Consider the following 72,089-nt stretch of genomic DNA (forward strand, 5'->3'; position numbering starts at 1 on the left):
ACGAAAACAAAAGAACTTTTTCTTCATTCAGGCAATCAATCTTACACAGAACTTCTTCAACTGACACTACAGTTTGTGCATTAAGCTGTAATGCATCATTCAAAGATTTGGCACTCAAACGGAAAAGGTTCCCATTCCCTTGAAGACATTTCCAGCTAATTAATGTAATCTTCATAGTAATGTGGGTTGCTATTTCAACAGAAACTCTTTGGTGAAAGGAAACTTTTTAAATGCCAGCACAATATGTCACGTATTTACCACGGTCTGATAATGTCACCATCTCATCATTATAACCTTTTATAAGATCCAAAATATAGACAAATTTATCTTATTTTCAGCATCAAAGAAATCTTAAATAATTCATTTTGAGGTATAGCAGAGATATTCATAAATTTTAAAGTAGCAAAAACTGTATTGTCTGTCACATTAGTTCTATAGATATTTATTAAAATGCATGTCAACACATCTACAGTTTAAAAAGTTATCCAAATTTAAGAGGAGTTTCATTAGTATATTTAAATGAATCCAATTTTAAAAACTGCTTGAGCACCAATCCTATAGGAATTATTTTAATATATCTAATAGGTTCCCAAAATGTAGTTCCAAAGAAATAGACATTCAGCACTTTTCCTATATCATGTTTCCTACATAGGTTATGTCTACACAGGAACCTTCTCCTGGCATAACTAGGCTTTTGCTGGAAAAAATCTTGGAGAGTTTGCACACAAAATGCACTTTGTCAATAGTTTGTCAACAAAATCCAACACATCCACTGGCAGCATTATACCTCTTTCCATGCAGTTATAATGCCTCTCTCAACAGTGTTCTGTTGCAAAACGTCCAGGGCCCTTTTCTTGACAGACAGGGCTTCCAGTTCACTGGTCAGCCATTCTGTCGAGAGAGGGCTGGGCAGTGTGACTGCTCTTTGTTGACCATGTGGATTGCTCTTTCAATCTGCTTTTATGTGTAGACAAAATCTGTTGACAGAAGTTTTGCCAGGAAATCGCTCCCAACGGTGACTTCTGTTGACAGATGCTTCTTGTGTAGATGTAGCCATAATATCTTAATATAAAGCTGTTCATTTTAGTCCAGCAGAAGACACATAACCTGTTAATTTCAGCATTGCAAAAAAAAAAGAAAAGAAAAAAAATCAATGGCTATACACATTTTATTCAGAAACAAGTCACTAACTTTTTCCATTTCTTTGTTTTCATATAAGTTTATAAAAACTAGCTGCAAATGTACACTTTAATTAAAACAACACACTACCCAAACTATCCAGCTATTTAGTCCTAGCCTAGTATCAAATACATTTTTAAAAACTAACAGCTTGAGTCAAACTTAAAATGTTTAACTTTTCATCTTTTCTATGCTGATCGAAGGGCAGGAAATGGCAGTGGAGCAACTTATTCCTAACTAAATAAATACCTTATTATTAATATTGGAAAATAGAAAACAGAACCTTTAAAAATTCACCTTCCCCATCAGCCTCTCATATATTACATTAATATGTGTAATAATATATGTAAAGCCTCTGCATTTGAGACAGTAGTTAAAACTACAGTTGTCTCAGGGAATTTATTTTTTTTTTAAATCCAGGAAAAGAAATTTCAGAGTTTTTAACCCTTGTGTTAACGAAATCTGAATTCATATATGTACTCATAAACTTTTGTATAAGAATCACTTGTAAACAGAACCTGCAAGTGTCTAAAGTGATAGAAAGCGGCAGCATTTCAATTTTTTCAACTTTTGTGCAGTTTGATCAGCGTATGTGTAAACATGAACTTCTTTTCCTTTTTGAGCAGGTTTTATGGAGCAACAAAAATGGCTGGGTTTGCATCCATCTATGTTCAAAACCCCAGGCTCAAATATCAACAATTCTCCATTTCCAGAGCCAAACTATTATGTTCCCACGTGCTTTAGGAAGAGCATGTATGCACAAGCTTAGGGAGTGCGACTCCTTACTCTGCTGCAGTGCCTTGTCACATAGTTCTGGTAGAATTTGACTGCAGAATTTCTGTGTCTTGTAGTGCATTCTTACAAGACTTTCCACTTGGTGAAATGTGTGATTCAACAACTAGCAGAACCACTACTTTGTAAAATGTGTATTTTCTCCAAATTTTCTAAATAAGGATGGATTATAACACTTCACCTCCCTTAGGGTGACTTCAATGATTATCACATTATGTTCTTCCTACAGATTTCTAATACTCTTGAATAATTTAGCATCTATTGCTTCCATTTAAAAAGGAAAGTGTGCCATGGGATGTATTAGTTCTTTCAGCAGACAAACTGGGGCTGGGCATTTTTAATCTCAGAAAAGAACTCTGTTTAATGATTCAAATAGAGTTCTCATATATAGATTTACCTACTTAGAGATGAACTAGCATTACTGTATTCATTACTGTGACTTTGAATCCTTACTTCCTACCGTTGGTTTTCATGTACAGTGGTATACAACATATAAACACGTAATACATTCACCTACTTCTTGAATCATATGAGCTGTGTCTACACGTGCACGCTACTTCGAAGTAGCGGCACTAACTTTGAAATAGCGCCCGTCGCGGCCACACGCATCGGGAACTATTTCGAAGTTAACTTCGATGTTAGGCGGCGAGACGTCGAAGTCGCTAACCTCATGAGGGGATCTGAATAACGCCCTACTTCGACGTTCAACGTCGAAGTAGGGACCGTGTAGATGATCCGCGTCCCGCAACGTCGAAATTGCCGGGTCCTCCATGGCGGCCATCAGCTGGGGGGTTGAGAGATGCTCTCTCTCCAGCCCCTGCGGGGCTGTATGGTCACCATGGGCAGCAGCCCTTAGCCCAGGGCTTATGGCTGCTGCTGCGGCAGCTGGGGATCCATGCTGCATGCACAGGGTCTGCAACCAGTTGTCGGCTCTGTGTGTCTTGTGTTGTTTAGTGCAACTGTGTCTGGGAGGGGCCCTTTAAGGGAGCGGCTTGCTGTTGAGTCCGCCCTGTGACCCTGTCTGCAGCTGTGCCTGGCACCCTTATTTCGATGTGTGCTACTTTGGCGTGTAGACGTTCCCTCCCAGCGCCTATTTCGATGTGGTGCCGCGCAATGTCGAAGTTGAACATCGACGTTGCCAGCCCTGGAGGACGTGTAGATGTTATTCATCGAAATAGCCTATTTCGATGTTGCTACATTGAAATAAGCTATTTCAATGTTGGCTTCACGTGTAGACGTAGCCATGGTGGAAAAAAAATGGCTGAATTTCTCAGCATTTTGGTTGCCTGAAATTTTCCTTTAAGACTCTTTGATTGACTGAAAGACCACAATTATCAATCTCTCACTCTAATCCCCCCTGTCATGTGCCCTTTTATAGAAGTCTAACCAAAAATGTAATGACAGCAATACCTCCTAAAAGGGAGTAAAATGGAGTAACTCTGCCAAAAAAAAGAGTAAATGTAAACAGAATAAAATGAGAAAAATTAAGTCTCCCCTCCAACAGTTCATTTGAATCTCATCCATGCACATGGTGGAATTTTTGAAATGTTATAATGGAAGTTATGTATGTGCATCTAGCGCACTATATACAGAAAAGTATTGGGTTGTGAATATATTTCTATTGTTACAACTTTTATGCTCCCATTTCAATACAGGCACTGAGGAATATATCTCTATCTTTAAACATTTTGTCTATGAAAAATGGAAAAGAACCAGACATAGAGAGACCTTACAATGGTGGATGCTTGCAGAAACAGAGCAGAAATCTGTATGTGGGCTAGAAATGGTTTGTACTAATAGCACACTTTGGTGGTACCGAGTCAGAAGTGAAAGTAACAAGCTTCTTACCGGTATTGTTGGATCACCACCCCCTAGTGGGGGGTAGTTAAGGGGTGGTGGTGGGTGTTGGGGGGAGCTCAGGGCAGAAGGTGGAGATGTGGGGGGTTGCAGAAGTCAGGGCAGGAGCTTGTGGGTGTGAGGAGTCTGGGCAGGGGGCTGTGTGTGTGTGTGTGTGTTGGAGGGTGCAGGAGTCAGAGCTGGAGTGTGTGGCTCTGTTGAAATTGCAGGCTTCTGTAGGGAGACCTCTGGTCACTCAACCGATGTCTGCCATGTCTGGAGCCTTCTGCCAAGATCCTGGTCTTCCTCCCCTCACAAGGAGGAAAGGATGTGTCAGCAGAGGGGGTTTCCCAACATTGGCCCTGTGTGGCCAAATGTCAGGAAAGACTCTCCTGACAGAACTATTGGCAGGAGATATGCAAATGTGTTGCACAATTTAGACATATCCTGTGTGAGGAGGGGCCCAGAATGCGTGGGTGAGGACATGCAGGAGGGAAAGGTTGTTATTTAAGGAAGGGGCATGAAGCCTCCCCCAAAGATTTGTGCCAAGAGCCTGCTTGCTATTCCCTTTCATCACTCTAGTAGCCTGAGTAATTCACCTGTGCACTCTCTGCTCGCTGGCTAGGAGGAAGGAATGCACACATGTAGTGAGCTTTCTTCTCATTCCCTGATGGGAAGAAGAACAGCAAGCAGCATCCCTTTAGGAATCTCAGGGGGATGGAGGCTTCAGCTAACTGCAATGTGCATTTCTCATCACTTTTGTCCTTGTCTTTGGGGCTGTGGCCACGCTTGGCCAAAACTTCGAAATGGCCATGCTAATGGCTAAAGCGAAGAATACTATTAAGATGCTAAATTGAATATTCAGTGCTTCATTCGCATTCGCATGCTGCCAGCAGCAGAGCTTTGAAAGTGCCGCTTTTGAAGGCACGTGGCTTGGCGTGGCTACTTGAGGAGACTTTTCGAAAGGACCCTGCACATTTTGAAATCCCCTTATTCCCCTCAGATGAGAAGAATAAGGGGATTTAGAAATGTGCAGAGACCTTTCGAAAAGGACCCCCGTGTAGCTGCACCAAGCCACGTGAGTTCGAAAGCAGCGCTTTTAAAGCACTGCAGTCGGCAGCATGCAAATGTTAATGAGGTGCTGAATACTCAATTCAGTGTCCATTAGTATTCTTCGATTTGGCCATTAGCATGGCCATTTAGAAGTTTTGTCCAAGTGTGGCCACAGCCTGGATGACTGGTCTACAACTATATTGCCAATTCTTGAACATGCAAATTAAAACTAGTTAATCTGATAGCTCAAAATGTGTGAAATATTAACTCATATGGCATTGTGCCTGCTAATTGTGCAACCACAACACAAACTTAAAAATGCTGTTCATGTAATACTTCTGCATATAATGCTACTATTCACATTTGGATGCAGTTAGGTTCTTTGCATTTTGTTTCAGAACAGTAAATGTTAAAACCAAAATAATTATTTGTATTATGTTTATATTTTTTAAGAATACATCTTCAATTATTATGCAGCTGCTGACCAGGGTCATATACATAATACAAAAAATGTCTGGACATCTTTTCCTGAAATTATCCTTTGATGGAGGAAGATATGTGCCAAGGGGATTCACTGGTGGGTTTATAAATGGCTGAGGAGCCCAATTCTTGCCCTGTAGATATTCCCACAGGATTGCCAGGCATAATCTTGGAGGAGACATAATTGTTGGCTGGACTGTTGTACCCTTTCCTCCTTTCTTGTGCCTGTTTCTCATGAGCACATCTGATCTCCTCAAAGTGAGATGTAGCTTGACTAAGGGGGGCCAGTGTGTTCTGTTCTTCAGAGTCCACCCAGTACGTTGAGTTCACGACTCCCTTTTTAAGGTGTGCTTTCAATATGCTTTGAAGTGCTTCCACTGCCTTCCAAAAGCTCTTCTTCCCTGCCTTAACTGAGAGAAGAATGCTTTCTTTGCCAGGCAAGCACCAGGCATACGTACATAGTAGCCAGCCCCATGGCTTTATTATTTAATGAGCTACAATTTTCTACTGCTAATGTTAGCTCAGAGAGAATACTGATGTTAGTGTGTTGGTCTTCCCAGTTGATCTGAGAATCTTTTTGAGGCAGCATTGCTGAAACCTTTCCAATGGCTTGAGATGTCACCTGTAGGTTACCCAAGTCTCTTACTCATACAGAAAGTGTGGGGATGACAATTGCCTTCTACACCGATATCTTGTTGGGTGTTTGTAGATCCCTGCTGCTGAAGACTCATTTGAGTAGTCTTCAAAAGGATGGGCTGGCATAGTGGATCTTGTATTCAATTTCTTTGTCAATGCTGGCTGTTTTTTAATATTTGTGAGACTAAAACCAGCATTTATAGGCCCCTCTAAATCAATATTTGTAAAGTGATGTTTTATTCACATGAATATTCAGAGGAAGTTTCCACACATGAAAAAATGTGCTTTTTTTATGTGAGAGCATGAGTATTCTAAATGAATATTTGTGTAAGGAAGTGTATTTAGACCTAAAATAGCCATTCAGTTGGAGAGCAGAAACCATATTAATGTAGTATAGAATCAAGCAGGATGAATAATGAAGAGCAAATAAGCACAGACTACTTGCAATTAACAGTTCATGAACAATCAATAGGTTGAAGTTTTCCCTCATAAAGTATTAGTCAATAACAAATAGCGAACATGTTTATAAAAAGAATTAGTTATTTTTGCAAGTTTCCTTGGAACAAAATACTAATTTTGTGATTGTGAATAACTGTACAATTGCACCTGCCAAAACTGGGACTCTTGTGTTTAGCTACATCTGTGGTCCAGCAGGATCATGGATGTTCCTGGACCTGAGATCCCTGAGTCCAGGAGTCAAGTGGCAGGAGGGTAGGTGGCTAGGAGCCCTGCCAGGTTGGAAGCACAGTGGCAGGGGGACTGCGATTCATGCTGTGTCAGGAACCTATAGCAGCTGGCATCCCCGAGAATGGAGTTGAGAGCAGTGATGGGGGATTTGAGGCAGTGGGTTAGTTGGGACAGAAGCAAAGCCAGCAGAGGGGAGGAGTGGCAGGGTGGGGGACCAGAGGCAGGGGACTTCCCCTGGTCTGGCAATTCCCCTCATTTGGGATTGGTCAGATCCTGAGAGCACCGAACCAAGGAGGTCTAACCTGTATTTCATGCATGAATAATGAAAGAAAACAGAAGTAAAAAATAACAGGTTAATAATGGACAAAGCATAAACTCACAAGTGGCCTTGTCTACATCATGTAATAGTTGATAAAGAAATAGTAAGAGTAATTTGTGACAGGCTTGCAGTTGCAGCTTTGCTTGCTAGCATGCTTTGCAGCTTCTGAACAGTTCATGAGCTACATAGGGAATAGTGACAAACATTGTCTAGCAATCATAAAGTGTGTGACGATATGTATTAACCAGTAGTATTATCTATATATGATATACTCTGTACCCATTTCCAACATTTGAGCCTGATTTACTCAAGCACAGTTCAAATGCATGCCAAAGATACTTCAGCGAGAAGCCCAGCATTCAACTGGATGAAGTATTTTCTCAGAACTGCATGAGGTGCTCCAGAGGAACCAAGTAGAAATTGTCTCAGAAGGGATTAATATTATCTCAACAAACTCGATCTCTGATAAAGGCAAGATACTGAAACAGATGGACGAGCTCTTTGTTGCAGAATGGCAATTCATACTCTTTTGAACCCCATTCATATAAATAGTAGTGCAAACATATTATTTTACTCAGAAGAATTTGAATTAGGGACTGTTTCTGGCATATGCCCAGTTTAATGGAAGAAAAAAGATCACAAGACAAGACCGTCAGTATATGCACACAAGTGTTATAAAATTGTATCCTATTAAGAGACAGGTATTGTGGTATTTTTGTGCCTCGGCTGCATTTTTGTCTTTGTCATAATGCGCAAAATTCAACAATATCCAAGCATTTCCTGGTTTTATGTTAGTAGTTTTTAATGGGCCTAGAGCTCTATGTTACACCAGTTTTCTCCTAGTGTAACTGTAAATAGACATAAACAGAGTCCAAACATCTTTATTGGTCTCAGCAGAGCAATGCTGGTACAAAAGTGGTGCGGTGTAAAGGAGACTCAAGGTTCCAAGAAAGAAAAAAAATGTATTAAAAATGTATTTGATAATTAGCTATATTATGCTAAACAAGGATTCCTATATGTAGTGGAACAACTTCAGTGGATGAGAAGGAAAGTGCTTGGGCAGTGAGAGAACTCGACTAGGAGGAAGGAGAAAAGCTCAAGCTGCTACTCCGCATCAGGTGGTAGTAATGGATACTAGTGGGCCTTTTATTTTGTGGGGAGGACAGAAGCTGAAGAATAGAGTTCACATTTGTAATTCCTGAGTAATTCCATGAGATGACTCCTTGCAAGTTAGACTTACACATATAACTTCCATTGGGGGGAAGGTTTAAACCTCAACTCTCCCCTTGGCATTTCTGACCAGCTCACCTTGTGGGTTTCTGTGAATTCCCTTGTTAGACACCTCACTTTGCCCAGATATTATAATGGCATATGAGCCTGGGCCTCACTCAGGAGCATGAATTATACTAGGAAACCAAAGCACCTGAAAGTTAGACACTTCAACATGTAGACTAACTTGTAGAGCTAGAGTGCACAAAATATGGCCCACAGGCTGGATCTGGCTCACCCAGAACTACCATCTGGCCATTCAGCTAATTCGTAGATACTGTATAGCCAGCAGTGTGACTTCAGCTGTCCCTCCTCACACCTTGCACAGTCCTACAGCCAAGGTGCTCCCAGAACCTTACCACTACTTGTGCAGAGGGTGGGGGTGGGGAAAGGGAGGGAGGGGGTGCTGAAAAGAGGGTGTCCCCCTACCTCTGTATCCCAGCACTGCATTACAGAGTTTGGGAAGATGGAAACATACTAGAGCTGTTCCTGTCTGAAGTGTGGATGGTAAGTGATGGAGATGATTGTCTGTCTTAAGAGTCAGGGAATCAGGTGATGCAGCTGCAACCCCACAGGCTGGGAACAACTTGTAGCCAAGTGCAGTTTGGTACAGCTGCTAGCAAACAGTCTGACCTCCTGCGGAGCAGCAAAACAGCAGTCCAGTGCCCTTAACTGGACAATCAATGGCCCAATCAACAGTATTGACCCAAACCATCAGGATCCCTGTTTGACCGCTCTCTCTCTCTCTCTCTCTCTCTCTCTCTCTCACACACACACACACAATCTGTAGAGCAGGGGAGGGGAGAGACAACAAAGCAGGTCAGTTTTCCTTGTCTTAAATAGACAGCACATGGCGTCTCTCAAAAACTTACCTTGCAGCACTCAGCACACACACTTCCTGTGTCACATAGTTAATGAAAAAGTACACCAGGACTTGTTTACACTAGCTCCCTACTTGCGTAAAGGGACTTCGAAGTTGCCCAGGCACTTTGAATGACCGGCGCGTTAGACACGGCTGCACGTGAGCTGGCATTTCGAAGTTTAACACTTTGGAGTTCCTGCATGGGGGGGCGGAATTTGCTTAACAAAGTGCTGCATATGCAGCACAGCACTTCATTAGTAATCTCCCAAAACCTTACTTAACTTCGAAGTAGGGAACTAGTGTAGACAAGCCCCAGGTTTCAAAAGACGTTCTTGCTCTGTAGCAATGCCAAGAAAGACAAGAAAGCTAAACCCGTGTTTGTTTATCATAATGAGAATCCTCATGTTACAAAAAATTACATTGTCTTGTCTCTTCATCATACAGAAGTCTCAGAGAAAAGCTTGGATATTAAAGCAAATATCTCATGATTGGTTCATGGATTATTTGTTCTGGAAATGAAAAAAATATTCTAAAGGACAAAGTCTAACACTGAAAATTCTTTTTCTTGTAGACAATGCTGCTGCACATGATTTAGATTACGAACCGTCATGCCCCAAAATTAAAGTTAATATTTTACCACTACGCAGTGCGTCACTGATCCAACCAATGGATCTAGGTGCAATTGGTAACTTTAAAGCCTATTATCTATATGCGGCATTAATCTATATAGGACATTCATGAGAATCAATAAGGATACATATGGCAAAGGAAAACCAACCGTGCAGAAATCTTAGAAAACTTTTAATATAATGGATGCAGTGATGCACATGGATGTAGGAAGGGAGGAAATAAGTGTGCAATGCATTAACAGTGTGTAGAAAAAAATATATCCTGAAGCAGTGAATGACTTTGATGGTTTTGATTAGACCACAATTTGAAAGAAGTAGGTGACGCTAGCAGGGACAGTGCTTGACAATGTCAGTGAAGAGGATTTGACTGAATTGCTTGCTTCTCATTCAGAACCTCTAAGTAACGAAGACCTGGAAGAGCTAAATAAACATGCATTTGAAGAGGACAGCCAGGAAGAAGATGAAGAGGAAACAGCGTAGAAGTAAGACAAAGGACTTACAGTGAAGTCTCTTTGCCACATTTTTAACCTTGCTGATGAAATTTTTGACACAACCAAGACTCTTGATCATCTGATTGATCGCTCTTCCATGGTTGCACATCTCCTAAATGGTAGCTTGACAAGTTATCAAGAGATTTTGAATGCAAAAAATTTTGGTTGCAAGTAGACAACACTAGAGTCTCTTTTAGGAAGCAAAGAATCCTGAACCAGTTACAGAAGAAGCTGGACCTTCAGATCTTCAAGACATGGAAGAAGCAGGACCAACAGTTGTTGCACAGCCTTCAGGATTTTGAAGATGATGAAGAAATTGACATCTTGGACGATGAAGAAATGGTGGTGGATGACTCCTGTCCCATATCCTTTCTCCTCTGCCTAACTCTCTCCAAGCAGTATCCCTACTTTCATCAGTAAGCACATCAAATCTATTTACAAAGTAAGAATAACAACGTACTTGTCTTATATATTTCTATTTATTGTTTTGCATGGGTTATAGGTACATTATATGTACGTACATGTACTTGAACTGCATGTGTTGGGAACATATCTAAAGCTAATTACATTATTCCTTATGGTATTAATTCCCCTTTATAAGTAATTTCACTAAAAGTTGCATTATTTAGGAATGTAGCCTGGCCCCACTATGTAATGGGGACCCCATATATTGGCCAAATAAGGATAGATTCAGCATTGCAAGACTACACATGTGGAACAAAATAAAAATTCATTTAATAATTGCAGAATGAGGGAAACAGGGACTGAATACAAGTTTGTAAAAGGCAGCACTTGATTTGTAAAACAGTTACAACTCTCAGAATAGGATAAGCTCCCCTCATTTACATTAGCGCAACTGAGAGCTGAATCTGGCCCTGTAAGCTCATAGACAACAATATCTCATCTCCCTTATAATACCACCTTACAGCCAATGCTTAATATATGAGAGCAAATACTACATTGATTTACACAATTTGCAGCTTCAAAGAGAACTTCATAGGTATAGATTCTCTGCTGTTTAATTACTTCACACTCTGTGAAACTGTTTAATAATAATTTAAAAAAAAAACTTTAGTTTTTGTTAAACACTGTATATAACTGTACCTCTGGAGGAATTTATTTGGAACCAAGAGTTGTCATCTTCCTTATTTTTATGTCATTTGAGACATATCAGCAGGTATGTTATAAGTATTTCTTTTCTGCTTTCTAAAATTACCACTTTTATCTTTAACTCACTTAGGGTTTTCCCTTTTGATTACATTTACCACTTAATTTCTACATTTCCCAGTCTCTGTTCTCACCTCTTCTTTCATCTTTTCTCACTATTTTTTCATTCCCCAATGTCTTTTATTGTCTATTGTAGCTACGCTTTGTTTTTTGGTGCTTTTTTTTTTTTTAAAGTCCTGCAGATAACCCTGGGGCGTAAATATTCTCTTCCTTATTTTTATGCATATTCTGTACTATTCAAATAGTTTTTTATCTTATCCCAAATGAATAGAAGTATAACAGTTTTTATAAATATAAAGTGCATTTCTTTGCCAGTCAAATACCTTGAAAATTTTAACTATTGCATAATGCTACATGCAGAATTGTTATCAATGTCAATGGGAATTACATGAACAATAAGAGAAAATATGCTCATAAATATGCTCAATGTCTCATACATTGTACTAAAATCTGCTGGCAGTGCTGCAGATATATTAAAAAGATTACCTCAACATTTTGTTCAAATAGAAAGGCTATGCTGCAGCTGCAGCCTGTTGAATGTATGGAGGTATGATGTGAACAAAAATGTCATTTTTGTTAACCTAAGTGTAATAACTAATATTTATAACAATGAAAGCAATTATATTTTTGTTGTCAGATGCATGTTTGCCAGTATTTTCAGGCAAGATAGCTAACAAACTATTATTGCTCTTCGCCAGCTTGTATCAATGCCAGCTCAACCCCAGTCATAAATGGATTGTCCTTGGACTTCTGCCTACTTAAAAAGAAGAAAAGCTTGTGGATAGCTGTGAAGGATAGCTTCTGAACAAGTTCTGTATATTTAAGGTACGGTATGAGAGAAAAAAATATTGACCAAAACAAAAAAGCAACACAGAAAGCCTCTTACCAGCCAACAGCATCACATACCCAAAGGAAACTAGGTCTTCAGGACAGATGCTAGAGGTCCTAGCCAAGAAGCCATATGTTCCTGCTGGAAGAACACTTACAGAGCTTGGCATCTGCATCCTAATGCTGTCATACAACAGGGAATGGGAAGACCATCTAAGACTTTGAAATATAACGTTATCATCACTTTTATACAACCAATAATAGGAACAAGAATTCTTTCCCTTAAAAAAGATTCTTAAATTTAAAAAAAATTTACATATAGTTATTTACTGAATATCATGAGCATTCTTGCTGCTGTGCTAGTTGTAAAATAAGTTTGTTGGAGAAATGGAGGGCCAGATCCTCAACTAATGAAAATTATCATAGCTACCCTGAAATATATTGAAGGTTCATAGAACTAGGGTAATTTAAAGCAGCTGGCAGCCCTAAACTGTTTTATGAAAGCAATCTGTTCCATTTTTAGAAGTAAGTACTCCTTAAAAGCCTTTTTTAAATAATATCAGATTGAAGGTACATCCAGATATGATTATTTTTTATCGTTCCTATTTTACTTGCAGGCATTGGCAGAGCTGAATTGAGACTCAGTTTCCCAGGTCTCTATGACAGTACACTAGCTTATAATAAAACACTCACAGTTTCATGGGGCGGGGGAAGGTTCTGATTTCAAAAGAAACTTTCCCACAGCTACTACTTAGGATCTTTCCTGTAGAGAGAGTGCAGTTCTGCATATGATTTTCATGTGCTGCTGAACTCTGGCTCACCAAAACAAAGCAGAAGAAATGTAGCACTTGAAGGACTAACAAAATGATTTATTTGGTGATGAGCTTTCATGGGACAGACCCACTTCTTCAGCTTCCCAAGCATGCTAGGAAGAAAAGAAACTGTCCATATTGCACATGGAGGTGGAAGGAAGCACTTGTGTACACCTAATTCTAGCTATCCTCGTGCTCTGCATTGCTGTAAGGAAGGGTAAAAAATCTGGTTGTTTCAGAGAATGAAGGAGGGAAATTGAATGTGAAGGCTTGTTTGAAGAGTCAGGTGCCAGGGATATAAGGAAGAAGAAAGATCCAAAGATATCCTCTACATCACTTCTGGATGCAGGGGTGCGTGAGTGTCGGGAGGGAAACATGCATTATGGATTTAAGAAATACCAGCACTTTTTCCAAAAGCAGCAAAATTTCCAATTATCTTATAAACCTAGAGGTGAGTAAAAAGGACTTCTAAATAAGGCTCAAAGGGAGTTATGCTGCTCAAGTAAAACCTGAGCTCAACCCTTTATTTAAGACAGTTCCCCCTGACACCCACTATATCCATGTATATCCACTGCTATATTATGTATACTGGCGACAGAGGGCAAGATTTACCTCTGTAATTTGAAAACCTCTGTACCCATACAGCCAGCAATACCATCTGATGAAGCAAGTCTTTGCCCACGAAAGCTTATGCTCCAAATTATCTGTGTTAGTCTATAAGGTGCCACTGGACTTGTTTTTGAAGATACAGACTAATTTGGCTACCTCTCTGATACTTGATAGCAGTATCATGGGCATTCAGTGTACGGGAGAAGAAGATAGCAGTGATCAGGAGCTGGACACCCCAGGGGAATACTCTGAAGGGACCTGGAGGCTAGATCAGATGCATCTATTGTCACCCAGCAAGCAAAAGCAGAGCATCTGTAAACTCTGCTGGAGTCTCACTGGGACCCCTCCCACTGGAGGTGATAGAAGAGGTGACATAGTAAAGTACTGACTTAAAACAAATCTTCTTCTTTTTTCTATTTCCCCTTGCTTTCCTGTTATTTATGAAGTCTTTTCAGCAACGGTGAAAGTGATGTATCATGCAGCAACTTGGGTTAAGCATATCCTGCCCCTAGTGTTAAGTTAAGTCTTGCCTGTACTAACTAGTGATAGCTCCTTAACGCAATCTACCTGCCAGCCCTCTAGGCTACATCAGCCATATTCTCCTTTTAGTAGTTGTGATGTGTGGGGGAAACATGTGTGGGTCAAGTTACCCCCCACACCCCGATTAGCCAAGGCTCATTTCTCCTGCTGCACCAGCTGCCCCCAAGTACACACAACCCCTGACTGTGGAATCTGGGTCTAGGTGGGGAGCAGAAGGAGTGGGACAAAATGCTCATGTCAGATGCTGGGGGTCACCACTTATTGTGCTATGGCAGTTGCTTGAGAGAGTCTTGCTGAGGAGGTGGGAACGGGCAACCCTTACACCTAGGCTTGGCTGCTAGGGATAGAGGATGAACAAGCCAGAATCCCCTCAACCCCCTTCATGTTTCTAACTTGCTCAGCTTCTCTCCCCAGTAGCTGGGCCTGGGCAGGGAGAAAATGGCAGGCAGCTGCCACCAATGCCTCCCAAGACTGGCTCTCTCAAGAAGGTGATGTGCTGCACAGAGCAGCAAATAAGAACAACCATACTTGTCTGCAAGAAGTGGCTCCCTGCCACTCCCTACCCTGGCCTGGATGCCAGGAACAGCAGCCTGTGCCGGGTGGGGGGAAGGAACTGCCAGAGAAGCTCCCTTCTCCCACAGGTAACAGGCTACAGAGAGAGCACAAAAGCCCTCAAATAGGTGCAGGTTTGGGCTTCCTGGGCAGGGGAAACATGGGAGGAGGGCACATATCCTGCCTTTTACTTTGTGTGTGCCCCATAGAGGGAGGCATGAGTCATCTGTACTTGCTGGGTGAGAACAGATGCATGTAACCTAACCTCCAAGTCCTTTCAATGGGGGAGTGGACAGCAACCAAAATAGCAAGAAGAGAGATTTTTTTTTTCAAATTTGGTAAAAAACTCAAAATTCAAGAACTGCAATACATGTGAAAACAAGATGGTCCTTAATAAATAACATCAAACCATACTGTTTTAACCCCTATTTTGCGAACAGCACACACAGTAATTTGTAATGTAGTGCATGCTACATATTCTGTTTTCTCACACTTTACATGCATGTTGTCTTACTATCTTCCTGACTTCACTCCAGAACTCACTTTAATCATGCCAATTTTACTTGACATTTAATTTCAGTTTTCTTTCTTAAAATGCATATTGTCCTTTACAGCAGGAATGCCACAATCTTCCTTTTCCTTCTCAAAATCAAAACATTATTAGATCAAAACACAGATCCAGTATCGTATCTCACAATGCACTGCAAATCTTAAAGGGGGAGGGGCTAACTAATGTTTCAAGATCGCATATCATCTGCTGTTTAGATATGAGCTGGGATTTTAAACATTCACCGTTTATCAGAAGTAATCATGAAATGTAACATTGGGAGCTGCAAAGAAGTCCTTAAAGAGCTGCATGGGGCACAGGAGCTACAGGTTGCAGACCCTGATCCTGGTGTATCCATCTCTTGATCGCTGAATGACCACAGCAGTCTTAGTTTACAAATTTTATCTTAGACCACTACTCCTTTATTGTGTATAGCACTTGAGTTCAAACAAAAAGCAGTATATTTAAGAAAGACTGTAGATTCAAACAAAAACAAATGAGAATGTTGTGAATAAATTATTACATATAAAACATCATCATAATATGCTTTCTGGAGATCAAACTAACATGTTTAATTATAAAATGTGGAAATAGGATACAGACTTTTTGAATGTCTCAGGGTAGAATAAAAGTTTCGATTTTTTTTTTTAGAGAGGAGTTAGTAGGTGTGTACATTTATAGTATTTGACTTATTTCTTAAATGAACCTCACAATAAAGTTTATTATATATACTTATAGCAAGAATGAGAAGAAATTTTTCTCTCTTCTCTGGAGTACATGATATACGGCATGTTACCTAACTTGCTTTAAAAACTATAATTCACGTATAGAAATATGACGCCTTAAGTATCTCCCATACATATGGCTCGTTATGATTAAGAGGACAACAGTGTTTTTTTTTCCAGTTCCCTAGGGGTTTGGTATGTGTGTGGGTGGGGGGTGTAAACAGGCAGATTTTTTTTTTAGCCTCTTTTGAGATGTATGGTATGGTTTTGTGTGTGTGTGTGTGTGTGTGTGTGTGTTATTTTTGCCCTCCTACAAGATGTTTATATTTTGGTTGCGATTACTAAGCAGTTCAGCTATATTCACCTATTCTAATTATTTATGTTTGTAACAAAGGCAACCAAGCATAGAGAAGTAGGCTTAAATTGAATATATCAAGTATATCTGAGAACCTCCATGTAATATTTATTCCAATGAAATGAGCTTTATCACATTTAAGCTGTGTCTACACGTGCACGATACTTCGAAGTAGCGGCACTAACTTCGAAATAGCGCCCGTCGCGGCTACACGCGTCGGGCGCTATTTCGAAGTTAACTTCGACGTTAGGCGGCGAGACGTCGAAGTCGCTAACCTCATGAGGGGATCAGAATAGCGCCCTACTTCGACGTTCAACGTCGAAGTAGGGACCGTGTAGACGATCCGCGTCCCGCAACGTCGAAATTGCCGGGTCATCCATGGCGGCCATCAGCTGGGGGGTTGAGAGATGCTCTCTCTCCAGCCCCTGCGGGGCTCTATGGTCACCGTGGGCAGCAGCCCTTAGCCCAGGGCTTATGGCTGCTGCTGCGGCAGCTGGGGATCCATGCTGCAGGCACAGGTTCTGCAACCAGTTGTCAGCTGTGTGTATCTTGTGTTGTTTAGTGCAACTGTGTCTGGGAGGGGCCCTTTAAGGGAGCAGCTTGCTGTTGAGTCCACCCTGTGACCCTGTCTGCAGCTGTGCCTGGCACCCTTATTTCGATGTGTGCTACTTTGGCGTGTAGACGTACCCTCGCAGCGCCTATTTCGATGTGGTGCTGCGCAACGTCGAAGTTGAACATCGACGTTGCCAGCCCTGGAGGACGTGTAGACGTCATTCATCGAAATAGCCTATTTCGATGTTGCTACATCGAAATAAGCTATTTCGATGTTGGCTTCACTTGTACATGTAGCCTTAAAGAGATGTGTAATAGAGCTATAGCATTAGAGATGTTAGCTCTCTCTCATTGACACTAAAAAGTCATAGAATACACAACAAGAAAAAAACTATGTGAAAGTCAAGATTGTGTAAGAATCCTGTAAGCATATTTAAAAAAAAATAACTTTGAATGAATTATCTCTGTTCTGATCTTGTCTGTATAGCTTCAAAGACCTATTAGCCAGTGATCATTGAAAAATATGAATTTTTAGATGTATTTAACAATTAAAGTATTTTTCCTGAGGCAGAGTCAAAAGCTAAAAGTATGCCTTACAGTTAACTAGCAGGACTTTAGACTAAGTCTGCCAATGTTATTCAGCTGTCTAAGGCTGCGTCTACACGTGCACGCTACTTCGAAGTAGCGGCACCAACTTCGAAATAGCGCCCGTCACGTCTACACGCGTCGGGCGCTATTTCGAAGTTAACTTCGACGTTAGGCGGCGAGACGTCGAAGCCGCTAACCTCATGAGGAGATAGGAATAGCGCCCTACTTCGACGTTCAACGTCGAAGTAGGGACAGTGTAGACGATCCGCGTCCCGCAACGTCGAAATTGCTGGGTCCTCCATGGCGGCCATCAGCTGGGGGGTTGAGAGATGCTCTCTCTCCAGCCCCTGCGGGGCTCTATGGTCACTGTGGGCAGCAGCCCTTAGCCCAGGGCTTCTGGCTGCTTCTGCGGCAGCTGGGGATCTATGCTGCAGGCACAGGGTCTGCAACCAGTTGTCAGCTGTGTGTATCTTGTGTTGTTTAGTGCAACTGTGTCTGGGAGGGGCCCTTTAAGGGAGCGGCTTGCTGTTGAGTCCGCCCTGTGACCCTGTCTGCAGCTGTGCCTGGCATCCCTATTTCGATGTGTGCTACTTTGACGTGTAGACGTTTCCTCGCTGCGCCTATTTCGATGTTGGGCTGAGCAACGTCGAAGTTGAACATCGACGTTGCCGGCCCTGGAGGACGTGTAGACGTTATTCATCGAAATAGCCTATTTCGATGTCGCAACATCGAAATAAGCTATTTCGATGTTGGCTGCACGTGTAGACGTAGCCTAAGAGTGACCAAAAGGAATTATAATTTATTTTTCTGTAAAATTCATGTGTTTTTTTTTTGTGCATGAAAATGATTTGGACGTTTAAATTAATAACACACTTGACATGTAGAAATGTCACGTAGAATTAAGTTTCAGTCATAAACAGAACCATTAAGATTGTAAACTATGTGGATCAATTGCTTGACTGCAAACTTACTGCTATACTGCCTCAAGTGAAACATATATTCAACAGAAGGCTCACAAATATTCCAGCGTAATTTGTAGTTTGATTTACTGAAATGCCAGTGGATTTTACCTAAAAAGCCTATCACAGAAAATGAGTATTGTGTTTCATACACCAGTTCCACAGTAAAGGCTGCAGAGGTTGGCTTTAGTGAGATGCAGCTGCCACTGGCTCATAACTTTCCAAAGGGTAATGATATCAACAAAACCCACCTGAGGAAGCTTGTCTTTAAAAAGACCTTGATTTAAAAATGTTAATAACATTTTACTGATCATAACAAAATCATCATCTGAATTCTTGCTCCATGAAACCCCACAACACCGTGGGGTCACATTTACTGATGGACATACAGCCATTTATTATTCCTTCCATCCTTTACTACTGAGATGCACAGACACTTACTTTAGAAAATGAAGCTGGTTCGTGTGATCTTGAATGTTGGCTTTTTCAAATACCCACATTTCCCCCAGAAGGGTGTTATATATTTTGGTTTAACAGTCACTTAATCAAGTTAGAAAGTAAATGCAAAGAAAATAATACTTCTGTTACCGAAGAGAACTGAAAAATACTTTAAAGAACTGCAGGATGTTAATGATGCCATTTCCCTCCAGCCATGGTATTCAAGTACTTTATTTGCACAAATGGTGCAGTCATCACTTTGCACACAGTGTGGCAGGGTCAGGGAGGAGGGCCTCCTCAGTGGGAGCCCAAAGAGCAGAAGGGCAATCATAGGCAGAAGGATGGAAGATGTCTCAGCCTAACTGTGGCCAGTTGGCTCCATGACTGGTGTAATAACAGGCCTTTAAAAGCCCTTCACAGTGGGAAGCGTGGAGAGAGTGTGTGAGAGGTGAGTGGAGACAGGTGAGGAGACCAGAGCAGGGGGACAGAGCAGGTTTGAGAGGAGGAGAGAATCAGGAACACCAGAAACCACACAGAGAGAGTGTGAGCAGCTTCAGCAGATCAAGGGGGGCCTTGCTACTTCTGCAGCCTGGAGAAGGTGCAAGGGGACTCGTCTAGGGAAATGGTCCAGAGAGAAGAGCTGCTGCACTATGGAGTAAGGGAGTCAGCCCTTTCCACTAGCAGCCACACAGGGCTCCTGGGCTGGAACTGAGCATGAAGTTTCTACACAGGCCACTTTCTTTGAAAGCGGCATGCTAATACATGGCCCAAAATATGCTAGTGAGGTGTGGATGCAAATTCCCCGCACCTCATTAACATAAGGTCGTGTGATTTGGCATCCAGAAGACTGTTCTTTTTGGGAAGAAGGGGCCTCCAGAAGAAGGACTTCCTTCTGGAAGACCCCCCCCCCGGGGGCCATGCTTCTAAACGGCATTCTGGAGTCTGGAAGAACGGTCCAAATCACTCCAAATCACGTGACCTTATGCTAATGAGGCATGGGGAATTTTCATCCTTGCCTCATTAGCATATTTTGGGCCGTGTATTAACATGCCACTTGCAAAGAAAGTGGCCTGTGTAGAAACAGCCCATGAGTGGGTGGGGACCGGGTTCTCACCAGACCACCCCTCAATCCAGTGAGGACAACTGGGCCCTAAAGTGGGACCAATGGACTGAATAGAGGCCAGAAACCCAAGAACAAGACTGACTTTTTCACAACATGTTGAATAGTAACACAGAGTAAGCCGTGCTAGTCTATACACTATCAAAACAAAAAGCAGTCGAGTAGCACTTTTGCTAGTCTTTAAAGTGCTACTTGACTGCTTTTTGTTTTGGCATAACATGTAAGATTAGTAGGTATAGCAATTCCAGAAATATGTTTCTGAAATCTAATTGTGACAGTGCTTGCATCCTCCAATTTCATGGATGCCCTTGGATTCTCTATTCTTCCTGCTTGTTGTTCTGCATTGCTTCAATGGGAAGAGTATATCTTCCTTAGTCTTGAGAGGCTGACCCATATCCAGCACGTTACCCATTTCTGAGTTCCTCCTTGCTTTAGTAAGCATGCTCATGAACACAGCAGGGTTAGGCCCATGTTGGCCACCATATCCATATCTACCTCCTTGTCCTTTGAAGGGACAGACATTCTTTTCTTGAGGTCATATGACTTTCCCCTCCTTTGCTATAATTTAAGTCATCTACTTTTTGTCCTATACTCACAATTAAGAACAACTTGTCTTCCTTCTTATTTTACCAACCTCTTATGCACTTGCAAACTGCTATCCTGAGAAGACTGAGAGGGGACATGGAAACAGCAATCAAATATCTAAAAGGAGAAGGAAAAATATTCTCCTTAATCTCAGATGATAGGACAAAAAACAATAGGTTTTAATTGCAGCAAGGGAGATTTAGTTTGGTCATCAGGATCTAGATGGTTCTTGGTTCTGCCATGAGTGCAGGGGACTGGACTTGATGATCTCTCAAGGTCCCTTCCAGTTCTAGTATTTTATGATTCTATGACCTCTCTGTCTTCTCTTCTCCGTAATAAATAAACCCATTTTTTGAAAATCTTCATTTGTAAGTTATGTTTTCCACACCTTTAAGCATTTTCAATGCTTTGCTCTGGACTTGCTCCATTTTGTCCATATCTTTCTTGAAATGTGGCATCCAGAACTCAACGCAATGCTGCAGGTGAAGCTTAAACAGGACAGTGTAGAGTAGAAGAATTACTCCTCATGTCTGGCTTACAAGATTCCCACCATTGCAGCCCAGAATTAAGTTTGGGTTTTTTTTGGAAATAGTGTTAGCGTTGACTAATACTTAGCTTGTGATCAACTTTGACCCCCAGATGCCTTTCTGTGGTCGGTCATTTCCCATTTTGTATGTATGAAATAGATTGTTTCTTCCTAAGTGGACTACTTCATGTTTATTCTTGTTGAATTGAATCCTGTTGATTTCAGAGCAATTCTTGAGTTTTTCAAGATCATTTTGGATTTCAATCCTATCCCCCAAAGGACTTGCAACCTCTCCCAATTTAGTATCATCCACAAACTTTATAAGTTTATAATCTGTGACTATCTAAATCATTGATGAATACATCAAACAGACCCAGACTCACACATGGTCCCTGTGGGACCCCACTCGTAATACTCTTCCAGCATGACTATGAACTATTCATAACTAATCTCTAGGAATGGTCTTCCAATTAGTTTTGCACCCAAAGTATAGTATCTCCATTTAGATTATATTTCTGTAGTTTGTTTATGAGGTGGTTAAATGGGACAGCTTTAAAAGCCTCACCAAAGTCAAATACACTCTATCTACAGCTTTCCACATCTATGAAGTTTGGTTACGTATCAAGGAAAGTGATCAAGTTGGTTTGATAATATTTATTCTTGACAAATCCTTGTTGAGTGTTATGTACCACCCTATTATCTTCTAAGTATCTGCAAAGTGATTGCTTAATTGTTTGCTCTATTATCCAATCACTTAAGCTGACTGGTCAGTAATTCCCTGTTTTGCTCTTACACCCCTTTTTAACAAATATGCATTGTATTTGCCCTTTTACAATCTTTTAAAGTCTCGTCCATCTTCTATGACTTTTCTAATGGCTCAGATTTCTTCTCAGTCTGCTCCTTGAATATTCTAAGGTTTATTTCATGGGTCTTTGGTGACTTGAAGACATCTAACTTGTCTATACAATTTTTATTTTATTTTGCATTATTGTAGCCTCTGGTCCTACCTCATTTTCACCAACATGCACTGTTAGATATCCAGTTATTACTAATCTTTTTAATGAAAACTGAAGGGAAAATAATTTAACATTTGTGCTATTTTCTGTTTTTGATTCCACCCTCATTCATTGAGTAATGGGCCTACCATATCCTTGGTCTTCCTCTTGCTCATGATGTATTTAGACAATGTTTTCTTGTTGCACTTTATGGCTATGTCTACAGTACAGAGACCTTTTCAAAAGCTCTTCAGGAAGATCTCTTCCAAAAGAACTTCTTTAGAAAGAGTGCATCCACACACAAAAAAGCGGATCCACAGAATGATCTTCTCTTTTGAAAGACAACATCCACACAGCCCCCACCCTTTTGAAAGAATGGGCCAGGGATCAAAAATGAAGACTTTTCTTTTGAAAGAAGGGTTCTGCGGAGTGTCTACACGTTTTCTTTCAAAAGAAGCTTTCAAAATGGGGCGCTCTTCCTGAAATGGGAAAGGAAGAGTGATTTCAAAAGGAGTGCCTCATTCTTTTAATTTACTTTTGAAAAAATGTTTTTTGTGTGTAGATGCTCCATGGACTCTTTCAAAAGAGCCCACGTCTTTTGAAAGCACCTGCTAGTGTAGACGCAGGCTATGCATCTAGCTAGTTTAATCTTATTTTATTCCCTGGTATAGGCAATTTTCTCCCACATACTTCTTATTTTTATTCATCCATTGTAAATCCCATTTTAAAAGACTCTTTTTCAGTTTCATATTGTTGAAGATTTCCTGCTTAAGTTAGGTTGGTCTTCCTATCTCTCCCATGGGATCTGACCTATCAACATCTTTAGTTGGCTAAAGTCTACATTTTTGAAATCTGTTATCTTTATTATACTATTTTCCCTCTAACTCTTCCTTAAAATCAAGAACTCTAACATTTCATAATCCTGTTCACCTATGACGCCTTTCACTGTCAAATACTCAGCCAGTTCCTTCCTCTTATGTCTGGTCTACACTAGGGAATAAAATCAAATTCAAGTATTTTATAAAGCATCACTCTTCATCACAGTGGTCAAGAGGTTGACAAGAGTGGTCAAGAGGCTGACTTTTGTATTCCCAATTTCACCAGGAGCAACACCAATTATCCTCTGAAACTATTCCACAATGCCCCTGATGTGTCCTTTCTGGTCATTGCTTCATCTACACTACAGGTGAACAGGAAGTAGGTGAGAGGAAGCAGCGGTCAGCAGCCTGGGAATTTAGAATTCATTTCCTTTTCTTTCAGGCCAGTTTGGTGAGCACACCTCTGCAGCATATCTACTAGCCATGAGTTCACAGGGTTGCGAAAGAGCCCCAGCATGGAGCCAACAGGAGATCCAAGATCTCATTGCTGTGGGGGCAGGGGATGAATATGTCCTCAGGCAGCTGAAAAGAAGCAAAAGAAATGCTGATGTTTATGCAAAGATATCTCAAGGCATGATTCAGAAAGGGTACACCAAGGATGCTGAGCAATGTTGCATTAAAAACAAGGAGCTGAGGCAGAATTACCAAGAGAACAAATAAACTAATGGTTGGTCTGGGTCATCTCCCCAAAATGCTGCTATTATGATGAACTGTTGTTATTCTGGGGACAGACCTAACCTCTTCACCCCAAAAACACATGGACTCCTCCATATGTGTTTTTGGCAGACTTCTGTCAGCAGCAAGAAGGATGAAGCAAGGTCTGAAGCAGTGGATGAGGAAAAGGTGGACAACAGTAGGGTGCACTCCAGTACAGAAGCTGATCCTGCAAGCCAGGAAATGATTATCACATTGGAGCAGGTCCCCTCATTCTAGGAGGAGGCTTCAGAGGCAACCCGGGATGCTGGCGAGGGTACTTCTGGTGAGTATTTTTTTTTCCTTCTGATGATAGTACGGTACAATTGAGGTGAGGCTGCCTATGCCTGTTTCCCTTGGAACAGCTAGTTAATATTTCTGGTGATGGAGCACTGATGCTGTTTGAACATCTCACTGAATGTCTTAGCCAGGCACTTTTGGATTCTCCACATGAAATTTTTGGGGAGACCTGACTTATTCCTGCTTCCATGATAAGACACCTTGCCATGCCAGACCACCAGTGAGTAATCTGAGATTAAGGCACAAGAGAGCATTATCGCATATTTTCCAGCCTTGTACATGGACAGCACAAGCATTATTACCTTATTCTTTTTTTTATTAATCTGAGGAGGCTGAGGTATGATTTGGCAATCTAGAATGCACAGGAAGGGTCATGAGACATTGTGGTGACATTTAATGATGTTTTGCCTGTGACCCAGCACAGAGCTAAACTCATGCATTCCCCATTCCATGCCTCATTTTCTGTATTCAGTCCCCTATCCTGGTTGGGGCTCTGAATTCCCCATCCAATCCAAACCCCCCATTTCAGACCTCCCTCCACTTATTCAGTCCCTTCCCCTCATCAGATCCCCCAAAAGAGAGGGGTAAGGTTACAGAGTTCCCTGCAGCCCACCTCCAGGGAATCCCCAACCAGCAGAATGCTAACATTCCAGAAACCATGACTTTATTATCCTTTTGTTTTCCCTATACCCAGCTCTCTGCCATTAGGGCCTCCTAAGTAAAAATATTGTAGGTTGGAAAAAGAAAGTTTCATTCATTGGTTAGCATGCTTTGGGGTTGGGTGTGAAGGTGAGAGTTGTCACACAGTTGAAGATAGTTTCAAAAAGGGCAAGGAAAGAGCATGGATGTGGGGGATGCGCTTTAAGTGGAGGAGAATCAGAACCTTGCAAGCTCATATCTTGATTTTCAAGGCATCCCTGATTTTCACTGCATCTTTCTGTTCTTTCTGCCATTTTGTCTGATTGATGATAATTACTGGCCAGGAGATCTGCCTCTGCCCCCCTCCCACTGGCATGAAATTTTCTCCTTTCACCTCACAAATGTTGTGAATAATACTGCAGTCCCCAGTGAAAAGGGTAATATTTTGTTCACTGAGACCTAAGCAGCTCAGAAGGAACCTGGCTTTTAAACAGCCCAGTGCACATTCCACCACAATTCTGTACCTGCTTAGCCTGTAGTTGAAGAGCTCCTTACTGGGATCCAAGGTTCCTGCGTATGGCTTCATAAGCCAAGGGAGCAAGGGGTAAGCAGGGTCACCAAGAATCAGTATGTGCATTTCCATATCCCTAATGTTGAGTTTCTGGTTAGGAAAGACAATAAAACTCTGGAGCCTTTTAAACGGACCAGAATTCCTAGAGATACACACTTCCTGTACCCTTCCCAACCATCCCACACTGATGTTGGTGAAATGACCTTTGTGATCCACCAACACCTGCAACATGCTAGAGAAGTGCCCTTTGCATTTTATATATGCTGAGACCTGGTGGTCTGGTGCCAGAATGGGATTGTGCATTCCTTCTCTGGCCCCACCACAGTCAAGGAACCCCATGGCTTCAAAACCATCCACTGTGCCTGGCATATTCCTCAGAGTCACTGTCTTTTGAAGGAGATTAGCGATGTCCTTGGCTACTTGGATAACAACAGCCCCCACTGTAGATTTGCCCACTCCAAACTGATTTCCCACTGACCCGTAGCTGTCTAGTGTTGCAAACTTCCAAACTTGCCACATGCTTCTCAACTGTCAAAGCAGATCTCATTCTGGTATTGCTGCACTTCAGAGCAGGAGACAGCAATGTCTAAAGTTTCATGAAAGTGCCCTAACACATGTGGAAGCTTTGCTGCCATTGCTGATGATCCCATGCTTTCAAAACTATGTGATCCCATCAATCTGAACTGACTTAGAGGATCCAGAACCAGAGCTCCCCAATGTAGATGCATCCAGTGCTGTCACCAACTCTGTGTTCCTCCTCTGCCAATCTTGACATGTATTAATGCCCACTCCTCAATGCACTCATTCTCCAGAGGCATTACATTACACAGAGTGGGAAGCCCACAGAAAACACCGCACCAGACATTGAAGAATCTGTGGATCCATGTTATCCTTTCTAATGATGTATGTCAGGCAATGTAAAAGCGTTGAAAAAATTCCCTTGGCTGTTTCTTTTTTTAAATAGGAAGCAAGGGAAATGGATTTTGGGATGTTGACATCATACATCTAGAACCATTTTCAGTGACATTTTTCCCACAAGACCCTGGCACAGAGACACAAAATGCAACGGGGCTCCATGGATTGTGGGATAGGTGCCCACAATGCACTGCTGCTGCAGTTGAACTACGTAATTTAATGGGGTCACATTAAGTTGACTTTGTGAGCATGTATGGACACTCAACTTTGTCTTGATAAAATCTAATGTTAAAAAGTCGACTTTAATAAATTCAGCTTCATTCCCAGGTGTAGAATGTGCACCCCAGTCAAAATCAAGTCTATAATAGGCTATCCCCTAGTAGAAATTTCCACCTTCTGAAATAGAAAAAACTGTCTTCAGAACATTCCAAGAATGCGTTGGCTAATCTGTGCCCATCTGTGTTTTTTCCAAGAGGTGATATCCGCATCACTGCCAAGTCCTGTGTATTTTGTTCCACACCTCCACTTCTTCTTAAAAACTAGATTCTGTACAATATGTATAAATTACATGACTAAAAGTAAGATTTGAAAAATATTATGCTTTATTCTCAAAAGATTAACTGTAATTCAATATTGTGTATTAGTTGAGAAACTAGTGCTATGAAAAAACTATCTGCATCTCTGTAAAAGAAGCAATAACTATCACATTGTTATATAGGGTTTTTATTTTTGCATTACTTTAGGTATTACTTAAATACTCATGCATTACAGCAGCCAGATAATGATACTGAAATATTTTAGACGGATTTGCTGTTTAATTTCATGTATGTTGAAATTACAGTAATAAAAACTGATAATAGAGTTAGAAATGACAGGGCTAAATAAATAGAAGACTAACTACTTGGGATTAATTAAAAAAAAACCTCTTCGTTTTGAAGCAAGAATTTTTTTCATTATATTAAATATAACATTTCCTAGGAAACGTTTAGTGGCATAGAAATTGCTTTATTGGTTATGTCTAGTGCTATGTTCAGTCCAGTAACTTGGAAAGTGGACTGCAGTAGATGTCTTGAAGGAAGCTGCCAGAATAGACAATAGTGATACGTCAATATATTTTTACTAATCCCTCCTCTCCCCAGAGACTGGCTTATGCTCTGAAGCGCACACAAATTCACTATCTCCTATTTATGCAATTAGATATGTTCTCATGACCCACACAAGACATCTAATTTGAAGGTATTTCCTTTGAAGACAAGAAAATGCTGAAAAGAAAATTGAAAGACTTACTCATCATGCTGGTTTCATATTCTATCACTTGACTTTCAATTTGTTTATGAGAATTACAGCAAGGCTGGCTCAAAAACAAAAAAACCCCAAAAAACAAAAAAACAACACAACAGCAAAAAAAACAAACAAACCTGTGCGGTTGGGAGACAAGAGGCTTGAGTTATCTTATGAAGATTTAGGGATATCAACATGCCAGAGACCCTTTGTTTCATAAAATCTTCCATTGTGTACATGTTTTCCAGAGTATAAACCTGTGTGGTGGTGTGTGTCAATTACCATTTTTTCTCCTAAAAGGGAAACAAGCTCCATTACTGTGTGAAGCTGGTGCATGCATAATGCAGACTCATGGAATATGTCCAATGAGTTTGAAGTCTTTGGGCATTTTAGCTATTAAAAATCTAAAAAAAAAATCCTATTATGTATATGCAAACTGCAATTTTTCAAAAGCTTTTTTTTAACTTAGATAAATTTTGATGGGTTTGGTGACATACATCCCTGAAGAAAAGCCTACCCTATCCCCAAATTTCAGATCTCTGTGCCAAAGCACAGGGATGCTGGAACATTTCAAAGAAAAGGTCTCAAGAATTTAATGTGGACAAAACCATTTTTATCCAAGCTAAGTGCATACTAGACCTTAAACTCAACTGTAGATATGCAATTGCGTAGCTGGAATTGACTTATTGAACATTGACTTCCCTGGCTGTCTTCACTGAGGGAGTTCAATGGGAGAAACTCTCCCATCAATGACTCTTAATCCTTGCAAGATTGAGGTTTACAGGGGTCAACCGTTGATCTCTGATAGTTCGATTCTGTGCATCCCCACTAAACACATGAAATTGAACCACAGAAGATCAACCCTGACACAGTCTATCTCACAGATATTGTAGATGTACCTCTAGTCTTGTACTCAGAAATGGCAAATAACTGGGGCGGAAACGTTTAACAAACAAATCCAAATCCCAAAAGCTAGAACTCAGGACAGAAAAAAATTGCTAAAGTTTGGCAAAATTATGTGCAACTGAAAACAGAGCTTTAAAATTGGATGTGGCAGATAACTTTAATAGCAGACAATGTCATTAGCCCAAATAAACAAATTATTTTCAAATATTTGAAGTAAGTATGCTTACACATTAGTATTTAATATTAACAAAGACTTCCTTATAATGACAGGAAGTTCTACCTTTAATCCTCCAATAAACAATTATATAGTCTCCATAATGTCAACCTACAATTAAATTGATATTTTCCAGCAAGTCCACCAAGAACATCTGCAGGAAGATTTGATTGATCTTCTTGGCACATAATGTGGCAAACTCTAGTGATTAGTTTTAAATGGCCTTCCATTCCCTAAACTTCATGTTGCTGACCTTCCCAGATTGTCCTGGAATCTCCTAGAACTGACCTTGATCTCCCTTACTGAAGTCAATCCAGGAAATTTTGAGCTGCTAAAAGTCTGGTGATGCAGAAGGGCTAAGGCAGGCTGTCCACAGGCCCTGTCTAAATACAATTCCTAGCATTCAGTTTGCTGTCCCTACCATGAGTGCTGGGTCTGTATCTCCCACTGGTGAGCCTTGAGCTGTGGGGCTGGGTTCCTTCAATCAATGGAAGCACATATAACTCCAGTCTCTCTGCCTAGAAATCAGAGAAGTCAGTCACTTTTGGGAGCCACCCAAGGTAAGTGACATGTAGACAACTTTGCATCCTTCATCCCCTCACACATCCAATCACTTACTCCAGTCTTGAACTCCTGTCTGAACTCAAGCTCCCTCCCAGAACCCATACCCCACACTGCCTCCTGCATCCCAATCCCCATCCGCCAGTTCAGCCTACAGCACCCCCACTCCAAACCCCTCAGCCCCACCTCCCCACCCAAAGCCTGCACAACAATTCCCTGTCCCAGGAATGGTGGAATGGAGACGTGGGGACTTGGAGATAGGCGGGGCAGGGCAATGGCCTTGGGGAAGTATTGGGGTAAAGGGCAGGTCAAGGATGTTTGAATTTGAGCAGTTAAACAGTTAGTGCCCTAAACTATGTACCTACCTTCTTAAAAAGACACACACACAACCCGATCACTTGTCTCACCCCATCAGCCTTTTTAGCTAATCATCCAGTTTTTGTTCCCATCTGTTAAGCAAAGAGATTCTTTAACCAATGATCCAGTCACACAGATAGTACGAAAGAGTGTATTAATGGAGCACCAGGAAAAAACTCTACAAAGAATGTTTTCTCCAAAGGCTGATTAGCATATGATCCTATATATACTGGTTATATATGTAGCTATCATATTATTATAATACTTTACACATATCATTAGCATATCATTATTATGCCAGTTCCAGCTAGTCTAGTCAGTCAGTTCTTTGTTTAACAAGAGACAGACCTTGTGAAGAGAGATGGAGCAAGGGTATGGGGGGAGCAAAGCCGCTGGGGGAGACAAAGAGAGAACAGATCAGGGGCATGGGGGCTGGGCAAAAACAATTCTTGTGGTGTAATTCATGGTTTAAATCACTTAGAAAAGTTTCAAGAGTTCTCAGGGTCTTTTGGCTGCAGCCAGGACTCCTGTCTCAGGCCGACAATTCATCTTGGGGTCCCATATGGTAATGTGCAGGCTTTATCCTAGAGCGGGCGTGTCCAACCCACAGCCCTCAGGCCACATGCAGCCCTGGACAGCTAGTAATGAGGCCCCACAAGATCGTAAACTTTTAACATTATTATGTGATTTATATACATTAACTATATTATATATTTTATATGCGGCCCAAGACAATTCCTCTTCACCCAAAGCGGCCCAGGCAAGCCAAAAGGTTGGACACCCATGTCCTAGAGCATCCCTAGTAGCTCACTGACATCAACTTTTCAAACTCCCTGTTTTTCCCTCTGTCTACTATTATTGCATTTCCCTACTCTTACTTTGGTTACGAGTGGAATTTCGTCCTCTGTGGTGCTTCCTATTAATCCAAAGATACACTCTTGACTAGCATGTCAGTAAGGCGCAAACAGAAAGTGAGATCCTGCTGCACATTGGAGAGGAACAGCAGCTGGGAAATAGCACAGTATGATCTTCAAAAAAATTGAGTTCAAGGAAGCAAGGAGTGCAAAGGGAGGGCTGTCTGGAGAAGGGAAAATGTCCAGACTGAGGATAGCTTACACCTAAGCTGTGTCTACATTTGCATTCCTTTTTCGAAATATGCATGCAAATGAAGGAAATTGAAAATGAAATGAGGTACTGATTTACATATTGAGTCCCTCTTTGGCATAGGTTCCTTTTGAAAGAGCTTCTCTCAAAAAAAAATTAACAAACAGTGTAGACAGGACTCTTTTGAAAATAAACCCCCTCTTTAAAAGAACCCATTTTTCATGAAACAAAATAGGAAGAAGGGTTCTTTTGAAGATAGGTTTACTTTCGAAAGACTCCCATCTACACTGCTTTTTTCCTTATAAAGAAGGTCTTTTGAAAGGAGAATATGCAAATGATGCACCAGATATGTAAATCAGAGACTCAATTACATTTTCAATTTCCTTCATTTGCATGTCTCTTTCAAAAGAGGAATGCAAGTGTAGACACAGCTTTTGTCCTTTTGGAAGGGGATCTGGGCTCAGTTTGACGGACATCAGTTATTAGGAAAGTGACATAAATATTGGTAAGTAGTTAGAAGACGAAGGACATGGGGTGCTGGTAGAAAAGAATAGGAAAAACAGAGTGGCCATTCTACACAAATTTTTGAGAAGATGGGGCCTCCAGAAGAAGGACTTCCTTCCGGAAGACCCCCAGGGGCCGCACTTCTAAACGGCGTTTTGGAGTCCGGCAGAACGGTCTTCCAGACTCCAAATCATGTGACCTTATGCTAATGAGATGTGGGGAATTTGCATCCATGCCTCTTTAGCATATCTTGGGTTGTGTATTAGCATGCCACTTTCAAAGAAAGTGAGTATAGGAGACAAAACCTGAAATCCTCACTCAGCTGTGTTTAACTGAACTTTCATATGAGAAAACAGAACAGAGTATCAAGCAGCATCAATTTAACCCCATATTCAGAAATGGAGAAGAATGAAATGTGTCCCGTAACACAAAAAACACTGCTTTCTTCATGTCACTGTGAAAACAGAACAAGATGTTGCATACACTAAATCTGGTAGTGAATAACCTAATACTTGCCTGAACATATTGACTAAAAGATCTTCTTGACAATAAATAAAATAGATTTATGCTTCTTGAAATTCAGGACAAGAAGTAGGTTTAAGAAACCTGTGAAATTAACTGTATTTAATACTGTTTCTGTGGCTGAAAGCATACGGATTGATAGCTCCCTGATTTTTTTTCCAACAGTTTAAAGACCTCATTCTCCCAAAATGGGCTTATAAGCTTAAGTGAAATTATTTTTTTCCCACTATGGCAGAGACCCAACAAATTTTACATCTGATTCGTGATAAAAACTCAAAATATAATTCACCCACAAACCACATTTCAAACAGTGCTAACCTCATTAGTGCCAGTGCAGACAACCTAAGAACCAAGGTATTTTCAATATGCATTTTTTTCAGTACATTTTACACAAACTGATTTTTGGCTAGAGTTAATGCATGTTGGTAGCTTAAATATCTCAATACCACATTTCTGAACTGCTTCTTCTATGTTATCAGGATGAAGTGTAGGTTTCACTGCAGTCACATGAAGAATTCTAAACTTACTGATTCATATGGTTCAATAGCAGGGCCAACTGAGTCTGCTAATAGAAGGAAGATTAGTCATATAACAAAAGATGTTGATAAAATTATATGCACTGTGTGTAAAGGGTATTTGAAAACAACAACCACCAACAACAACAAAAACAAAACTGCTTGAATTTTGTGGCTAAGCCACTTTAAGTCACTGATCACCTGTTCCTATCTCAAACACTCAGGTACTCAGTCTTCATATGTGATGAGTGTATTCAGGCTGAATGATCATGGAGATGTTTCTTCAGGAGGTTGTGTAACACCTTATCAGAATTCAACAATGCCCACATTTCCTGATGAAGGTAGATTTAGGACAGTCATTTTAAACTATGCATGTACCTCCACACCAGTGATGTCCAAATTGAGGACTGTAGGGCAGCTATGTTAAAAATAACACGAAGTCCTGTGGCACCTAAAAGGCTAACAAATTCATTACAGCTTCAGCTTTTGTAAGCTGTAGTCCACAAAAGCTTATGCCCTAATACATTTGTTAGTCTTTAAGGTGCCACCTAACACCTCACTGTTTTTGCTGAAACCAACTGTGTTAAAAAGATTGTGTATTTTGTTTTTAATTTGTATTCTGTACTGTTCTCTGTGTTCTTTAAAATTATTATTGACTGAAAGTATTTTAAATCAGACCTGTCACTAAGAGGAGAGTCACTGTTGCCCTTTCCCTGCTGCAGCTTCTTAAAATTCCCACTTTAGCTACAATCGAAGACAAAGGAATAGCAATATCCTTGGTTTCTCCATTGACAGCTCTTCTATTTGACTGTGGAAGCCTCACGGAGAAGGAGAAGAAAAGAAGTAGGAATAGATGGGAGAATACTCCTGTCTGAATGTAAGGTCTGGGACAGGAAGGGAAGGGAAGGGATACTTCCCCATCCCCATGCAGTCACAGAGAGCAGTCTATGAAAGGAAGAGGTGGAACCACTGTAGTACCAGTTACAGATATCCGAGCCAAGTCTTTTTTTTAGATTTGTTTGTTATGGTTTTTTGTTCATTTTTTTGCACCTAGAAAACTTTAATTCAGCCTCCTTTTTGATCCTATTCTGATTTGATGGAGCATTTACTTTATTACTTTGAGGATCATTATGCTGTACCTGAGGTGAGGAAACTTTTTTATGTTGGGCCCCACTTTTCAGCCCCTCAATTAGGAGGGCCAACCCACCTGTCTAACGTAATCCAAACCAAAGGAAATCCCAGGATGTGTAAGAAAATAAGCATTATAGAAAGTTAAGAAAACCCTTATTTTGGTATATATATATAATTGTGAACACCCACAAAAAAGCAATAACATGTTTCAATATTTTAATGAGATGGGTGAGCCTGAGATCCAGAAGCTGATCATGCTGTGGCCCCTTATGCAATTTTACATTCCTCAAGGGGGCCAACCCCCACCATTTTCCTGACCCCTGCTGTTGATTACCAGTGCAATTTCAGATAATGAGGTATGGTCCAAAGACATGATACAATTATGAGGAAAGTTTTAGTTCTATCACGTTTTTTTATGAAAACACAACAGCAGTCATATACCACTTTAAAGACTAACAAAATAATTTATTAGGTGATGAGCTTTCGTGGAACATACCCACTTCTTCAGCTCTGTAGCCTTTCCAGAGCAGACTCAATGTATAAAGCACAGAGGTCCAAAAATGGTTATCAAGGTAGGCAAATCAGATAGAAGAGCAGAGCTGGGTGTGGGGAGGTGGGGAAGTAAGTGTTAGGTCAGGCAACAAAGTATGCAAAAGAGTCCTTATAATGGAACAAGTAATTGCTGTCCCTCTTCAAACCACGCGTTAATGTGTTGAAGTTGAACATAAATGTTAATGCTGAACATTTTCTCTGTAGACGGTTGTTTAAATTTCTTTTCTCCAGAGCACAGACTCTCAGGTCTTTAACAGAATGGCCCACTCCACTAAAGTGCTGGCTGACAGGTGAGTGTATTTAGAGATTTTTTTGATGTTTGTGCTATGTCCATTCATTCTCTGGTGAAGAGTGTTTGCAGTTTGCTCAATATTCAAAGTGTGTGGGTATACATGCCATCATGTGCCAGCAATGCCCACAACCCTTTCCCCTTCAGACTAAGGAGACAGTTTTGGGCTGCAAGGGTCATTTCAATGGCAAAGACTCTTTGAAGGGGAGGCAGTTCCCTTTCTTCCCTTTATATAGTGAAAACAATTCCTGCCTCACTTCCACAACAAAGGTGCCAAAAGCAAAGAAACATAAAATAGAGATGACTAACTATCTTATCAACCACTGGAAGTATGATTTTTCCCCCCAGGTATCAGCACAAAGTTACCCAGCACAGGTTTCTCTGTAGTTATGATACACTGTAAAAAATCACTATTCAATGTCACTTCTATGTCATCAGTCACATGTCAGCTTTATTTATCCCAATGCCATAAATCACCGTTCTATTAAGGAACTGAACACATCAGAGGGCAGTTTTGCAGCTGTGTGAGATCATTCAGCACAATTGTGCTGATCATCTTTGAAAAGTGATTTTTAATTTCAAGATTGTTTTTATTTATTCGTTTGTGTTCATCTGTACACTTAACCAGGTTCATTACACAAGAGCACCAACCCAACTATTGTTGAGGGTTCTTCACAAAATATGAACTGCTTGTATCATTCATTAACATGTCCCCCAAATTCTGTCTATAGCAAAGTTTATCTTGAAAAGACAATATGTATTCCCTTCTCCACAACCTATATCTTCAGTTTTACAGACGACCCTCCCTGACAGATTGCAATTTGTAAACACTAGGTGGCTCATCCTTGGCTGCTGGCAAGATAAGTTTTCCCCTTCCCTCTCTCAAGTTATTTGTCATGGTTAAAGGACAGGCTACCAGATTTAATGCTAATACAGGAGAATTCTGAGAAGATGATAGCGATTGTCTGAGCAATAATTTCATTTCCATTTATTGATGAAACACTAATTTGGCTTCTGGTCCCAATATACAGTTAGTCAAGCAAACCACAGTTTTGGTACGCTGGATTACTTGATTGGCAATTAACTTCTAGTGGTCCTCCCATAGCCTTTATGTTTCACCTGTCCATCCCTTTTTCTTTTCATTGTTTTTCATTTGCTCTTCTTTACCTTTTTTCCTCCTGATATCTTTTGCCAGTCACATAGTGTAAATTGTTGAAGATTGAGAGCGCTAGCTGATTATCATCTTAAAAAAGTCAGTAGTTATCTAATTATCCTATCTTGGCATCTAAGATCCTGCCAGGTTTTCCTACATTAACAAAATGAAACAATCAGATAGTTGCTAGTAAATATTGACTTTCTATGGTGACCATGTAGCTTGCATCCACATCGGCAGTTATCCTGCTAATGGAAATACCCAGGAAAGACATCAGACATTGAATATCTGCTTTGGCCAAGAGGGGAAACACAGCTATTGAAAAATTGTACTGTAAATGGTTACATTCATTTCAGGGTCACCATCTTGCAGTCAGACATATTTCAGCAGCTGTCTTGCAACACAAAGCTTCCTTCTTTCACTGAGGTGTTCTCCAACCCTACAACTTAGCCCTGTGGTCAGATCACACTTTAGTCCTCTCATCCCAGAGTAATGAAGTTCTATGAATTTAAAGCAGGCCTTCCGTCTGTCCCTGAGCTCCATGGTCCTTCCATTCTTTACTGCAGGGTTTATAGCTCACTTTCTTGTATCTGACAGCCAAGGTCTACTTTGTTGGGTTCCTTGTTGACTCCCTAGATCATTTCCTACCTTGTCTCTTCTATCCCCCAAAAAATTATTGTAAACCTTTTCCATCAACCTCTTTCTGCTGCTTTCTCTCCTGCCTTGATAATAACACCCAGCCACTTTGTAGCTAGGCTGTATCATTAAGCAAGCTTCACTTTATCCCTCAGGCATATGCTGCCAGGTATGACTTTTCAGGGCCATATGAACCTCTTTAGAGCTTGTGTATTGTACATACCCCATAACAAGGACTTAGACACTTCTCACACTTTTGAAAAAGTATTCTGTAGCTGTACAGTGAGGAGAGAGGAACACAAGTGAGAGGAAGATGCCTGCCCCACTTATGTCAGCTGTGCAGAGCTCTGGCAGAGTTACTGTCCCTGGTTTAAGGGAGCATAGGGACTCCATCATCCTCATGCACTAGGTTTGGCCAGTACCCCCAGAGAAAGAGGGGGAGAGAGAGAGATTGCACCTGCTTTCTCCACTTTTGTACTCATCAGTTTCAAACAAAAATGAACTCCTTCCCTCTCAACAGATGAGAAAGAAGAAACAGTTTTGAAATAATTCTATATGAACAAAAATTGTTACAGGATAGTAAGAGTTATTTAAGGGAGTTTATGACCATGGCAAGACAAATCCATTAAGTCTAATGAGTATGTCTTTACATCCTCTGCATATTTGGAGATCAGAGACAAGCAGAATCCATACTAAAAGACAATAATTTGAATTGGTTAGCATCTTTCAACCTCTGAAGATTCATTTCATGTTTCATAGCTTGATGTATCCCAGGTACAATTCTTAATTAACTTGAAAATCAGATGTGTCAACACCATGGACCTGATCCATCTTCCATTGAAATTAGCAGGGTTGCATGGTGCCCCATATGCTAGCAAATTACACAGACCAAATGCCTACCTGAATTTGTCAAATTTAATTTAAAATTGCTATCTGAAATTTGGTGCAAAACTAGCTAGTACTAGCAAAATGTCAGAACTCATTCTTTTAAAAAAGACCAAGATACTGGTACCTATGACAATGTCAAATTCAGATCTAGCTAAGTGTGGAATCACTCATTCACAAAGGCATATGCATGATCTAAGACACACTGCATCCCCAGAGATTACCCATTGCTGTGGCGATAAGACTCATGGAACAATAGTGGAGGTACTTGTCAGGGATTTTTTTATCCTTAGGACATTATCGCCCCTGTGTGTCAGGGGAAACAAGCCTCTGGCGCTGTAAAATCAATGCAGGTACATGGAAAATCTAAAGTCTCATAGGCTGCCATTTAGCAGCCCCCATCAACGGTCACTCTGAGGCAGTTGGTTTCCCTGGTAACCTGAACTCATGAATGATTCATGAAGCCAGGTTTAAAATGGAGTCCTCCGATTGGCCGAGGGTGAAGGGTTTCCAGAACCTTCAGCTTAAAGGAGGACCTGTTTGAAAACCTTGGCATAGAATCATGGATATTATAATGAGATCATGAATAATCATGAGAACTTTCTATAAATTCTGAGCAGTCAGGTCAGTTGCTGGCCCTTGGGTGCTGGGACAAGGATTCTGCAGACCCTACACGGGAGAGCGCTGGCTACAAAGCGTCCGCTGTTCCCGAGGCCAGCTCAATAAGAGCAAAGAACTGAGATCACAGCAGTGCCTGCCTTTGGGCAGCGCTGAATCCACCACAGCTGCAGCTCGCCTCAGGGGCAGCTGGTCAGCTGAGAAGCGGCGCCTTCGCTCCAGCAACTCACTGTACCCAAGCACCCCGCTTGCGTCTAGGAGCACCAAGTGGGCTTTACGGCATACTCACTGGGTGGCGAACTGGCCCAGGGCCTCGGCCCTGGGTACTGTGTACCCGGTGAGGAAACTGGAAGCCCACCAACCCCATTTCATTGCTGCTGCTCCTTTGACCACTCCATTGCCTACATCCTGTTGTGGTGCTGAGACAACTCACTCAGACTAGACAACCTACCCGAATTGGACTACTAAGTGGACTGGACGTCATCATTGAGACACTTAACTTTACTAGGCCCGTGGCAGAGCCCGAGGCCTCATTCATCACTGAACTAGACATACGTACACTTTATTTAAAGACATTTTAACATTTCTGTGGGTACCAGGACCCCTAGTAGGGGAACGGGGGGTCGCGACCTCCATTGTGCCGTCTTTTGGCAGGGGGAGGGCAGAGCCTGGGGGCCTGACCCCTTAGGGCCGGGCCTAAAAAGCCCACTGTAAATTAGACACACGATTAAATTTGATGGTTATAGTCAGTTATAATTGTAGCATTCATAGATAGATAAATACACTTATAAGATAAGGTAATTAGTTTAGTGCCATAAGGCCTCACTACTACTACCCTATTCCCTTTTTTCTTACTCTCATATTTTTCTCCCGAGTGGGTCAGAGACCCCAGGAAAGGGCTGGGGTTAAAAGAGGGCTGACTTCAGCTAAGACACGGCAGTCCCCACCACCTGCTGCTTGGGCTGGGTGTAGCGCCCCGGCCCAGATCCCTTTACCTTCCCTCCTCCCTTTATCTGCTAACCAGATTTTTTCCTTTCCGGTAAAATAAAAATAAGTGTACAGGAGAGCGTCATGAAGTATAATTTAATAATTGTAAGTTAGAGTATAGTTATAGTCAATATAGTAATTAATATGAGTGAATCAATGTGCATGTTTTATTGTTGTTGCTGTGTGTTTGCCTGTTGTCTTTTTTGTCAATAAATTATTTATTAGTAGTACCCTTTATTCTGTGCCTGGGTCTCTCTCCTGCTGTCCGGACCTCTACCTGCCAGGGAAATAGAGTGTAAACCTCAGCACTTATATTGTTCCAGGAGTGACTGCGTTCTTCCCTTGCCTGGGGGTTGGTGGGATTGTCCCTCCCGAGGACCTTGGGTTCTGACGCCAGCTCACCCGCATTAATTTGGCCATCTCTGACGGGGAGTAACCACTGGGCATTGTCAGTACTCACAAATCTGATAATAGCTTGGCAGCTACAAAGCTCAGATATGGTGCTAGAATATTGTACTCAACACAAGTAAAAGAGCAATACAAGCACCTGATTATTCTGACCTACTCTGAATTAGATTTGGACACCTTTATCACACAGATTAGCACCTTATTGGGAAATTTCAGTGGGGACACTCTTGAAGTAACATATTATTCTTTGTGAGTAAGGGTATGAGAATATGGACCATGCTGTAGTACCTTACTCTTCAAGTAATTCTGTTGATTTCATTGGGAGCTTTCACAGAATATAGACCATCACTCATAGGTGCTAATTCCCTTTCACCACAGAGAGCTTCTTGAAACCAATGAATCAGCTGTTTCCCATATTCTGCTATTGTTGGGAAGGTGAGGGAGAAGCTGGTTTCCTCCAGTCGGCAAGAGGCACAGGGCATAGGAGGCAGGGGCTGGAGGTTGGTACTGGTGGATGCTCAGAACCCATGGAGTTGACATCTATGCCATCAGTGCAGGAAAGGGTGTTAGAACAAGGTCCAAGTTGTGAATGCAGGGATTTAGGTTTACTTGAGGGTAATAATGTTATTTATCCCTCAGCAAAATATAAAGTAACACATATAAATATTTCCATATTTTATTTCTGTACTGAGTCTTCTGAGTACAGTAAAGGAAGAAGAGTCTCTTTTTTGGTTTCATGCTTTTTTGGATCTTGCTCTCTTATCCAAAAAGTCCCAATTTAATGACACCAATTGACTCTCTGGTTTAGTAACTTTGACTTCAAAAAAGTTCCACCAGGAATAGATTGGATCTCAGATATTTGTCTTACCTCCCTTGCAAATTAAGCCAATAATTTTTCCGTCCAAGTATATAAAATGTTATAAATGAAACACTATTGTAAGACCGATCTTCTCACATCAGGGATTTGTGCACTTAATTCTATACAACAGTGAGTACTTGAGACTAATGGTGTGATCATGACATTGTTTCTGTTAATACTATTTATGGCTTTGAAATCAAGTTTCTTTTTAACATACTTTAATTAGTCAGATGTTTATGTCTTCTTAAAAATCAGTTAGGAAACGAACACAAAACTCTTCATAATAAAAGAGCAACATAAGCTTCTCTGATGTGGAGGTCTGACTCAGTGTGACAGGTATTACCTTTCAGAGAAAGCAGAATTTACCTTTTGTAAAATCAAACACAACCTGTCTCTAATCAGCAGGCTGTATTGATTTTTAACTTTCTCTTATGTAGTTTTCTTCTTCGGAGGCCATGGCTTCGAACCTAAAAGATCTTCAAAGGTGTCTTTAAACCATTGCAGAAAAGTGATTCTTTCTCTGAAAAGTATTTGCATTAATTATGATTGAACTACACTATCTGGGTTTTTCTTCTTATATCTCAGGAACAGGTTAAGCTACGAGTTGTATGCTTTATCATGGGACTTGATGTACTTCTAAGTTAATAGGATGATATTAGGATGGTGTCTCAGCGTACCTCTGTCACTACCTGGTTTATTTTACTGCCTGGTCAGTTCATGTGGTCTCCTGGTCACAAACACACCTTTTATTATTTCCTTGCAAAGAGCAGGCGAAGGCTTCTGCTCATCCTTCACTGCTCAGCCCAGACTCAGCTTCTGACCTGCCCGTGCATCTTCTTCTTTCCATTTATATCCTGCAAATTACATTATTAGCACTGGCTAGGGCTACACTACAGCTGTCCTTTGAATGAAGTTCTTTCGGAAGATCTCTTCCAAAAAATCTTTCAAAACCTTGAGATCACATCCAAAAAATGGATAAAAAATTGATGTGCTCTTTTGATAGAGAGCAGCCACAACCTGGCCACTCCTTCGAAAGAATGGGCCAGGAAACACCACAGATTATAAAATCCGGTACCATGGAGGACTGCACTTTCAAAAAAAAGGTCTCTGGGGCATCTACACACTTTTTTTTCCCAAAAGAATCTTTTGGAAAAAGAAGGTTTTCCTCATCCAGGAGCAGAAGAGGGCCACTGAAAAAAGTGCCACTTCTAATTTAATATTGAAAGAACACATTTTGTGTGTAGAAGCTCCATAGGATTTTTCAAAAGAGTAGACATAGACTCCATGGTTACTACCCAGGTGCTCAGAAAGTGGTTAACTAATCACAGCAGAGCCTGTAATCTTCCTTATACTGCAACATCAGTGATCAGGGTGGACTACATATGGACTCCTTAGAAATACACATAAATACAGCAACTAACCACCATGTTTCCATTAGGGAATGCACTTAAAATGAAAGAAAGCAATCAGGAGCTTTCTGTCAGCAGTAAGCCATTCCAAACTACAAATTAAATTCCAAGCTTTTTCAGTGGCTTTTTTCAGTTCCTAGGAACCATTTCAATAGTAAAATCTATGCCAAAAACACAGTGTCAGATTAGTCACCGGACAAAAAGAGCCCGTTCCCAGGAGCTCCAGCCATTTGGGGGACTCTGTAAAAATAGGCACCCATCCCCAAGTCCTGCTCAGTTCTTCTGCTGGTGAGCAGGGTCCTTGGAGGAACGGCACTTGGGCAAAACAGGGCAAACCCTACGCACTGACCATTCTCCACATCAGGAGCTGGGGGACTCCAGGCAGAAGGTGTGAATATAGGCCCCCTTTTTTTCTGGTTTAGGCCGCACAAGATTGTAATTTTCTTAGGCTTAAACCAAAGGAAGAAATAAAATGAATCACTATTTGTGGAACAATATTTAATATAATTAGTAAAAGAAATCTGAAGGTTAGAAAACCCCCTCTGCCAACACATCACTTTTTCCTCATGGAATGATGATGACTGGGATATTGGCAGAAGGCTCCCAGAGGGGCAGATTTCTCTTGGGAGACCTCCAGACTCCCGCCAGAAGCCTGTAATCTAGATATAGCCTCTATGTACAGATGTACAGACACACACACCAACATGTACAGACACAACTCTCACATGCATATGTTATGGTAAGTTCTGTGTTTAGTGGTATGGAACGTTTCTAGTGTTTACATGCACAGTGATATGACCGGCCTTCTTTACAGCCAGGTGTTCAAGCTGGGAGACATAGTCATTATTTTACTCTATTGTAGCTTGTGCATTCAGGCTGCTTCCATATGCTGCTATCTGTATCTTGCTAACATTCCCAAAATTTAACTAGAATTGATTGCAAAGTAGAATTTCTCTCTCATAGAAAGTGTGCTGTTGTTTAATGAGGTCATGTGATTAACTAAACAAATATTGTGATTAATCGAATGTTAAACAATAGAATAAAATTAAAACATTAAATATGTTGGATATTTTCTATACTTTTCAAAACATTGCTTTCTATTATAGCACAGAATAAAAAAAGTGGACAGTGCTCATTTAATATTTTGATTCCAAATATTTGCACTGTAAAAATGATAAAAAAGAAATGGTATCTTTCAGTTCACCTCATACTTGTAGAGTTTTTTATTCTTATGTAACAGATACAAAACAATGTAAATCTTTTTAACCTATAAATCCATGGGGTCTTACTTTTATTTAAGCACTTACATAGTTTTTTTTATTTAAAAACATGGTAGAACACAGTAAGCAGAGCCTGGTGTTGAGTGCAGTTTGTAGCTTCCTGTAATCTAAAACCTTATCTTTCAGAACAGAGGATCTAAACAGATCTAAACAGACCCATCTCATATATCAACAAGTTATGGCATACTTTAACTCAACATTATCTCAAAGAAATACAGGTAACAGAATCAGGAAAATAGGTGGTGGTATTCTCAGTGAGGACAGATGACCTAACAAGGAACAATGATCTCAAGTTGTCATGGGGGAGGCCTATGTTGGATATTAGGAACAGCTGTTTAACTAAAAGAGTGGTGAAACTCTGGAATGGGTTACCCAGGGAGGTGGTAGACTCTCCTTCCCTAGAGGTCTTGACAAAGACCTGGCTGAGATGATTTATTTGGAATTGGTCCTGCCCCTTCAGCAGGGTGTTGGACTTGATGACCTCCTCAGGTCTCTTCCAACTCAATGATTCTAGGTGAGGATTCAATAACCTACCTGGAATATGTGTAGTTCATCTCCCTCATTTAACCTGAGAATACTGTAAAGAGTTACTAATCTTTGAGACAGTCAGCACACATCCTTCAATGCAACTTAAGACCATTGTTCCTTAATTTGTTATCTGCCACCACTCAGAATAGCTGTATCTTCTCTGGAACTACCTTTAACTAGTCAGTGACTGCTATCAAATCCCACCTCTCTCTACTCTATACTAAATAACCCCAGATCCTCAGTCTCTCATCATAAGTCATGTGCTCCATCTGCCTGACCATTTTTGTTTTCCTCTGCTGGACTCTCCCCAGTTTCTCTCCATACTTTCTGTAATGGGTCCAGTACACTAGCTGTGGCCTCCACAGCGCAAAAAGAAGAGAATAATCACTTCCCTTTGTGTGCTGTGAAGGCTTCTACTAATGCAGCACAATATGCCATTATCTTTCTTGGCAACAAGGGCACACTGTTGACTCAGATCAGCTTCCTGTGTACTGTAGTCCCCAGGTCCTTTTCTGCACAACTACCGCCTAGCCAGTTGATCCCAACCTGTAGCAGTGCTTGGGATTCTTCTATCCTAAGTATAAGGCTTTCCTCTTGTCCTTGTTGAATCTCATCAGATTTCTTTTGGCCCAATCCTCCAATTTGTCTAGGTCACTCTGGACCTTATCTCTACCCTCCAGTCTATCTACTTCTCCTCCCCTGTTAGTATCATCTGTACAATCCAGCCCATCATCCAGATCATTAATGAAGACAATGACCAAAATTGGCCCCAGAAACAACCCCTGGGGCACTCCATTTGGTATTGGCTGCCAACTAGACTCTGAGCCATCTATCTCTTTTTAACCATTCACCCAATTCTTCCTATCAGTTTCCCAGGATTCTTGAGTTTCTATACAGGCACCTAAGATAACTAGCCAATCACCCTTCTTTCTCATGAATCAGGATGCCTCCCCTGTGAGATCCCCCTCCTTGTGTTTCTTCTGGTGTCTTACTTTTCCATTTTCTTCAGGGTTTAGGTCACTGTGACTTGGCGTCTGCCCCTCACTGTCCCTGCAAGGGTTAAAGCCACCCCTGGAAGAGGGCTGGGTGCTGAAGAGCAAGCAGATACAGAGCACAGCAAATAATTAGGGACCAGCTGAGATGTGTATAAAAGAGGCCTTAGGAGGAGAAGAAGAGTCTTGCTCTGGTAGAGGATGGACCTAGCTGCCAAGAAAGCTACAGAGGATTCCTAACACATAGCAGAGCTGGGAAAAAGGCAGGCAGAGCTGGGGGAGCTCTGGCCAGGCAAGGTTCCAGGCTGCAGGGCCTGAGACAAGGACTGAGGGTACAACGGCTCCAGGGAGACAGACCAGGTAACAAAAGGCAGTAAGTCCACAAATCCCTTGGAATTGTAAGTGGTCATTACAGACTGCAGTTTGCCCCCGAGGTAAGGGTCTAGATGATGATTGGCAATGGGTTACTGAGGCAAGGTGGGTATAGGGCCTTGGTACCTTGGGAGGGGAGGACCTCAAAGTATGGGGCACTGTGACTGGGCACTAGCCTGAGGGAAGGGTTCCATGGTCTGGGAGGGATATTGGTGCTGATGTAAGTGGAGAACAAAGTACAAACAGCTAACAGTGGATGAGACACCAGCCAGGACAGGGTACTCCAGATACTAAAGAGCTAATTCCTGAGTGACCAGGAAAGGTGTTAAGGTAATGGGTCATGCCAGTTCTATTTACCATCTCCAGAAAAAATAGCTTAAAGCCCCCTCACCAGATTAGAAAGCCTGCCTTTGAAGATGCTCTGCCTTCTCTTCAATAGGTTGATCCCATCTCTTCCTAATAATCCTTCTTCCTAGAACAATATCGTATGACTGAAGAATCCAAATCCCTGTCTCTGATAACACCTGTGCACCCAGTCATTTACCTCCATAACTTGATGGGCCCTAGCTGGGCCTCTTCCTTCAAAGGGAAGGATGGATGAGAAAATGACTTGTCCTTTTCACTCCTTTGTCCTTCTTATTAGTGCCATATAGCCTGCATTGACCTGCTGAGCATCATTTTTTAGCAGTGTCATGGAAAAGTAGGAAGGGATAATAGTCTGATGGCTTGATCTGTCTCAGCAGACACTCTGTCACATGCTGAATTCTAGCTCCTGCGAACAACACAGTTTTGAGTTACCTCATCTGGATGGTGGATGGATGACTTTTTACCCTCTTAGGAGGAAGTCCCTGACCACCACTATCCTATCTCCCCTTCTTGGGAGGGTGTTAGCCGGTGGCCGGGTAATGTGCGGTGAGGTACCAACTATGCCCTTGTTACCATCCGAGTCTTTAACTGCTGGAGCACTGGGCTCCTAGCACTCTCACCTATGGCCAGGCTGTTGTAACCAAACGGTTAAAGTTCTTTTGATTGTGCCGGCTGTGTTGCAGTGACAAAGATTAGCAGAAGTCAGGCTTAGATCTTAACTAGTTACAAGTTTATTAAGCTACAGTTATAAGCATGCGGTTACAAAAGGCTATTGTCTACTTCTTATATGCCAGCAGAGTACAGGTGTTAACAGGTTACGTTACAATCCAAGACAACGACATCTTAATACAACGACATCTATCTATACAGCTCTAATTCTTTAACTGTGTACACCAAAAGGAGACCTTAATGTGGGTACATCTTACCCTCCTTGTGTCTCTCAATACCAGCGTAGCCAAGCCAGGATCGGTCACTCAATTCTGCGGAAAGACTAATACGAGGTTGGGCGTCCCCAGTTGCGGACCTCGGGAGGCAATCACCTGACCCGACCAGCAGGTAGTTGGTGGGAATGCACTCAGAATCAGTGTGCTGCTGGGCCCATCTTTATACGCCCCCTGGGTCACGTACTCTCTTTCTTATCTATGGTGCCAGATCATACTGGTTTGTCTTTTGTGATGCCAGTTTTTACAAGGATAATTCTTACTTAATTTGCACCTGTAAGACAGGAGATAAGCAATTTGGGAGTACAGGACATTCTTTTACAAGGGCGGAGATTTCTCTTCTGGGATAACTGTGTGGGTGCATCACTCCATTAATGCCAGCCAAGGGCAGTTCTCTGAGGCCCTTTGTTAACGGTTAGCCTGTTAGCCCTCTATCTGTGTTTTCTGTTTCTCAGGGTCACGATAAGCCAGCACATCTGGGCCCCTTTAGGAAGGCATCAAAGACTGTGCTGTTTAACTGCTGTTCAGTGCCCTGTGTGCTCTGAGGCGCCTTAGAGGGGAGGCAAAAGCTGGTCTGTAGTGGGGAGATTTTATCTGGATACAGAGGGGTGGTCATGGAACTCCCCCACCCATAGGACAATACATCCCATGCTGTCCAGTTGATGGGGTCTTCTTCTGACCCCTTCTCTTAGACAATTCTTCCAAACTATTCTCCATCATAGTATCTGTGCAGATAGCCAGAAAATGGTTCCTTACCTCTGTCAGCATTGTGGTACACAGGTCCCTCTCTTTCTTCTTCTGGAGATAAGATGCTGCCAGTTTTCTTCCATGCTCTCCACTATCCTGTCTAATTCTTCAGCATGCTCCGACTTCAGTATGAGACACAGACATAAACAAAAATAATTATTTTTTTTATATTTGTCTTTATTTCATATGTCAATATTTCAGTTCTGCAATACTATTCACTTGAGCATTATGCTAGACATTGTTCCCTTTCAATTATTCAAATGAATAGCTCATTAACTACATATATAAAGGTACAACTTCTGGTCTTAAAGTTATAATTCAGATATTATATCTCATTATTACCTTTCTCCCCATCATCAACTATTTCCTGTCTGCAAAGTGTTTGAAAACTACGTTATATATAACAGATCTTTTCTAAAATTACAAAAGGTTCTGCAATCACTAATTCCCAGACTATGACATCCAGGTAGGCTACAAATGCTAGATTATATTGTAACTTTTTACAGGCATCGGCTTCTCCTCTACATCACAAAGAAGTGAAAATTCTCCTGTGAAGAAAGTCTTACTGTAACTTAAATCTATGTTATATATCACTGCTATAACAGTTACATCAAGATACAGGCTAAAAATGTTGTAACACTCATGTAGACAAAAATAATAATTATGTAAAAAGAGGTATATACAAATGTGTCTGCTGTTGGGTGCCAGGTGACGGGACTCTCTTGACGGACAGGTTATTAATATGGGTATTTAAATGAGTCCCTGAACAAGGAGATGCGCGAACCTCCTATGCACAGACCCCAGGACACAAACCAGAATCCTGCTGCAACCCCAAGACAGGAGAGTGCCAAATTGGTATGCACTGGTCCCCGCTAAGGCCTCATGGAAAGAAGTGGCTGGCAGAGACAACGAGACCAGGACAAGGGTTAAAGTTAAAACAAAGTAACTAAATTTTTTATTTGAGGAACACCATCAAATTTAAAATGTATCAACTCTTAAACAACTAACTTATAAACTTACAGTAAACATTATTTCCTTGTTGTCTTCTGCTAAATGGACTGAACTTTATTTAACCGGAAGGCAGAAAATTGGTTAGGAGAATAAATATAGGCAAGTATATTTAGGATTTGGGTTTTAAATCCCCGCTGTTCCCTTAGAAAGGAGGGGTGAGGTTGCTAATCTCACCCCCTACCGGGGGCAGGGTGCTAGCCTGCCCCAAAGGGTAAGGGCTAGGAGGCTGTCACGGTTGTCCCTCTTTTCTTTGGGGGGCCCCGACTATTCCAGTGGCCTAACTAGAGGGTACCTGGGAGGCAATAGGCTCTTCCTCAGGTCCCTTAGGGTGAACAGCAAATGGGGAGGCAGGGTGGCTATGCCTACACCTGCAATATATTTTATATCTATATATAGATGGGTTAGGTAAGAGGGGGAAGGAAGGTCGAGCCTTCACCTTATTCTTGGACAACAATCACACTAACTAGGAGCCTAATGAATACAAATAATACTAATTATTAAGGAAATGTATACCTAATAAACATTAACATAATTATTAATTAAATGTGCTTTTAAAATATCTGCAGTAATATCCCAGCCTGGGCTTTCAGGCCCGGCCTCAGGAGTCAGGCCCCCAGCTACTTCCCCTCCCCCATCAGGGAGGGTGAACAATGGAGGAGCAACCGCCCGCTCCCTCACAGAGGGTCCTGGTGCTCCAGGCTAGTGTCCCGTTCAGCGTTAAAGGGTAGAGTTTACGTGTTCTGAAGAAGAGATGTGTATTGTCAAATCTGGTATATGTGCCAAATCCAGGTGATTGTCCAGTCAGAAAGAAGCTGCTAGAGAGCGCAGACAAAATGGCGGCGAGAGCGGTGATGCCGCAGAAATGGCGACGACCTCAGGGTTCAGTGGCTGGGTACGCAGTACCCACTGCAAAACAGTGGGCCAGTTCGCCACCCAGCCACGTCTCCACTGAGGCCGCTTGCTGCTCCTGGCGGTGGTGAAGGGAAATGCTACTAGCGTGCGATGGCGTCGCGGTGACAGAGCGGCGCTGTGTGATTTCAGCTCTGCCCAGGTGAGATCAGCTCTGCTCTGATGAATCTTCGCAAAGCCTTCACCTGAGCGGCTAGCCTGAGTGCTGGTGGACGCCACAAGTGGCCAACACCTCCCTATAGAGGGCAACAGAGTCCTGTCTGTCCCCAAGGGTCGCAGAGCTGCTGGTGAGCCCTGCTTTTATGTGGTAAGTTCATGCATGATTCATGAGGTAATTATAATATGAAAGTTGTGAACACCTGTTCTCAGCCAGGTCCTCCGGGCTGTGGAAGTCTCCAGAAACTCCCACCTGTGCCCAGTCAGAAGCCTGGATTTCAAAACCATGATCATGAATTATTTATGCTGTCAGGTTACCGGGGAAACCAACTGACAAAAAGTGACCATTGGTGCTGCTGCTAAATGGCAGCCTGTGACACTTTGGATTTTTCATGTGCCTACACTGATTTTATATAGCCAAAGGCTTGTATTCCGTGGCCCACGGGGACGATTACGCCCAAGGGATGTTAAAAATCCCTGACACCAGGTGGCTTGGTCGCCAAGAGGCTAGATCGCCTTGTAGGCAGTCCAAAAGAAGGGGACTCTGAAGCCCTGGCCCAGGGACCCTGAACCACTCCCTTGTTACTTCTTAAGATTTGGGTGTGGCCCCAATAGTCCAGATTCCCCCTTATCTAGGGGTCTCTCAGGGGGGTCCCCCCCTTTTCCCAGGGAGGTAGGTTGGAGGCTAACGTGCTCCCATGGCTGCTCAGCACGCTGACTGTGGTTCCTCCTCTGAACCTCCTCCTGCCTCCCTGCCAGTCAGCCCCAAACTGAGCCGGGCTCCTTGCTTTTCTCCTTCCTCCAGGCCTGGCATTAGTCTCAAGTAAAATGGGATGGAGCTAGCTGGGCTCTTTAACCCTGGGATACTAGGCCCTCCTTCTTCTGCTCTCCTACAGTGTTATTATTTTAAACAGCTCATTCTCTAATATATTTATGTACTGAGTGTTTCAGGTTTAGTAGAAGCTCAAAATATCTTTTTGTAAGCCTGTGTTTGCCTACAGTAGGGCCATCAAAGTAATTCATGAGACAGGGACATTGAAATTACATAACCAAGCAAAGACCTTGACTTTGGGCTCAGTTCTCGGATGCCCAGAGTTCTTGAGTGCTAACAGGAGTTGGGGGTGTTCCACCATCCCCAGAACTGAGGCTAGGGTGTTTAGAGACTCTGCCAGCCTTCATTTATGATTTTTGCAAAAGCAGGACCTGGTAACAATTAATCTCTACCACCAAAGTTGAAGGTGGAGATTTCAAATAAACTTCATTTTTAATCCCTCGCTCTTATTGCTATCGATCTTTTGATCTGCTTTTTTGAGTGTGGATGTGATGTTTAAAACAAAGATTTTCTGGAAGATGCAGCCATAATGTACCATTTGGTGAATTCTCAAGGAACAAAAAAGAGATTCTGGATATTGAAAGCTGGGTGTTGAAGGTGAATATGCTGATATTCAATGGGGATAGTGATGGGAAGGAGGGGCCCAGAAAATGGTCACTTGGTATCAAGGTCTGGAAGCTCGAAGGAGCTACAAGGTTCCTTTCATTTATTATTGGCCCTCTAGAGCTCATCTGTAGGTATCCACGGCTAAGTCTGCATGACAGCCCTATTTCAAAATAAGATATTTTGATATCTTATCTTATTGAAATGGATATTTCAAAGTATGTGATTTCAAAATTACAGAACCACACACAAAGTGCATTTTGAAATAGCAGCCAGCTATTTCAAAATAGCATTTCCACGTCCACAGCAGCATTTCAAAATAGTGCCATTGGAGCCCTTTATGGCCTTTTTCAAAATAGGCATTGCTTCTCAGGGAACAAGATTTACCACAATTGAAATAACGCACCTGTTATTTCAAATTTATTTCAAAATGGCATGTACATCATTTAGACAATGTCAAATTTATTTTGAAATAACTGCTGTTATTTTGAGATAACTTGGCAGTGTACACACAGCCTATGAGACTAGTAGGCCAAAAAAATTAATTTCTAAGGAGTGTCTTATGTTGGAATATCTGAAAAAAACTAAACATTTTTGCCTTTTAGTTTTACCTTTTCTGTGAGAAAGCTTAAAACGGTTATCCTTTAAATTTTAAAGTGGAGAAAAACATTCAATTTCTTTAAGTTTGCATTTGACCACCCTGTACATAATTTTCCTTAAAACTCTTGTTAAGGGTTGTTATTTTAGTAAAGGCAATTCATCACTTTGAAACATACCTGGTTTCTGAAGCTTTGGACTTGAATCGATTATATTTTCCAAAATCCACTTCTCCGACTTGTTACATTTCTAAGGGTGATAAATGTTTTACAGTATGCATTATGGAGATTTTTGTCATTTGTTTATTCCAAAGACAGAATCGGTCCAAGAAGGTGGGTAGAAAGATTGCAGAGTCAGGCATGTGGTACTGCTTAGCACCTTCTAAATTCTGTCATGTGGTTTATAGAGTGCCCTCCCTACGCACACATTTTCACAAAGGGAACCACTATTGGAAGTCAAACCAAGAGATGTTATTGCTTAAATGACCATCAAAGGTGAACTAGTCTTCCACATTTGGGGGTAGAGAAGAAGCTATTCCAGGCTGGGGTTGTGCCCTTTTTCAAGAGCATGAGTGATATAACACAATTTTGTTGCCCTTGTTGCACCAAGGCAGAGAGAGGAATTTGCCTGCATTTCTGTCAGAGGATAATACTGCATGAGAACCACATTTCGTTTTATAAAGGAGGCCTAACAAAAGGATACAAGTGTTACTGGAAAATGTGACATTGAAATTGAGGGGAAAGCTGTATCAGTATCTATGATATCATTACATGAGTGCTATTAATTACCAATTAATATTCGACTGGTGTGCAAACCAATCTGGTTTGGCACAAAATAGCCATATTGGCAAGTTCACTTTACGACTTCTACGGTTTACATAAAGTTTCATGTTCACACTCCCACATATACTAATTTGGCACAAAACATGGACATTCTAGTTTTACTTTGCCAGCTCAATTTACCACAGTCTCTGCATCCCTGTGCTTGATAAAATCATTTTTAAAGATACCAGATGACCCACAGCCCCATCTGTCAGCTATATCTATTTGAGATTTGCCAGCCTACTCTATCAGATGGAATTTTGGTGGGTTGGTTGTTATGTCCATTGGTTACAAAAGTTGTTGTACTCAGAAATCAAAATGCACTAAAGTAATTTGCTCAGGTAGCTGAAGTAAGATTTAGCTGATTAGTTGTGATAAAAAGTGGGTGGTAGTAATCCAAAAATTAAATGATTCTTGGCCTAAAAGGAAAAAACAAACTTATTTATCTGATAATCTGAGACATGAACACATCAATTATCAGTGATACATATGTGCTATGAACATTAAATGGGAATTTTGTCGTATGAAAATAGGTTATAGTTTTGAATAATATATAGGTTACTTTTTAAATTCCTATAATGTCCTATTTTAGGAGAACCATGTCAATTTACTCAAATTTAGCTTTATAGTTTATGGGCCAGCTCCTAACGATATATCCAAAATTAATCTAAAAATAATTTAAATTAAATATGCAAAATTATTCGTAAAGAGATATTAAAGACAATATTAATTCCACTGACTGAATCCACAGTTAATCAAGGTAAAGATAGGAAAACTGCACCTGAAATGTTTTAAAATAATTTGTTAAACGATAAGTCTATTTTTCACCAAAATGCTTAAGTTACTTCACTACAGCTGTGTCTACACTAGCACCCCCCTTTCGAAAGGGGGATGCCAATGAGACACTTTGGGATATGCTAATGAGGTGCTGCAATAAATATGGAATGTCTCATTAGCATAACAGGGACTGTGGCCCTTTGAAAGTGCTGCCTTCAATTGCACTTGGCTCATCTACATGGGGTCCCTTTTGAAAGGACCCTGCACACTTTAGCTACGTCTACATGTGAAGCCTACATCGAAGTAGCTTATTTTGATGTAGCGACATCAAAATAGGCTATTTCGATGAATAACGTCTACACGTCCTCCAGGGCTGGCAATGTCGACATTCAACATTGACGTTGCGCAACACCACATCGAAATAGGTGCTGCGAGGGAACGTCTACACGCCAAAGTAGCACACATCGAAATAGGGGTGCCAGGCACAGCTGCAGACAGGGTCACAGGGCGGACTCAACAGCAAGCCGCTCCCTTAAAGGGCCCCTCCCAGACACAGTTGCACTAAACAACACAAGATCCACAGAGCCAACAACTGGTTGCAGACCCTGTGCCTGCAGCATGGATCCCCAGCTGCCGCAGCAGCAGCCAAAAGCCCTGGGCTAAGGGCTGCTGCACACAGTGACCATAGAGCCCTGCAGGGGCTCTCAACCCCTCAGCTGATGGCCACCATGGTGGACCCCGCTATTTCGATGTTGCGGGACGCAGATCGTCTACATGTGCCCTACTTCGATGTTCAACTTCGAAGTAGGGCGCTATTCCCATCCCCTCATGGGGTTAGCGGCTTCGACGTCTCACTGCCTAACATCGATGTTAACATCGAAATAGCACCCAACACGTGTAGCCGTGACGGGCACTATTTTGAAGTTAGTGCCGCTACTTCGAAGTAGCGTGCACGTGTAGACACGGCTTTTGAAATCCCCTTATTCCTATTTTGTCATAGCTGCGTCTACACGTGCACGCTAGTTCGAAGTAGCGGCACCAACTTCGAAATTGCGCCCATCGCGTCTACACGCGTCGGGCGCTATTTCAAAGTTAACTTCGACGTTAGGCGGCGAGACGTTGAAGTCGCTAACCTCATGAGGAGATAGGAATAGCGCCCTACTTCGACGTTCAACGTCGAAGTAGGGACCGTGTAGACGATCCGCGTCCCGCAACGTCGAAATTGCCAGGTCCTCCATGGCGGCCATCAGCTGGGGGGTTGAGAGATGCTCTCTCTCCAGCCCCTGCGGGGCTCTATGGTCACCGTGGACAGCAGCCCTTAGCCCAAGGCTTCTGGCTGCTTCTGCGGCAGCTGGGGATCTATGCTGCAGGCACAGGGTCTGCAACCAGTTGTCAGCTCTGTGTATCTTGTGTTGTTTAGTGCAACTGTGTCTGGGAGGGGCCCTTTAAGGGAGCGGCTGGCTGTTGAGTCCGCCCTGTGACCCTGTCTGCAGCTGTGCCTGGCATCCCTATTTCGATGTGTGCTACTTTGACGTGTAGACGTTCCCTCGCTGCGCCTATTTCGATGTTGGGCTGAGCAACGTCGAAATTGAACATCGACGTTGCCGGCCCTGGAGGACGTGTAGACGTCATTCATCGAAATAGACTATTTCGATGTTGGCTGCATGTGTAGACGTAGCCCATAGGAATAAGGGGATTTCGAAGTGTGTGGGGTCCTTTTGAAGAGAACCCCAAGTAGATGAGCTGTGCGCGATCGAAAGTGGCACTTTTGAAGTGCTATGGCTGCCATTATGCTAATGAGGTATTCCATATTCATTAGAGCACATCATTAGCATATTCCAAAGTGTCTCATTAGCATCCCCCCTTTCAAAAGTGGGGTGCTAGTGTAGACACAGTCTGTGAAACATAAATTGCCTAAAACAAGGTGATTAAAATAAATTCTTAAACTTCCTGAAAAATAATTGGCAAACTATCTGGTTTCCAGAAACTGTATTTTTCAGATGTGCCTAAAACTTGCCTAATGAGGCATGTCAGGCTGTTTCAAGGGAAAACAGGAACAAATTGGTTGATCTTTATTTTGTTGTTTAGTCTAGAATCAGCACAGAAAAGATGTAAATACTTACAAAGGGAGGACATCATCCTTCCCAAAATACACTTTGGCTGCAATGCGCCACGTAAATGCAAGGTTTTACCAGATGATGTATATATATTGTCCAAACATGTAACAATGTGCTACAGCGGGGCAACACAGAACAATTTGTTCATGAAAAACTGTACTATATTTTTTACACAATGGTTTTACTAAATGGTAGGTACAAACAGTGATAGAATTTTTAAAAAGTGAAATCATGGCCGTGTCTACACGTGCCCCAAACTTCGAAATGGCCACGCAAATGGCCATTTCGAAGTTTACTAATGAAGCGCTGAAATGCATATTCAGTGCTTCATTAGCATGCGGGCAGCAGCAGCGCTTTGAAATTGACGCAGCTCGCCACCGCCCGGCTCATCCAGACAGGGCTCCTTTTCGAAAGGACCCCACCTACTTCGAAGTCCCCTTATTCCCATGAGCTGATGGGAATAAGGGGACTTCGAAGTAGGTGGGGTCCTTTCGAAAAGGAGCCCCATCTGGACGAGATGCTCGGCGGGAAGCCGCGTCAATTTCGAAGCGCTGCTGCCGCCCGCATGCTAATGAAGCAGTGAATGTGCATGTGAGCGCTTCATTAGTAAACTTCGAAATGGCCATTTGCATGGCCATTTCGAAGTTTGGGGCACGTGTAGACATAGCCCATGTGTGTTGAACATCTCCATTCACTTCCTCTTCAGCAGTGGATTGTGAATTTTGACTGTGTAATGACTGCACTTTGAAATCAAGGGATGCCCCTACCTCTTTTCCCACAAAAGCAGCTTCAGTTTCATATTTAGAAGCAACCAGCTACCAAGCAGGCAAATATATTGGTTGCATCTCTTGAGTTTAAAAAATAATAGTTAGCACTAGCAGTGACAGGTATAGTCGCAGGAATACTACTGTAGACAAGGTGTCAATGGTTTGGCCACTCTATCATCTAATTTTCCCTAGAGAAAGGCTAGGCCAGAGGGTGGGAAAGAGGTAGCAACCATATTAATACTTCCACTGCTGTTAGAGCTGGTGGAACAAGTGTACTCTTAGGGAAACTTAACTTTGTTCTCAATTTTTTGAATTACAGCTGGTTGGGAATTTTCATTACAGTAGTGTTTTCATCCAAAAATGCCACTTTGTTGAAAAGGAATGTTTCTATGGAATGGTATTGTGTCAATGAAACCTTTGTCAGGAAAGGTGAGAAAGACATCATCCCAACTAGACAATAGTCTGATAAATAGGGCACTTACCAGGGTTATGGAAGAGCTTGTCTTAAGTCTTTCTTTCAACGATTAGTCAATTGTTAATACAAACTAGAACTGCTCTAATGGGAGAAAAGGTGTGAACCAGAGACTGACTTTGTGACCAGAGACCTCAGGTTGGACATAGGAGACCCTTCAGATTGGGTGGGGGCTTGAACTCAGGGGTATCTCATATACACCATAAGTGTGCCAGCCACTGAACTGTTGTCTATTTTGGGGGCAATTTTTAGCTCAGTTCCTGTCCCCTCTCCACCCATAAATTCTAACAGCTGGATTCAACCCAATGTGGGATAGGAAAATATTTTGAAATTGCAAAATGGAATGGAATGGAAAATCTGTTTCCCTCCCAGTTCATTCTAGAATAAAGGGGGCTCTGACAGAAGATACATGGCTGTTCTTTGTGCAGTTAAAAACATAATAATGTTATTATGCAACACCAAATTCTGAATGCTGTCGTGTGTGTGTGTGTGTGTAAATCAGCCAAAGATAAAATGTCAAAATGCATTGGTGCACAAAATAGGAGAAAATATCCCCTTGAATATTTGAGAATTCATCTACTGAGAGGGGGTTAGAAGGTAAAGGAAGTAGCGCTTACTAGCAGAGCAGGGAGGGATAGCTCAGTGGCCTCAGCATAGGCCTACTAAACCCCCAGGTGAGAGGTCAATCCTTGACAAAGCCATTTAGGTATCTGGGGCAAATAACCTTAAAAAAAAATCTGCTGGGGTGGTGCCTGGTCGTGCTGGGGACTGGACTGGACAACCTGTTAAGGTCCTTTCCATCTCTATGAGACAGATATCTCTTCAGTCATTGTTGCTATTTTAATACAAACTTTGCACAAGTTATTAGTGATAAAATGTCTAAGCTTACCAGCAGAGGTAATAACAGTGTGAAGTGTCCTACTGTTGGCCACTTTGCTGCTTGCTGCTTCTCTACACAGCTGCAAGTTGGTCAGCCAATGAAACTGCATCCATTCCCACCAATGGTGTATTTAGCCCTCTCTTTCGCTCATGTCTCAATGCATACCAGTAAACCAGTAGGTTACAACAATGGAAAAATATCAGTCAGTGATGTTCAAGGCCGACAGGGACTGTCAGTCATGTTCTAGGCCAGTAATGGACTTGTGTTACAGAAAGGAGCAAACTCAAAACTGGATCCTTTGACACAGTTTTAAGCAATTCATTGGCAAGAGTCGCACTTCATTGTACTCAGCCACTGAGAATTTTTGGGGCTTCTATGTGAGCATTTCTCTCCAAAATCAACACTACAAGAGAGCTGCTTTCTTCTTTCATTGTCAGCTGTTTTCCCCTAACATTTTGCTCTTTAATCTTCCTGTCCAAAACCTTGCTCACTGACAGTGCTACACACTCACATTATTTCTTCTCCTTCCTCCTGAGCCTCCTGTCTCTTTCTTGGCCTTTATACAAATTCTGTATTGTCTCCATCAGCCAGCTGCTGTATAAGTGGAATTTGTTATTGTCAGTAACCAAGTTAGCAGTTTCAGGTTGGGCTATGAGCTAAAACCTTGCTTTAAAAAGGTATTGAACTATTTAACATTTAATTTATCATATGCTCCAAGGGGAAAGATTTCCAGGCGTGCATCCAAACTGCATTCTGTTTGCAAAGAAACTCCTCTCTGCCTTCTATCGCATTGCAATGGATCAGAGTTGATAGTCAGTCCCTGGAGTGAACATTCAGTTTTCTGGATAGGAGTGGATTCAATATTCACTGGAATGGAGTCTCATTCAGCATACCACAGCTTTCACTTGATGTGTGATGTGGGCTCCTCTGGGTGGTCCAACAAATCTCTCTCCTGTACTGAAGCTGTCTTAAGAAACATTTCAGCAAAACTATAAAGTGATAAATGTTTCCTAACAAACTCACTCATATTCTCACATTACTTTCAGTAGCACTCTCTTTGGGATCACTTGCACAACCAGGAGTTCCATAAGTGAGTCCCCAAGCGTTATGCAAAAGGCTATTTCTTCTTAACTTATTTGAGCAGAACTCAAAGGACCAGTCTGCTTGCACCACACCTATACAGGGCTACTATAAATCATACAAGTTCTATTTCAATGCTTTACCTGGGACATAAATAGTGCATTGTAACCTCTGAATTTTTTTCCTTAAGCTACATCTATACTATGAGATAAATTCAAATTTATTGAAATAGATTTTAGAGTGTCATTTCTTCTAAATTCAATTTTGAGTATCCTCACTTCTCACAGGCTCCCATCAACTTCGACACATGGCTTCCACACCGAAATCACCAAATATCAACTGTTGCAGCAGTGCATTGTGGAAACCTATCCCACAGTTCCCTCAGCCTCACATTCTGAGGCAGGAGCCAGGTGCAGCACCACTGTCATTTTCCCAGTCTGACAGCTGCAGCAGCCCTGGTCAATTTCCTGGCTCCCGCCAGTACAGTAAACCCTCCATTTAATGAACTAATAGGGCTGTCCAGTCTTCCTCATAGTGCATTAAATGTGAGGGTTTGCTCCCCCAGCCCCAGTCCCAGTCCCACCCCAGCTTCCCCCCGAAAAAAAACCTCCCCAAAACAGCCCCCCCCCAAACACCCAAAATACTCTTCTCTTCCAAAAAAGATCAAACCCCTGCCACTCACCGGCTCTGGTGGAAGAGCTGCTGGAGCCCTTTGGCTTAGGGGTGCCTGGCTGCAGGTGGCCAAGAGTGCCTGCAAGGATGGGTGCCTGCCCATGGGCATCTGGTTCCCTGTGGCCCAAACCACCTGGCCACAGGGTGCCTGGCCTCCTGCCACAGAAGTGCAGCAGTTGCCCAGGTCAGTTGCCCAGCTCCCTGGGAGCCAGGTGCCGCAAGCATAGCTTTGCGGAATGGATAGGAGACACTTCTGGAGGCTAATAAATTCAATTTTAAGACGTGGTCTTTTTACACTGGCCTATAATAGAACTTTTGAATTTGAGCTTGATGCTATATCCGTCAGGTAACTGCGATTTTTGTAATCTCGAAATTAGTGCACTCTAAAGCAAGCTAATAGTATTTTTAGTGAAGACAGTCACCTGGTAATATTGAGCTAACTGCCTCAAATTTGAATTTATCTTGTAGTGCAGATGCAGCCTTAGTGAGGTAGTAACGTGATCAAGATTGGCAGATGCTACTAGCTGCTGATCCCTGTTTAATCAACTAGATAGTTCTGCTTCTGTATGCATTGCTACATTGTTTCATTGTATATTAATATCCACTTTTTAAAAATTAAATCTAGAACAAGGTGCTCTCATCTCTGCAGAGTAAACATGCAAACCCATCGAAGACATCTAATGACAGTTTAAACTGCAAAGGCAAAGTTCTCCTACAAACGAGGAAATAGAATTTACTTTTTATTATATGTAGTTGACTTACTATTATTTAAAACTGCTAAAGCAGTTCTTTAAAATAGATTTAGGCTCCTTCAACTTATTTTATAAATCAACAGAAATACTTTGCAGGGAGAAAACATTTTACACACTTACCAAGCTGAAAGATGACACATTATTTCATAGGCAGCACATTTACCTTTCTCCATTTTTTGCATTTCTTCAAAGCTAAAATGTCACTTCAAAGAAGAAACCTGCCAGCCTAAAAATATGCCTGTTTTCACACTTCTGTTTTCTAAGACCAGTAAATCAGGGTTTTCATATATGAAATACTAAAATAATACTAAATCTGATCACTAAAATACTAAGAAAACTCTCAGCCAGTTCCAGGCAGACAGTCAAAGCAGTTAATGGAAAACAAATGTACAAGTTGCAACTTCCCAACCAACATTAACAAAAACAGGAATTTTTTTAGAAAAAAATGAAAAATACATTAAGTGAACCAAAGCCTGTACTATACAACAGTTTGTAAGCAGTTGTTCCCAAAATAAAAGCGACACAAACATGGTCCAAAATCAAATGTTTATTATTCTTCAAATAAAACACAACAGAAATAATTCTCAGCCTACTAGTTAACCTTATTTGTCCTTTTATAGTTTTATCAATTTATTTTCTCTTTCAGTATTTAAATCTATTACTGTAATTGAAAGGTAAAAATTTTAACTAATACTGAGCTGGCTGGCCAGGAGTGCCTCTGTGTCTTTCAAAGCTGGTCAAAATTCCAAATTTGGTTGCACCATGTCTACACTAGCATGTATTTTCAAAAGAAATTTCAAAAGTAGAGAGCGACCCTTTTGAAATTCCTGTGGAGTATCTACACACAAAATGCATTCTTTTGAAAGAAATTTTGAAAGAGCACAGCCCACCTTTCAAAATCATTCTTTCATTCCCATTTCAGGAAAAGCACCACTTTTCCAAAGGCCCTTTCAAAATAATGTGTGTAAGTACTTTACAGGTCACTTTATTGAAAGAGGGAGTCCACCCTGGCGATGGCCAGCTGGAACCGTGGAGACGTCACTGCCAGCACATGCAGGGCTCCATAGTCTCAGGGTCTGGCTGTGTTTAGGACACAGGAACCCAGAAACCCTGTAGCAGGAAGCTGATTGTGTGCTGGTTGCAGGAACCCCATGAGCCTCAATCAGTATGCTCACTCATTAATGTTACAGCCCAGCAAGGCACCACACCAGCAACATGGCCAGTGGTCATGAGTTCTGCGTCCCCCATGAGCAACTTTCCCCACGGGGTGAAGGCTCCCAGGAGGCCAGCCAGGGACCTCAGAAGAGACCCCCCTCCTGGATCTAACTGACTGGTGGCTACCCTCTTCTGTGGGGGCAGGGGATACATGGACTACATCTGGGTGTCCTGGTGCTGGATGGCTGGGGCAAGCCAGTGACATAGCTCCAGAAATATCCACTTGATCATGTGGAAGTTCTGGAGCCATTGGTTATCATTCCAATCTCCCAGCACCAGCTGGGCACTCCACTCCATGCTGGCGGGTAGCCCCACAGGCTCTGGATGATCCAGGGAAGGGGATGAGGCCATCGACCTACAAAGACAGCCTGTATCAGGGTGGCTATCAGGGTGTCCTCCCAGACCCACTACAGGATGGCTGTTAGCAAGGTATCCAGCTGTCTGATCACAGCCTCAAGGAGTGGAACATCAGGGAGATGCTGGGGGTCAGTAGTGTTTCCCAACATGGTTTCTCTCAATATGCGGCATCTGCATAGCTTTGGGTGGCAAAGCAGACCTCAGCTTGTACAGAACTAGGGTGGTTGGGAGCGGCCCTTTTAGGGAGTGACTAACTGTGGCCTCAAGAAAGTCTTGTCCACCGTGCAACCACCTATGTGGCATTTCCTGGCCCTTTCTTTTGAAAGAGCACCCTAGACCGTGTGGACACTCCCTTTCGAAAGAGCAGGCTGGTCTTTCGAAGAGTGGATCACCATCTCAATAAGCTTTTTGTGAATAGATGCACACATTCCAAATGCGCTCTTTTGAAAGGTGGCTTTCGAAAGATCGCATTCAAAATCACACTATAGTATAGAAATAGCTTTGATGTGTCTTTAGCTGTCAATTTGCTGCTACTTTGATCAAAATAAATTGTGACATAAGCTCCTTTGAATATATGTGGAGTACTGGATGTTGTTCCCCATTACAAAAAATAAAAATCTAGATGAGAAGGAAGATTCTCAGGATTAATTCACTTGGTCCTTTCACTGATGTAGTAATTACTAAACAATAACGATCTGTTTACAGTATGTTCCAGTAACTTCCTTAATTGCTACAGTTACAATGAATAATGTCCATCTAGTGAATTCAACACTTCTGATAAGAAAAAAAGATACTTAGTCTCTAGTAATTTCTATGAAATGATATGGTCATCTGATTTTTCTAATTAATTTCACATAGACTAGCTAGTGAAGTCCTCATTATACATTCGCAACTCATGGGTGGGATGACCGTATATTCCTAAAATGAACATAGGACACCAGGTAAGAGATGGTCAGTTCTCAAGAGATTTCACTTAAAATATGCTAAAAAGAATATAAGGCATATTCATATATTTTATAATTTGATATATTAATTTTACTCACAACTCAGGAGCTACTGGCATTGTTTCTTGTCTTCAGGGTGTGAAGCCACAGTGGGAAGGCACAAGCAGCAGAGCGTTATTGCCTGACATCATCATTGGCCCAAACCTTGCCACATGTAGCTGGCCCGAGCTGCCCTGTGAAAAGGCAGACATGAGCCATCTGTCACTGCTGCTAGCTATCTTGAACGTTCCTTCTCACCTTTCTCCAGCCTTTGCAGGAGAGTGTACCTTACCGTTTGAAAACTTTTAGTTTTTGGCATAGAGGTAGGTCACTACTTAATTGATCCAAATACTTTAAAAAAACTGTATCGTGGATGTTCTCAGTAATAAAAGTGGGTTCATTTAAAATGAATAGTCGGTTAGGAATACCATAAAAATCACCAGTTTTCAAGAGCAAACAGGGCAAATGCAGAGTTTTACCCCAAAAGTCATGATGTCCAGGGTAGGGCTTAAAAATGAAACTCTCCGAGCCATATAGGAAGTACAGTCACCCTGCACAAGACCCTCATTCTCCAATCACCAGTTTTTCTCTGCTAATCTTCTGACAGTTCTAGAAATTGTGTGTTGCTTCTTTTTAGGTGTTTGAAGAATTAGGGGTAACCTATGCCTTTGGCAGGAAGGGGAGCAGAGTGAGGTTACATAGCTTCTCAAATGTCCATGTGAGCATGCTCAGCACTAACCAAGCCCCAAATCTGGGGGGACATATGCACTTATGTGTCACCTCTGTCAAGAATGTTGATAGTCTCATTAGTGCTTTTTATATTTTTATAAAAAATATATTCTTTTCATTATCAAAACTGAAATTAGAGCCTGACTCTGGGATCAAAAATACTTTATGAATGACACAAGAGTTCAAATAATAAAAAAAAAAAAACAGGAAAAAAATCCACTTCCCATTCATAAAAAGACCCTTTTTTTCCTCAACCCCAATGACTGAAAAATTCAGTTTAATTAAGTTAAACCCTGGTTTTTCCATATTCTTTTTTTTTTAAATACACAGGAAATATAGCAACACAAAAGAAGAATAATGTCTGTACTGTACAATGCCATCCTAACAGAGCTGAAAAATGAGAAGCTGTATCAATAAAGATGTAAGACAAAACAGAGGAAAAATGTATAACAATAATAAAGTGAAAATTTAGCATGCTGAGCTGTGATTTAGATATGTAACTCATAACATTAATTGGAAGTGTGAGGCTAATTAATTCCCTGAACAGTATACCAAAATTGATCTTTAAACTGAGGCTGTGCAATGGAAATGAAAATATTTAGACAATATTGATGATGAAAAGCCAACACTAAAAAAAAATAGAATCTCTTTGCATATGAAAAATATAGATCTGTAATCAAGAGAACATAGATAAGTAAGAGTACAAATGGTGCATGTCGAGTAATAGAGGTTTTCAGCTAACGAGGTTCTACAATGTCTTACTCATTATAATCATATGTCTGTTAACATAATTAAAAAAACTAGTAATATTTTTTTCAATGCCCTTTCAAAACCACTTGCTTACATAGACTTACACAGGAGGAAATTGACATTGAGTGCCTTGAAGTCACTGAGACTACTTGAGGGGTGGGGCACAGGTTAAACCTCTCTAATCCAGAAATCCCTCATCTGGCAAAATCTGCAATCTGGAATGATTTTAGCCACCTGGATGACCATTTATAAGAGGTGTGGCCAAGTTTCCCACAGTCCCATAAAATTTTTATACAGCCACCAGTCCTGTCTCTCAGTATTCTGTGCTGTTATTTAGCGCTAATTTACCTCAAAATAAAACCAAACCAAAAAAAGTAGCACTTTAAAGATGAACAAAATAATTTATTAGGTGAGCTTTCCTGGGACAGACCCACTTCTTCAGACCATAGCCAGACCAGAACAGACTCAATATTTAAGGCACAGAGAACCAAAAACCTAATCAAGGTTGACAAATCAGAAAAAAATTACCAAGGTGAGCAAATCAGAGATTAGAGGAGCAGAAGGGTGGGGGGTGTCAAGAATTAGATTGGCACGGCTTTCTCACTGTTACCTCTAAATGTCTTCTATGGGTCCAGGCAGCAGTGGAAGTGTTAATAATGTACTAGATGATATTGATCTCCTGTAGTCCAGTAAGTTCTCTCGTCCTGAGGGTGCTGGTCTAGAGAGGCACAGCCTGTACCATTTACTGTGAGTAAATGAGCCATAGAATGGCCTATAATTATTACTAAGGGATAATGCATGGCATTATATTATGGTTGAAGTGTTCGAAAATGCAAAGTGATTTGGAGTACTTCAGTTTTTGGGAGTCCAATTTGAGTTACCTTGAGCTAAATTTTTAGACAGTTTGACTACTCATAACACCACCTAATATTATGTGTAGGTATGAATGCTCAGTACCTCTAATATTCAAGACTAAAGTGGCTCAGATTCTCCTCTCAGTAGCAGAAGAATTCAAAATCACTGGCGACTTCAGAAATTTAAGCCTAAAGAACTAGTTATGAAGGGAGCAAAAGGCATTCCAGTGACTAAGGTGCTAACCTGGAAAACTGGGTTCTGATTCTTCCTGCCTCAACTTCCTGTGCAGACTTATATAAAAGTCAGTTAGATATTTGCAACATCAGTGAAGTGGTGGTGGGAGGCAATGTCGTGGGAGGATAAATTCCATAAAGATTGTGATGTATTGGCATGTCCCACATGGTTAATAGGGGCTCCATATACAACTTAGGTAGTAATTACCTATCATTCTATTTTAAGATAGAGGAAAAATATTTACTTGTTAAGAATTTTGATTTATTTTCAAATGGCATGTCTCTAAAATATTACAACTCTGTTTCTCAGTTGGTGTTAATCAGCATTGCCGATGGAGATATACCAATTTACATCATCTGAAGATCTGTTCCTCTGAGTGTTCAGTTCCTAACCAATTTTAAAGTGTACACCAAGTGTAAAGGGTTGTTTGGGATTTTGTCAGTATGTTTTTGTTTTTCTTCATTCTGTCACTGAAGTCTTTATATAGTAAAATTATAGAAAATAATTTAGCACACCTGCTAATAATTTCTTAAACTACTTTCCTTTCACAGTTTGTTTTTTCCAGCATTCATCTTCATTTTTTAAAATATTCCCAAGATTTGCTGAGAATGGTTCCAACAACTGTCAAACAGATTGTCACTGTGGAATGAAGGATGTTCTTTGCTAGTTTGTGGAAGATTGTTGTGCTCTTTACATTCTTTGATGCCATAAAAATTTTGCAGAGATAACGGACAACCGCGATCCTGACAAGTCATAACTGACTTCCCTTTATTTAGCCTTTCTAAATCAATATCTTCCTTATAAACCCACCGTATAAAAATACGTTTCAGAAACCATTCCATTGGTGTGTGAAATTAAATTATTTTACAGTTCTGGAATATCAGGAGAAAACAAATTCAGTGTCTGAAACAAATGTTGTTTGTTTTCAGAAGTGTTGATTCCACAGCTGTCTAGGTCCTCTGCTCAGGCAACCAGAAGTTTCCCAAGAGCACCCATAGTATTCAGAGGAAAACAAGATACTTCAGAGAAGTCAGCAGAATGTTAATACAATTTATTGAAACTGAATCCCTCCCTTACATTGAATACCACAACATATTTTTATTTTAAGGAGAGAATAACTAGGCTGCTCATTAAAGACCTATGGCTAGGTGAATTGTTAAAGTAGCTGTTCAGAAACTAATCAATGTGCAATTATTTTAGAGCTAAATTATAATATAATTGGAAAACATAAGCCAAGGTAACCTTTCCCAATCAGTAACAGAGAGGAAGCCGTTCTAGTCTATACACTATCAAAACAAAAAGCAGTCAAGTAGCACTTTAAAGACTAGCAAAATAGTTTATTAGGTGAGCTTTCGTGGGACAGACCCACTTATTCAGACCATAGCCAGACCAGAAGAGACTCAATATTTAAGACACAGAGAACCAAAAACAGTAAGCAAGGAGGACAAATCAGAAAAAGATAATCATGGTGAGCAAATCAGAGAGTAGATGGGTGGGGAGTGGAAGGTCAAGAATTAGATTGAGCCAAGTATGCAGACGAGCCCTTATAGTGACTCAGAAAGTTCCCATCAGGATTTAAACCATGTGTTAATGTGCCGAATTTGAATATAAAAGCCAGCTCGTCTGCTTCTCTTTCCAGAACGGTGCAATAATTCCTCTTCAGTAATGCACATACCCTTAGGCATTGACAGAATGCCCCATTCCATTAAAATGTTGAGTAACTGGTTTGTGGATCTGGAGTGTTTTGATGTCTGTTTTGCGCCCGTTGACCCTTTGTCTAAGGGAGTTAGAAGTCTGTCCAATATACAAAGCATCTGGGCATTGTTGGCACATGATGGCATATATGGTGTTAGTAGAGGAGCATGAGAAAGTGCCCGTGATTCTGTGAGTAACGTGGTTAGGTCCAGTGATGGTATTTCGAGAGAAGATATGTGAACAAAGCTGGCAGCGGGCTTTGTTGCAGGGAAAGGTTCCAGGACTGGTGTTCCTGGGGTATAGACAGTGGCTGTTAGTGAGGATCCTCATGAGGTTGGGAGGTTGTCTGTAGGAGGGAACAGGCATGTCACCCAGGGCCTTCTGGAGTGTAGCATCCTGATTAAGAATAGGATATAGGTCTTTAATAATTCGTTGCAGTGGTCTGAGTTGGGGGCTGTAGGTGATGACCAGGGGTGTTCTGTTCTTGGCTTTTTCGGGCCAATCTTGGAGTAGCTGGTCTCTGGGTATTCGTCTGGCCCTGTCGATTTGTTTTTTTACTTCTCCTGGTGTGTAATTCAGGTTTATGAATATTTGGTAAAGTTCTTGCAGTTTTTGGTCTCTGTAGGTTGGATCAGAGCAAATGCGATTGTACCTAAGAGCTTGACTGTAAACAATGGATCTAGTCACGTGTGCAGGATGGAAACTAGAAGGGTGTAGATAAGTATAGCGATCAGTAGGTTTTCGGTACAGTGTGGTACTGATCAGGCCATCCTTGATTAGTACTGTAGTGTCCAGGAAATGTATCTCTTGCATGTTGTAATCGAGGCATAAGTTGATGGTGGGGTGTAGATTGTTAAAGTCTCTGTGGAATTCTTCTAGAGCCTCTGTACCATGGGTCCAAATCATAAAGATGTCATCAATGTATTTTAAGTAGAGGAGTGGTAATAGGGGACGAGAGCTGAGGAATCATTGTTCCAGGTCAGCCATAAATATGTTAGCATATTGTGGGGCCATGCGGGTGCCCATAGCAATTCCATTAATCTGGAGGTATAAATTGTCCCCAAAACGGAAATGATTGTGTGTGAGAACAAAGTTACGGAGGTCAGACACCAGATTGGCTGTGGTGGCATGAGGGATGGTATTCCTGATTGCTTGTAATCTGTCTTTATGTGGAATATTAGCGTGCAGAGCCTCGCCATCCATTGTGGCAAGAATGGCGTTATCAGGAACTTTTCCGATGTTTTGTAATTTCCTCAGGAAGTTGGTGGTATCTCGGATATAGCTGGGAGCATTGGTGGCATAGGATTTGAGGAGGGAGTCCATGTAACTGGATAGTCCGGTGGTAAGGGTGCCAATACCTGAAATGATAGGGCGTCCAGGGTTTCCAGGTTTGTGGATTTTGGGAAGTAAATAGAATAATCCAGGTTGCAGCTCAGATGGTGTGTCTGAGTTTATGAGGTCCCGAGTAGCAGCAGGGAGTTCCTTCAGTAGTTGGTGTAATTTCCTTTGGAATTCCAAAGTGGGATCAGCGGAGAGAGGTCTGTAAAATGTGGTGTTGGAGAGTTGTCTGGCTGCCTCCTGTTCATAGTCTGTCTTATTCAGGATGACAACAGCACGCCCTTTGTCAGCTGGTTTGATTATGATGTCTGGGTTATTTTTGAGACTCTGGACGGCATGGTGTTCAGCATAGTTGAGATTGTGTCTCATTTGGCATTGTTTGTGTAAAATGTCAGACTGATTACGGTTGCGGAAGCACTGTACGTAGAAGTCCAGACTTTCACTGCAATCCTCAGAGGGAGTCCACATAGAGTTCTTTTTCTTTTGTTGTTGGTAGAGGGGGGTCGAGAGAGTCAGACTGTTGTTTATAGGTGTGCTGGAAAAATTCTTTTAGACGGAGGCAGCGAAAGAAGGCTTCAAGGTCACCACAGAACTGTATTAAGTTCGTGGAGGAGGTAGGGCAGAAGGAAAGACCCTGGGATAAGAGACTCCTCTGCTGGGCTGAGTTGGTAGTTTGAAAGGTTAACAACGTTGTTGGTCGAGCTACTGTTATTGTGGTTGAAGTATCCTGAGGAATGAAGTAATGAAGAAAATTTATTCTCTTTTCTTTTTTGTAGAAAGAGGAAGTGTGTTTTATAAATATCTTGTCTGGCACTGGTAAAGCCTCGTACTGTGGGGTCTTGCGTGGATGCCTGTTCGTTGATGATAATTTCAAGTTCAGAGAGTTCATTTTTGATCATCTTTTGCTTATTGTAAAGGATTTTGATCAAGTTGTTCCTCAGTTTCTTAGAAAGTGTGTTGCATAGATGTTCACTGTAGTCAGTGTAGTATGTTGATTGTAATGGGTTTTTCACTGTCAGTCCCTTGGGTAAAATGCCCAATCAGTTTAACCTGATTGGCAGATTATATAAGAAGAAAGGAGTAGGGAAAGAAACAAAAATCACTGATTATATATACCTTGTGAAGTTTTATTAACACTCTGAGAATATATGTATTCAACAGAACTCATAAGTATTATCCCATTGGCAGTGATTAGTAGATGTTAGACCATATCTGCACTTTAGTTAATTAACTGTACACTGGCTTACCTGTTTGCCATGCTGACTGTCTTAATATCCTGTGGTGGAGATGGGCATAGTACAGTGTTACATGCAAACAGCTGGGTTTATATGGCCTCTTTTATTGTGTGACATTAGTGTTCCCATTTCAGGGGCCTTATCCCAGTGTTCTATGCTGCAGAGGAGATGCTCTAAGAGCTGCCATGCTGTGTATTATTGGCACCCACCTTCACATATTTGCCAAATATGTTGCTTGTTCACTTCTCCCTCCAGCCAAACCATGGGCCAGTTATTGATGTTTAGGATCTTCTCCTGCTCTTCATTGAGTTTATGCTCCAGAGTAGGCAACTGTCGCAGATACCTTAAGGATTCTAGGAACAATTCATTCACGTCTGGTGGACCAGGTAGGTTGAATACCAGCCTTGTCATGGTATGCCGATGAATGGACTGTCATTTAAGGTTGCAGTAGAACCAGAATAGTGTGGTGAATTCACACTGCTCTGGAAATCTGAGATGACCAGCAGTGGCTTCAGAAAAAGGAACCTGATCTTTACTGAGCTGAGTAAGAAGCTTGAACTACACTTCCAGCTCTGAACACATGACTCGGGAAAACAATTCTAATGTAGAAGTGAAAGGCTATTGCTGTGTAGAAGCTGCTAACCCTAGACAGCTATTGATCAGTTACATAATACTACGTCTGCACAGCTCCAACATGTCAGGAACAGAGAAGAGCAGGCCCTGGGAGCTGCGAAGGATGGTGTCTGCAGATATTCAACATCAGCAAGATATCTCACAGCCCACAATCAAATTTCACAGATGGGTCACACGTAGCCCTCATGCTGCAGGTTGTGCAACATTTTTCAGACCCTTCGCATGGGCAAAGAGGAGCGCTTCCATCCACAAAGCACTCCACAAAGGACGCGTCTGGTTACAGACTTTCTATGGTCAGCCAGATCCCCTCCACATGCAGTCTTGGCCTAATTCATTGCAGGAAAAGTAATTTTGGGATTTTGCATATGTACTTGTCATGGTACAGCAAAGAGAAATGTGACATTTGCTTATCCTGAGGGGCACTTTCATATCTTGTGTAGCTGTTGAAAAAGCATAAGGGAATATTGGCACAAACTTGTGGGATTACACTGCTTTGGGAGAGTTTTTTCCCCTGCAACTAAGACTCATTAACCATTCATTCCATTAATTCCTCTAACTACTCACCAGTTACAGAAAATTAATACGGGTGCCTTCACTGGAAGGGAGCAGGTTTGTGCACTGTAGCACAATCATTATTCAATTTATTTTTAAATGTCCACAATCCTCTGTTAGCAAACGCTCTCTTTCTCTCTCAGTAAATTTAAGTGCATATGATTTGGGGAAGGTCATGGTTCCTTCCTTCTCCTGTCCAGCCCACAGTTGCTGGAGATAAAAGTAGGGCATTACTCCAACTGCTTAACATGGCCATTGTGTTGATTTAATATATCTTAACATATAAATCATTCTTTCAGGTTGTAATTACCTGCTTTTTGAATTCCACAAAATAGGGAGGAGGAAGTCTACAATTATGGCACTACAGGTTGAATCTCTCTAATCTGGAACTCTCTCATCTGGCAAAATCTACAACACAGCATGATTTCAGTTAGCCAAATGACTGCTTATCATGGGTGTGGCCAAGTTTCTCCTGGCCCCATAAAGATTATTTACAGCTACCAGTCTTGGCTCTCAGTGTTCTGTGCTGTTATTTAGCTGTAATTTACCCCAAATGTCTTCTAAGAGACCAGTAAGTAGTGAAAGTGTTGGTAACATGCTAGACGATATTGATGTCCTGTGGTCCGGCAAATTCTATCATCTGGCCCCAGTCAAGTCCCAAAGGTGCTGGATAAGAGAGATTCATCCTCTAGTTGATAGTTTCAGAAAATGACTTTGTTTCCCCTATATCATAGACTTCCAATGTGAACTTGGAGGATAAAAAAAAACACGTAATTCTCTTTGCCTTAGTAATTAGCTGTCATTTGTATTACAATACTTTCCTAAATCACAGAGGTGCTGTGAAGAAAATAAAATAAAAAGATTTTAAACTGCTCATGTACTTTGATCTTGGGGTCCATAAAAGTATTTAAAATTGATAGATAAAATACTGTATTTTAAGGCTAACTATACCCTCTTATTCATGTTTCCTACTTTATTTGAAGTCCAGATTTCTGATTTGTATCATCGGAAAAGAAAACACGTTTTACTGTGATGCAATCCCATTACTTTTAGTACAAAAGAAGATGTTTCTCAGTTATTAATTTGGCATTTTTCATGTCCTGCTATTTGTAATTATATTTCTGTGTTAATAGTTTAATTTGAAACCACAGCTGGTTACAGTGAAAGAAACCATTTGCAAAATGGCAAATGAAATTTAATGTGGGTAAGTGTAAGGTAATGCATGTTGGAAAAAATAACCCAAATTACACGTACTACATGATGGGGTCAAATTTAGCTACGACAGATCAGGAAAGGGATCTTGGAGTTATAGTGGATAGTTCTCTGAAGACATCCACGCAGTGTGCAGCGGCAGTTAGTAAGGCAAATAGGATGTTAGGAATTATTAAAAAAGGGATCGATAATAAGACAAAAGATATCATACTTCCCCTATATAAAACTATGGTACGCCCACATCTCGAGTACTGCGTGCAGATGTGGTCTCCTCACCTCAAAAAAGATATATTGGCATTAGAAAAGGTTCAGAAAAGGGCGACTAAGATGATTAGGGGCTTGGAAAGGGTCCCATATGGGGAGAGGCTAGAGAGACTAGGACTTTTCAGTTTGGAAAAGAGGCGATTGAGGGGCGATATGATAGAGGTATATAAAATCATGAATGGTGTGGAGAAAGTGAATATAGAAAAATTATTTATCTTTTCCCATAATACAAGAACTAGGGGACACCAAATGAAATTGATGGGTAGTAGGTTCAAAACTAATAAAAGGAAATTTTTCTTCACACAGCGCACAGTCAACCTGTGGAACTCCTTGCCCGAGGAGGCTGTGAAGGCCAGGACTCTATTAGGGTTTAAAAAAGAGCTTGATAAATTTTTGCAGGTCAGGTCCATAAATGGCTATTAGCCAGGGATAAAGTATGGTGCCCTAGCCTTCAGAACAAGGGCAGGAGATGGATGGCAGGAGATAAATCACTTGTCTTCTGTTCTCCTTCTCTGGGGCACCTGGCATTGGCCACCGTCGGCAGATGGGATGCTGGGCTTGATGGACCTTTGGTCTGACCCAGTATGGCCATTCTTATGTTCTTATGTTCTTAAACAGTGATTATATGTTAAAAAAGAATTGAAATAAATTTTGCAGAAGAAGCCCATAGACTACCATTACTTTTTTTTCTCAAGTTGTATTTATCTGCACATGAAATACAGGCCCTTTGAGTATCAGTCTAGAATAGTCTCATGCTCCTCATCAGTATGGCTGCTTGTGACAATAAATTGCATCCTGATATAATAAATATGGTGCAGTTACTTCAGAAGGCATTGATATATGTCCAATACTGTGTTGTGAGAGAGATACTGCTGATAAGGATGTGGTCAATTCTTTTCTCCTAAATATGTAATATCATGTTTACCATTAAAATTAACTATCCATGAAATGAGTTACAGTATATGTAACATGCAGCACTTAGAATCCTATCTCAAGAGACATGGAATATGTTGAGCTAGTGATTTGTTGTGATGGAAGAATGAAGTGATCAGAAAGTGGAAGGATGAAGTTGATAATCTGAATAAAGATGGGTTCAGTCTTGTGCTGAAATACAACTAGAGTCAAAGTATGATGCACAGGGGGAGGCAGAGGTGCCACTGCAACAAATTAGAAGTGTCTGAGGAGCTCTGCTATCTTATGTCCAAGTTACACTAGTGGGGGGATTGCCAGAACACAGCAGGGACCCAGACACACCCCATCTCCTCTGTCACATTTCATTGTTGTGTG

The sequence above is a fragment of the Carettochelys insculpta genome, chromosome 4 (assembly GCF_033958435.1).
Source record: "Carettochelys insculpta isolate YL-2023 chromosome 4, ASM3395843v1, whole genome shotgun sequence".
NCBI classification, from domain to species: Eukaryota; Metazoa; Chordata; order Testudines; family Carettochelyidae; genus Carettochelys; species Carettochelys insculpta.